Below are 60,948 nucleotides of genomic sequence, written 5' to 3'. Positions count from 1 at the left end.
AGTGGTGACATGAATGGTTAGTGGGGATCACATAATAAGTGAGCTGCATGCAGTCTCTTAGTTGTCCCTTCATTATGAGGGATCTTTCTTATTCTATACTAGTGTCTCCTTCATTCTGCTCAAAGCTAGGAGTCTCTCACATACTTTATTACTGCAGTGTTATAAATTATATACCTCGCTAACATGGAATCCAGAAGCAGAGATTGTAGGTGTAACAGTGGCCAACAGAGTTTTTTCTGTTACTGAGTGGGGCTGGGCCACAGAGATAGAAAGCTGCAGAGCTCGCAGTGGAAAACTGCTGGCAGCTAATTACAGGTAGGTATAGGTAGTTAGGTAAGAGCCTGCTGAGGTGGAGGTGGCCAGTGGGAAACACCTGGAGCTTGTGGAGAGGATCCCAGGTCAGGTGACTGGAAGGGGGTGGAGTTTAGGGCCATAAAAGCCCAGGTCCTGGAAAGGAGCCTTATACTGGAGCCTGTTAGTCTAAAAGGAAGAGTTATGCAGGCTGTGTGGAGGAGGGGGGAAAAAGCCCCGGAGGGTGTAGAGCTCACACTGAAGCTAAGTGAATTTGTGGTTTGTGTTGATTATGTTTCTGTTCCTCCTGTGTGGCATGGGAGTAACTGCAGGAGAGATTGGGGAGGGGTGTTGTTGAGACTGTGCTTTGGGAGAAACACATCCCAGTAAATGAAGTGAAGGGTGATGGAGCCCAGGGGCCCAAGATTTCTGGGGCTGAGTTGCTAGGGTCCTGGTGGACTGAGCAGACAGTGCAGGAGCCTGGTGGACTGAGCAGGGCACCCAAGACACATTCTGGCTCTATGAAGACACTCTCCAGAGTTCACTATAACAACAAAAATGTAACAGGTGAGGACGGGGTGGTACCCAAAGAGAACAGAGTAGAAGAGACAGGGTCAGTATGGTTGCCAGAGGGTGCCATGGACATCCTCAGAGGTGGATACTGTTACAGTAGGATAATGTATTTTAGGTTAAACTAATATAATTCCAAATAGCATTAAGCTTCCTGGTCTTTTACTTTTAATCTGGTTCCCCATTTTGAGACTGGTTCTGCCATTAACTTCTAGAGAAGTAGTGTCAGGCTTTTTCTATAGTGGGCATAGGTAGATCCAGGATTGTGACAATGGAGGTGCGGTCACATCCCATTCAGCTGGGCGCATCTACATGAGATGTTTATGCAGAGCTGACTAATCAACTCCACAGTAAAATGCTACTGTGGTATATGCTCAGTGAGACCTCACTGTGGAGAGAGGGGATGAACAACGGCTGTGGTGTGCACAGCCCGGGGCTCTGGAGCATGAAAAGAGGGGCTGAGTGTCACCACTGCTGCTGCTCATCTCCTTTCCCCTGCTGCTGAATTCAGGGGTCAGGGAGGGGAAGAGTAAACAACAGACACTGGAGCTGTGTGCATGCAGGGGGTCCAGGCAGACCCCATCCTGAGCAGTGAACTTGGAGAACTCACAGAACATGCAGAGCTCCTAGCAGGAGCAACACCGACATGCTGGTGAGCTCAAGAGCTCCCTGGCATCCAGAATCATGGCGAGGGCTTGTGACCACACCTCCTTCAGCTCTGTTGCATATATGCAGTGAGCTCTCTTCACTGTATTCCTACAGTGCCCAGTAGTTCCACTCCAGCACATAACGGGCCCTGTACAAACTCTTAGTAAGAAGCTGTTTCTGAATCAAAGAACTTATGAGCAATGATCCTTATCCTGAATTCCATGAACAAGAACTGGGGGCCTGCTGTGATGGAGCAAACTGGTAGTTCTGGGACTAAAGGCTAAGCAAAATAAGGAGGGGTAGCAAACACTTGGATACAGTGGGTGCATCTACATGAGATGTTTAATTGCAGAGCTTAATCAGCTCCATAGTAAAATGTCACTGTCTATACATGCAACCCTATTAGGTTGAAGTAGACTGACAAACACTACCACAGGCTAGTCTTGCTAAACACAAGCACTACCCTGCAGTAGTGTTGTTTTGTGCGCTACAGTGTACGTGCAGACAGTGATGAGGCTGGCTGGGTGCGTCAGTGTGTGGGCTAGCCGGCAGACTGTCTGCTGGCTAGCCCCTGTGCTGAAGCACCCTCATGCCTCAGCCAGCTCCCTTGCAGCACATGGAGCCCAGTCAGAGCAGCCCTGCTCCGACTGGGCTCCACGTGCTGTGCATGAATGCTTCTGGGCACATGTTCAAACCATGCTCCTGAGCAAAAAACTGTGGCGCAATAAACTCTCGAGTTTATTCATGTGCATTCATTGCACGTGTAGATGTGTCCGGGAAGTGAGAGAACAAGGCTAAGAGTAGTAGGAATACATGCACAATTAGATGCTTCTCTGACAGTCAAAGTCTTTTATTCTTTTAGATATGAGGCATAAATAAAAATGCCACTGATGCTGGCAATCCCAAGATCCTCAACATTGCATGCAGTCATTGCATTTCACCAGTCAACATGCAAGATGTCTCCCATTCTTTCACACATATTTATTTAAGAGGTCTTACTCACTTCATGGGAATTAAAATCATTTCACATCTTGCCAAATAGCTCAGGACAAATAAGCAAACTTTTGTCACCATAGCGATTGTGTAATTATTCACTTTAATAACCAGTGTTTAAATAACAGCCTTTGGATAGCTCTCTAGGGAGGCTTGTAAAATGGGTCACTTGCCTCTCTCCCATTGGCAAGCTACAATTCATTATTCAGTCTAAAAATGGACCCAGGATAATGTTTGTGGTAATCCTTCCTGTGCTTTGGACTAGTAGTAACATAAGACTCACAGAATGATCTCTTCCAAATGCCGATAAAAATACTCCAGTTGTCTAGGCTGGTTTTCAGTCCTAAAGCCTGCTCTACACACGCTTTTTGTACCAGTAGAACTGTCAGAGAAGGTAGATTATTTTTTGTTAAACCAATATAGTTGGTTTTAACCTAGTGGCTGTTAACCTTTTTTAGACTCAAGGTGCCCCTTGGGAAATGACAGTTCTTAGTTTTAACTCTTTTTTTACTACAGAAAAATAACAGAGAAATTCTTCTTTGGAAAAGAACTCAGAAAGACCAGAACAGGTTAGAGTGTTTTTAACACTACAGATCCCTATTTGAAATCTTTGGGTTTACCATGTGCATCAAGTTGGCACTTCTAACAGTGCTAACATTGTGTGGCACTCTGCATCACCCTTGAAAGGATCTCAAGATACCCTAAGGTACGATGACACCCTGGTCTGGAATCACTGTTTTAACCAATGCAACCTCTAATGTGGCTGTAGTTCTATCAATATAAAAGTGTCTTATACTGGGATGGCTTAGGCTATGTGTATACTATAAATTTCTGCCAGTAGAGCTATGTTAATCACAGGTGTCAGGTGCGACCAACACAGCTGTGCTTGCAGAAGTGGCTAGTGCAGACTCAGACATGAGTAAAACCACATTTTTACTGGTAGAGCTTGTCTTACTTGTGGTGTTTTTATCATACCTGGATAAGGCTCAGCCTTGTCACTTATCTGCATCCATACTAGGACTTAGTTTGCACTGCAAAGTTTTGGCAATATGGCTACAAGGGTGAACAAAATTACATCCTTCACCTTTGTGGTTCTCGGCTTGTGGGCTGCAGGGGTGCTGCGGAAAGCAGTCCTTCCTCCTGCCAGCTGCTCCCTCCCCCCATATTTGTTGCCCCTTCCCCTCCTTGCTGAATGTCCCCAGTGCCAGGTGGCTGTGTGTGTGCTAGCTCTAAACTGGGGAGCAGAAGAGTTCTCTAGATGCAACACTGTAGGCAAGATAAGGAACTTGGGTGTAGTGCCACATAAACATAGCTCTGCTATTTCTCACAACAAAGGATGCACATGTAGAGTGGGCTTGTGTGGAAACATTTTGTTGGGGTCAGGTTGGATAATAAGGGAAGTCATGCATGGGGTTGGCAGGGTTAGGAATGTGATGAAGCACTCCACTTGGGGGATGTCATCCTTCTGGCAGCCAGTTATTGATTGATATGTTGATAGAACACCAACTCTGCCCCGAACACAGCCTTAAATCCAGAAGAAAAGACAGTGGGAAGTTGTATGCACAGTAAGACTGTTGGTGAGTTGACTCCTGACACCAGCACCTCACTTCAGCTCTAAACCTTGCATGCTGTTCCTATGCTACTGGTCTCCATGTCTGCCTTCTGACTCTTGGCTTGCTCTTGATCCTCGTGGTCTGTGACTCCTGCCTCTGTATCTCGGACCTTGGTTTGAGCATTGGCTTCCACATTCTTGGCCTTGGTTCCTGACCACCACCTTGGTTCCTTGCCTTTAGCTTCATCCTCACCATGATTTTTGACATCTGGATCCTGTAACTTTGTCTTGACTCTGGACCCAACCACTAGCCATGACTATCCATGGCCCAGTCTTATATAGGGAGGACTGGAAGTGATGCCTTGGGAAGCAGACATGGGTGTGTGGATAGTGGGCTATGGGACTGCAGGTAAGCGTAGGGTTGGAGATGGGCCATGGATCTTTCTCAGGCCCAAACTTTGCATCTGTATTTCTCATGAGATAGACAAAGCTAAATTTCTTGGCATAACAATACATTCTTATTCAGAATGGTTTCACCCAAATCTCAAATCAGTTAGTAAGTCCTGGAGTCTGAAAAGAATGTATATAGGACTTGCAAAACCATTTGTATCTTGTAGTAAATAGTGTTTGCTTACAGTGAAAAGCTTACAGTGAAAAGTCCAGTCTTCCCACATCCTTCCTGTGTATTATATTGCTGGCCAAGCTTCAAATGGGCTGGCACATGCACAACTCCAGAATAGCACTAGCTGGTTGTTCAGTCAGCTGGCTCCATGTGTGCTTGTTGTTATTAATTAATAGGGACAGAAGCAAGAGGCAGTCCAGGGTAATGCATAATCATTAAAATGTTTCACCTCTGACAGGACACCTGGAACGGTTGGCAAGTCAGGACTGGCGGGGCTGGAAATAGCAATCTGAGTGAGCAAGAATGTGATGCCCTCCTACACATTAACTCCCAATGGATTGGGGGAGGGGCACTGGGGGACAAAAGCTTAAAAACTGTTGTGAAATCTGAAAAACTCTCTTAAAATAGTTAAGCTTTTGTCCCCGCCAAAAACTGTTGTGAAATCAATCTTGAAAACTGTTGTGAAATCACTGTAAAAATCTGAAATCTGGGAGCTGCATGCAGAGGATAGTCTTTAATACAGAAGCTGGAACAAATTTGTGAATGACACCAAATTGGGTGGAGTTGCAGACACTCTGGAGGGTAGAGTTAGGATCTAGAATGACCTGGATAGGAAAAATGGTTCACAATCAATGAGATAGGATTCAGGAAGGGAAAATAGGAAGACCTGCACTTGGGATGGAATAACCACCTGCACAAATACAGACTGGGGAATGACTGGCTGGGCTGTAGTACTGCAGAGAAGGACCTGGGGGTTACAGTGGATCTTAACTCCAAACAGAGGTGCCAGCCTCTTCCTGGTGGGGGGCTGAGGTGGGCTAGACAGAAAATGGGGGAGGCTGCACTATACATCTTCTGACCAAACATACTTATTTGGCCAGGCAGCTCATCTATACATCGGGGAAGTGGGGGGGGGGGTTAGGGGGGTTACTTACAGGAGGGCTAAGGTGAATTTTGGGGTAACTATAGCTCCCCCAAGACCCCCTCCCACAGTGGCTTGCCTGGCTCTAACACAGGGTAGGCAATTATTTGGGTTGGAGGGCCATTTAATCAGTTTTGGTGAGCTGCTGCAGACTGGGGGGGGCTGACCCAGCGTGCAAGGGGAGGGCAGTTGGTCCTATCTGGCCCTGGGCCATCTACCCTGAACCCACTGCCAGGGGTGGTGGACAGAGTGGGCAGGCAGGGTCTCCATGAAGACCAGCCCAGATCCCCTGGGCAGGGCATGCTTGGCCAGGCAGATGGGATGGGGCCACAGGCAAGTGGGGCCCAGTAGCGGGACACATGGGCAAAGCTGGGGCCATGATTTTAGAGTGATAACAGCAATGCCTGCTCTACCATGAGCCCTGGCTCCATATTGTCACCACCCCATGATACTGGTCCTGGCCCCGGCCACCTGTCCTGCTCCCAGACAATGCTCTCCACCTACCTGAAGCCCCATCCCATCCACCTGGCTGAGTGTGTCCTGCCCATGGGGGTCCCAGGCTAGTGTCCATGGAGACCCTGCCCACCCACCTGCCTGCTTTGTCAGACACCCCTGGTGGTGGGTGTGGGGTTGACTGGCATTGGCAGCTAGGCAATGAGCCAGCGTGGCGGGGCTACTGGGAAGCCAAGTCCAGCCACCATGGTACCCCTGACCCTCCGTGTGCCCGGAGGTGGCAGAACCAGCTGCATGCACCATGGTCTGGGCTGCCACCCATGCCTGGGACAGGCAGGGCCAAGGGACCCACTACATGGCAGATAAAATCCCTTGACGAGCCAGATGTCCTACAAGCTGTATTTTGCCTATTCTTGCTCTAACCTAAAAAGAAAAAAAGAGGTGTACACACAGTGGAAGCTAGGTACAGTCCCCAAGGAGAACTATACAACAGTGATCTGCACTTGTAGGGAAATGATTAGGAAAGCTAAGGCGACGACTGAGTTTACGTTAGCCAAGGGAGTCAAGGACAATAAGAAGTCCTTCTTTAGGTATGTAGGGAGCAGAAGGAAAACAAAAGGAAGTGTGGGGCCCCTGCTTAACACCTCGGGACAGCTGGTAATGGACACTCAGGGAAAAACTGAACTCCTGAAAGCCCACTTTGCTTCGGTATTTCACCGGACCAAGGGGAAAGACAAGCGAGATAAGGATCACAGGGGGAATGGTGGGAATGATAGCCTTCCCACTGTGGATGCTGAGCTGGTGCCAAAGCAACTAGAAAAGCTAGACCTTTATAAGTCAGCGGGACCAGATGGACTTCACCCAAGAGTGCTGGTGGAGCTGGCTGAGGTCATCATGGAGCCCCTGGCAAAGCTCTTTCAGAAATTGTGGCACACAGGGGAGATCCCTGAGGATTGGAAGAGGGCCAGCATTGTGCCAATCTTCAAGAAGGGGAAGAGGGAGGACCTGGGCAACTATAGGCCAATCAGCCTAACCTCCACCCCAGGGAAAATCCTGGAAAAACTCATTAAAGAATCTATGTGTGATACGCTCTTTGGGGGTAAGATTCTGAACAACAGCCAGCATCGCTGTGTCGCTGGTAGGCCTTGTCTTACCGGTCTCATCTCCTTTTACAAACAGGTCTCTTGCTACCTGGACATGGGAGAGAAGGTCGAGTTATATACCTAGACTTCCAAAAGGCTTTTCATCTAGTATCCCACAATATCCTTGTGGAAAAATTGGAAGATTGTAGGCTTAAATACTGAACAGTTCAGCAGGTGGAAAACTGGCTGTATGGTAAGACCCAGAGAGTTCTCGTGAATGGATCTGTCTCATCCTGGTGAGAAGTGGCCAGTGGTGTCCCTCAGGAGTCCGTGCTTGGACCGGTGCTTTTCAACATTGTCCCAGGAGAGCGGGGGCACTGGGAGACCCCCGCGGCGGCCAAGGGGTCTGCTTACCTCCCGCAGGGCTGGAGGAGCCGAAGAAACTCCAGGCGCCGGCAGCGCCGGCACGGGTCGTCAGCTGGGCGTTTATCCGGCTGCGGCTGAGTGGCGGGGGCGGGGCACGCCGGCTGGGAGGAACAAAAGGCGGCCCCGCCGAAGCAGCGGGGCGGCTGAAGGGAGAGAGCTGGAGCGCGGAGCCCCAGCGAGCAGGGGATCAGCCGCCGCCCGCAGAGAGCGGGACGCCGCCGTGTAGAGGCGGAGCAGGCTGTGAGCAGCGCAGCGGAGCACCCAGGAGTGAGGAGACAAGGGGAGAAGTCAGCCCCAGAGGTGGGGCAGCAGCCAGCGGGGAACCCGACACCTGAGGCAGCAGGAGGCGTAACAGCTATCCCGAGAGTGGGGCCAGCTGTAGCCTGCGTTACGGAGCCGACGGCACGGGTAACTGCGGCCGGGACTACTGGGGAAGCAGAGAGGACGTCTGCATCCCAAGGAAGGAGGGATCAGGTCAGCACCCCCACTGGGAGAGGCATACCCGGTCCGAAGGCCGCCGGTAGTGGCTAGGGGGACTGAGCCGAGAGAGGACGAGACGAGGACGGGTTAGAGGCCAGGACAGGAAGACCTGAGGTGGCGTATGGCCAGGGTGTAGGGGAGGATGGAGCCCCAAGAGTACCCGCGAAGAGGCGTGCCAGCACCAGGGGATACCCCAAGGGAAGACCCCCCACTGAGAGAGTCATCAAAGTCATGGCAGGCGAGTTCTGGGGTCCCCCTTTATGCCAGCCGGGGTAAACCCTGGGGCGTACCAACGAAACCCGGGGGTGCAAGATCTCGAGTCTGGGCGAAGGCGGCGCGCGAACTCCTAGTCGAACGGAGGCGGGTACAAACATCTTTATCAATGATTTGGATGTGGGGGTGAAAAGCTTGCTGACCAAGTTTGCGGACGACACCAAGTTATGGGGGAGCGTGGTCATGCCAGAAGATAGGTTGCAGATACAGGCAGACCTGGACAGGCTGGAGAGCTAGGCATATTGGAACCAGATGAAGTTCAACACTCAGAAGTGTAAGGTGCTTCATCTGGGGGCAAACAATCCTCAGCATGCCTACAGGCTCAGTGGCAACAATTTGACTTGCACCATGGCAGAAAGGGACCTAGGGGTAATTATTGACCATCACATGAACATGAGTTGGCAGTGCAATGCTGTGGCCAGCAAGGCAAACAACACGCTGGCATGTATTAACCATTGAATCTCATGCAAAACTAAGGAAGTGATACTCCCACTGTACTCTTCACTGGTGAGATCACAGCTAGAATACTGCATCAAGTTCTGGATGCCACACTTCAACAAGGATGTGGAAAAACTTGAGAGAGTCCAGAGAAGAGCCACCCACCTGTATGATCAGGGACTTGCAAGAGAAGCCGTATGAGGAGAGGCTGAGGGACTTGAGCCTCTTCAGCCTACAGAAGAGAAGGCTGAGAGGGAACTTGGTAGCAGCTTACCCCTACATCAGGGGAATACATAAAGAAATGAAATGGTCTATTCAAGCTGAATATGAGCCAACAGTGTGCTCTTTTTGCAAATAAAAAGAAAAGAAAAAAAAGAAAGACCCCTCCCCATGGGATCCTGGGTTGAAGAGAAGTTTCTTCTGCTCTATTTGACACTGGTGAGGCCACTCTGAAGTACTGTGTCCAGTTTTGGGCCCCACACTTCCAAAAGGATGTGGATAGTTTGGAAAGAGTCTAGTGGAGAGTGACAAAAATTTAACTGACAGCTTTTGTTTCAGCTGCAGCAAGCTGATTAGCCAAACTCTGATTAGTGGGTGAGTCAAAATGGTTACCTGGTAACAACCTTTTCTGAGAGGCAGATGCACACACTTGCATGTAAAAGAAGACTGTGCATACGAGCACACGTCAGTCTGGCACAACATTCTCGTTGTTCCTTCTGCGGAGCCCTGCCAAGGCTGCGATGTACAGATGGCATATTAATATTAAACTCCCTGAGATGACAGAAAACTTTTAGCTCAGTAGTTAACATTATCATCAATTATACAATTACACATATCAATAGTACTTGACCCATTAAATGCACTTTACAAACAGTGGCTAATTAATCCTAATTAATGGCTATTTTTTTCTCCATTTTAGAAGAGCCAGGGAGTTTAAGGGCAGATCTTCAGCTGGTGTCAATTCGTTCTGCCCTCAGGAGCTTACAGCAGCTGCTATCCTGTAGCCCGTTCTAATCGGGCAAACCTGTGTCACACAGAAAAGGGTTTGGCTTATCTCAAGGCAGTTCCCTCACACAGATCTCCTTGCCTTGGAGGTAGCAATGAGCAGGACGAGACAATGAAGCTTGTTGGCTAAACCAGCAGGAATAAAGGGAACTGCATCTTGTTTTATCATATCATAGGGGTCCTGCAAAATCTTCAGTGCAAAGAGCCCTGGGAGCAAGGACCAGAATCTAGGACTCTCCCTCCTGGGGAGAACCTGAAACCCCAAGCTACCATCATTTCATGCTCTCCTGTTGGCTCCATGCTTCTTGTTGACTTGGCTGGACAGTGCAGCAGCTTCAATCGGAGGTGTAGAGAGTCTTTTCCCCTAACATATTCCACAGCCTCGTGATAACATGCTTTCCTGGGAAGTAAGAAATGTGGGTTCACAATCCCCTTAGGGTGACAACACCCTAAGACCCAGGTCTCCTAGTCCCTGGGTGAGTGTTTTTACCACTAGGTTGATTTTTGCTGGACAGGAAAATGATTTAAATTGGTGTGTAGAGCTGGAACCTAGTGTAGAGAATAGGGTAATAATTGGTGATGTTAAATCTTGTTGTCCTACTTATGAAACAAAGTTCATCATCATAATTGAGGTAATCAATTGTATATTATAAAACCTCACGGATAGATATGTTTTTGGTGTTGATAGGGAAGCCTTTTATGGACGTGCACCTGAAAAAACAAACATAAAGCAGTCTGATGCCCATGAATTAATTTAAGCTGAATGGGATCATTACAAAAGGACAGGCAAACTCTTCTGAGTAGTCCTGGGCACTTTTACACGTGCTCCGTCAATTCCAATTAGAGTACATCCGAGCAGACTTGATTAATTGGGTCTACTGGAGCGTTTTAATCTGAATGCTCCAGAGCGCTGCAGTGTTTTGCGTATTCAGCATCCCCACATTACAAAATGGCAGAGGCACTTTATTAAAAAGCTCCTTGAATGAACTTTGAAGTGCCCCGCCACTATTTTGGAACGTGGGGACTCTGAATACAGGAGACTCTGTGGTCGTTTTAATTAGAGCGGCTCCGGAGAGCCACTCTAATTAAAACACAATTCCCCTCACCCCAGAGCACATGTATATGTGTACAGGCATGTTAGTGCTGCTGTGGTCTAATGAATAAGGCTCCTGGCCTAGGAGTTAGAAGAATGGGCTTTATTCCTTCTTTTGCCACTTGCCTGCTGGGTGATCTTGGGCAAGTCACTTCCCTCTTTCTTTTCCCCATCCCTTTCTGTTCTGATTGTCAACTCCTTTGGTCAGGGATATTTCTGTCCCATGCCTAGCAACATTAAGGCCTGATTTCTGTCAGGCCTTCTAGGTATTATTTTAGTATGAATAATGAATATTAATGTCTTACTGATGTTGGAATCGGAGCAGAGCAATTTTGTGATACTAATTACTATACACTGACTTGAATGTTCAACCATGAAAGAATGTTCATACTGATCAGAATGTTCAATATTCAAGGAATGTGCCCTGAAGAAAGTTCATGCCTCATTGTAAATCATGATTATGTTGCTCAAAGTATAAGGAGAGTGTATACAAGTAAAGCATTCTGATCTGAGTTCACGCACTGACTTGGCTAGTCAGGTCAAAAAGGGCAGAATTCCACATGAGCCTATGGGCCTGCTGAGTTAGCATGCTTGTTTCTTTGGCCACTGGTGCACAGGCTAGTGATGTGGCTAGCATTTAATCTGGCTAGATGGTCAGGGAAAATATGCAATAACACTATCTAGGGGCCAGGGCTATGTATCACCTTGCACCAGCCCAGGATCGGGCCCAGTCAGAGGTCACACACAAAATGGCTGTATTCATTTTGATGTTTAGCCCAGCTGGAGTTAGAAGAGCAGTACACTAACTAGAAAACGGAATCAAATCACAGTGACAGATCTCACACACATCATGCTGTTTGATGCATTTCTTAAAGCCCACTTGGAACCAAGCTTGGAATCTCAGGTTCCTTTTTACAAAATAAATGTAAGTGTTTAGCCCCCCTGGCTGCAGAAGGAGCCTGAAAAGGGCTCAGAGTCTCCAAAACTAGAAGGCAAATATAAATGTCCAACATATATATATTTAAATCTCATGATTTTGAAACCAGCTTCATGATTTTGAGGGCTGGGGACAACTAGGTGGTGTGAGTACTTGGGACTGTGCTCACAGGAAAGTCTTTGCTCTGTTGGAGTCTACTTCTGCTTAGTTTTCAATGTATTATTTACTGATTAGCCTTTTAATTCTTGGCAGTGAGCCTTGACGCTGTCAAATTCACATATTAATTCACATATTAATGCACTGAAGCCCAGGATTTGCACAGGCTTCAAGTAGCAGAGAACATAAAGAAAGACTCATCGCACCAATTCAGCAACAACATGACCTTTGACAGGATAGAATGGCTAATTATCTTTCATTTTCTTTTCTTTCTTTTTCTTTTAAAATTTTATTCTGCTTTTGTTTCAGGCTTCCCATTCCATGTTTTTGAAGTTGAAATGCACATTTTATTAGTTCCTTAACCAAAATTTCCCCAGCTCTGATATATTTATAGCTTATGCTGAAAGGCAGTGAGTTTAGAGTGCATTTAAAGTAGAATAAAGATTTGTGAATGCAGAAAAATCCATTGTTAATACAATATAGTCAACAGGTCCTTAAGAAAAGCTTATTGAGCATTATTAATAAAAGAACATTTTACAAGCTTGCTGCCTACAGAGGTGTATTCTATTTAAAATAAAAGCCACATTTTTGCTTTGACAGTCCAGACTGTTCTATTTAAAATAAAAGCCACATTTTTGCTTTGACAGTCCAGACTGTATGCACAAAAGATTCAAAGTCTTTTACAAGTGACATGTTAACCATAACCAACTATAACATATTGAACCATCCTGAGAAAACAATGAGAAGAATCCAGCTAAAGTATGCTCATGAAAGGTCACTGTTGGAAAAATATGAAAAGAAGAGCTAAGGCAGAACATAAAAATAATTGCTTTGTGTCAAATTTTCTGAAAGAAGCCACTGTTAGTTATCAAATTAACATCTCATGCTATTTTGGGGAACCAAATTAATGTGATTACTAGCCTCTCAGATTAATTAACTCCACAAAGCATATCCATTGTTGTGAGTCAACGTGGTGGCCATATTAAGAGTCCAAACTCAAACTTCTTTAATCTACTTGCTGATAATCTCTTCTTCCATTTTTTAAATAATATTCCTTCTGCAGAAGAATCAGGTAGGGCCTCTGACAGAGACTAAACAGTAGATTAGCGACATGCCCTGGCATGGGAGATCTTGCATCTCTAAAACTATTCATAGATGGAAACAAAAGTTCATGTAGAAATCAAGTTCACTGCCAGTAAACTGTAGGGACATGCCATATAGTTCTAGGCACGTGAAAATCTGTGATTGTGAGTGTGGTTGTGATCGCGGTCTATAATATATACCATTTATCATTAGAACCTGTCATACTCCTGTGGTACCTGTGAACACCAGCATATAGCTGGCACTTCAGCTTCTGAACACTTCTGCATTCCATATTCTTTTGTGAGAGGAAAGAATTTAGACATAAGGATTAGCAGCTGTGCAGCATGAATGTCAGGTGTGTAGAGGTTAAGTTGGACTAATAAAAGATAGATTCACCCAAAGAACCTTGTCAGGTGTGTAGAGGATTGAGTAGGGTCCAGGAGCTGGGTGATGGACTACCTAAATTCCCTGAGGAGCCCTGTTTGAGAACCCCTAACACACTGCAAAGGGAGCTCAAGAGGGAGGACGTGACTCAGTTGCGTGGTTAACGCACTCCCCTGGGAGGAGGTAAGTAATGTGTTCTAGATCTTTACCAGGGATCTTTCTGTATTTATCCAATGATTACTTAATGTAAGATGAATAAGTAGATTTCAGAGATTTAATTGACAGTAGGGGCTGGACGAGACCTTGTGAGATCAAGTCCAGCACCCCTGCCAGAGGCAGGAATTCTGCAGGGATCAGATGATCCCAGCAAGATAAATATCCAAATGCCTTTTGAATGAGTCCAGAGTAGGTGCTTGCACCACCTCTGGGGGGAGTCTGTTCCAGACCTTGGACACTTGGACTGTAAAGAAATGTTTCCTTATATTGAGTCTGAATTGGCCTTCTAGAAGTTTGTGGCCATTAGACTTAGTTATCCCTTGGGGAGCTCTGGTGAACAACTGTTCTCCCAGATCCTGATGCATCCCCCTTATATACATATAGGCAGCCACCAAGTCCCCCCTGAGCCTTCTCTTTGCCAGGCTGAAGAGTCCCATGTCCCTTAGCTTCTCCTCTTAAGGCTTGCTCTCTCAGCTTTTGATCATATGGGTGGCTCTCCTCTGGACTCTCTCGAACTTATCCACATCCCTCCTGAAGTGGGGGTCCCAAAACTGGATGCAGTACTCCAGCTGCAGCCTCACTAAGGCCGAGTAAAGCAGGAGGATGATGTCCCTGGTTTTGCTTGAGATTCATCAGTGGATGCATGTCAGAGTTTGGTTTGCTTTGCCAGCTACAGCATTGCATTGGTGGTTCATGTTCATGTTGTGGTCAATCAATTCCCACAAGTCTTTCAATCGCAGTGCTAGCAAGTGTAGCACTGCCAAGACTATAAGTATGATGCTGGTTTTTTCTCCCAAAGCGGAGTACCCTGCATTTCTCTACATTGAATGCCATCAGGTTTAGGTCTGCCCACTTTGCAAGCATGTCCAGGTAGGCCTGTATCCCCAGCCTGTCCTCCAGCTTGACTGCCTTCCTCCATAGTTTAGTGTCGTCTGCGAACTTTGCCAGTCAGTATCTGATGCCCGAATCCAGGTCATTAGCGAAGATATTGAAGAGTACCGGCCTGAGCACTGAGCCCTGGGGTACTCCCCTGGTAATCTTGCACCATGTTATTTGTTCCCATCAACTAATACCCTTTGGGTTCAACCACAGAGCCAGTTCCCTAGCACTGGACCATGAGATAGTCAAGGCCACTGTTCCCCAGCTTGGTCGTGAGGACGTCATGGGGGACCAAGTCAAAGTCCTTCATGAAGTCCAGATAAATGACATCAACCTCATCTCCCTTGTCCAGGCAATGCGTCACCTGGTCATAGAAGGAGATGCGGCTGGTCAGGCAAGACCTTCCAGTAATAAAACCATGTTGGCTGGTATTCAGTAGGTTGCCTTCCATTAGCCTGTTGCAGATGGATCCCTTGATAATTTTCTACAAGATCTTTCCAGGGATGGATGGCAGACTGATAGGTCTGTAATTCCCTGGATCTTCTTTCTTCCCTTTCTTGAAGATTGGGACCATCTTAGCCATAGGGCATGCTCTTTTAAGACTCTTTTAAGAGTCCGCCAGCTCTTTTAAGACTCTTGGTGTAATCCATCTGGGCCCGCGGACTTATAGATGTCAGGCCTCTTGAGGTGTTCTCTCACTTGACCTACTACGTCAATTGTGGGCCCATCTCCCGAGCCCTGGTTGCTTTGCATCCTGACAGCATGACTTGCTTGGGCGCGTGGAAAACTGATGCAAAGTAATTGTTTAGGAGACTGGCCTTTTCATAGTATCATAGTGCTTAGGGTCGGAAGGGACCTAAACAGATCAGGTCCGACCCCCTGCCCCGGGCAGGAAGGGGTGCTGGGGTCATATCACCCCAGCCACATATCTGTCCAGCTTTCTCTTGAAGACCCCCAGGGTAGGAGAGAGTACTACCTCACTTGGGAGCCCATCTTGGGCATCAGACGTCAGCTGCCCCATTTGATCTTGCAGGGGGCCAAATGCTTGATTCCTATGATATTTTATAAAAAGTGGATGATGGCAGCACCATCACCAAGCCCTGCTTAGTTATTTCAGAGACTATCTGTAGGTGTCTAATCTGGGGAGAGGCCCGAGTTGTGGATTCCAGCTGAATGGCAGCACCTCCCTCAGCTCCGAACAAGTGATCCTAGTGGAATGTTTGCTGATACCTGTAGGAGGCTGATTATCTATCTGGGCCAGGAAGCAGTTTGATGCTATCTCCTAGTGTGTTTAATGCTCTTCCCACTCCAACTTAATCATACTGGGAGAGAAAGCAGGGTAGAGATGCACCTAATAGAATAATTCTGTAAGTGAGATGTCTAGAACTCTAACACTAACATGTTTGAAAATACATAAAAGAAATACCTGGGTAGCGGGAGCCTGATTAACAGACTCCACCTGCTATGCAGAAGGTAGTAAGGCAGCCAGAAATTATGAAGTGCTAATTAAAGATGTAGGTATGTTAAGATGAAACTCTTGTCAAATCTGTGAATACCTGTATTAAAATAAAGGTGGGATGGAGGTTAGGGTTCTGTAGACTGCACATGTTTTAGTTTAATTATACTGGAAGTGAGATGATGACCATGATATAAAAAATTATGTGCTGCACTGTACTGTAATAATCACCACATTCATATGTTATAAATATGTAGAGACCAGAAATGCAGTGAAGGAAACTATACTAATTTATATCAGCCCCTTCTGTGAGAAGAAAAACAGCTGCAAACCAATTAATCAAGTAGCTTCATATCAAGAAAGTAAACAGGCTCTTTCCTATTGGCCAGTTCTAGGCAGCTCCCAGTTCCCCGCTCATCCTTATTGTTGGTTTTGGATACCATTCTAAGGTATCTAATTCTCCCTGCTCAGTGTATGGGAAGCCTACATGCCTAATCCAGCATTCTGGACTATGGGACCAGTTGCCAAAAGTTGGACTCTATACCAACTCATTTTCAGGTGCCCGTTGTTCTTTATTGGATTAAGTCCTAATTCTCTTGAGGCATTTACTTTCTTGTTTTTGAATTTTGTGACTAATTGTCTTACATATAGTCTTTTATTATAGAAGGAGCGGTGGACTTGTTTCAACTGTAATAGAGTAAGAGGGTTAGGTTTCTGCATGCTACAGATTTTTCTGAGGCTCTACTGGAAGTGTGATTTATTCCAGATCATTCAAGGGAGGTGTTCCAAGAGTATATATTGTTCTCAGTTCAGGGGTAAAAGTTAGAAGTAGCCCATTTCTTAAATACCACACTTTAAAAGCATGCCTAGAACTGTTAAGAGCTGTAATAAGAAATAATATTAATTATTACATCATCTTAATATCATTGTGCTACCTTATTTAAATGAATATAAAGGGGTTTATTTAAGAATGGACTTCTTGCCTGTTTGCTTCATGTCTGTGATACTTAAGGAAAATAAGAAATCTTTTTTTTTAAGAGGGGCAGGCAACATTCAGATTTTTTTTTTAACATGAACATTCGGGGAAAGTTGTCTTGTCTTCACTGGAGGACACCTGGAGGTTTTGGATACAGACTTTCAATTCAGCAAAGCATGTGCGTAACTTTCAGTGGGAACTAAGGGCATCCTTAAAATAAAGCAGATGCTCAAATGTTCTGCTGAGTTGGGACCCATGATGTGACGAGGTTGAGGTGCTGATTTCTTATGAAAATCATTTGTTCTCCCAGAGCCTTGAGTGTAGGCCCAGATTACACTTGTGGTGTGACTTAGCTATAGGACAATTCCATGAACCCAGGAGGATCTTATCAATACAGGAAGGTTTGGCCAGCAGCCTTGAGCTTCCCTGTTCTTAGTATAGCTTATAATTGAAGGCATGGGCTTAGTAAACCAGGCAGATCCCTTGCTGCAGTGTTAAGCCTCTTGAGGCCCTTTGTAGGCAGCATAACATTTAAAGCAGAAGGTAGGGTAGATTTTCACCTTATAGACTAACTAAATCAGATACATAGCATAAGCGTTTGTAAGCAAAGGGTTACTTCATCAGATGCTGGGATACATCAGTATCTAAAGAAATCTCAATTTATAAACTACAGTGCTGTAGCTTCCTCACCTATAATCCAGCCTAAATCCTTTCGTGTGTTTAAAAAGCCCAGATGGAAATCATTCCACAAATCATCTAGCAAAACTGAAGAATGAACTTGCCCAGTGACATATTAGCCCTCATTCAGCCAAGAATATAAGGCCTGTGCTCAAGTCCAAGCCCATTCAGAAAAGCACTTAAGGACTTCCTTAACTTCAAGCATGTTGTGATGCATCTGCATCTGATGAAGCAAGCCCTTTGCTTACAAAAGCTTGTTATATATATCTCTTATTTAGTTTGTCTGTTAGGTGCAAATCTACCCTTCCTTCTGCTTGACTTCAGACTAGCACAGCTCTTTCAGTATAAGATTAAACCGGCCTTGAGGCCCTCCCTGCAGGCCACTGGGGGGATCATCCTGTATACAGCAGCCCACACAAGGAAATGCAGAGGTGGATGTCACTGTATGAGCCTGATCTTTAAAGCTGAGTGCTCTGTTTCCCTGGTTTTTAATCCAGCTCACAGGGACTGTTGTCTTCAGACAGACAGAAAGGAGACTCAGGAGGGGGAATGGTGCCAGACTACAAATGCAACACAGTGTAAGGCCTACATTATAGGGAAATTTCTGCTCTAGGTTTGCTGGCATAGATATGGTGGAGATGCTATTGTAGCCCAGGTAACTTGGGTATATACTCCTCTTCTCCAATTGAAGGGGATTGTTAGCTGGCAGGTGTCTGTGGGGTAGGAACTACAGACCGCTCAGTTTCCCTCCATCCTTACAGAACCAGGCCAGGACAGTCAGGGGACTTAACTATCTACACATTTATTTACATTAACTTATCACAAGGGAAAGGAACATGGATAGAAACATATGTACTATATATATATGATAGCTAAACCAGTAACATAAACAATACCCTCTGGGTAAATGACATAAACCTTATACCAGTGCTCCAGATACAGGTAAGTCTGAAACAGATAAACCCCAAAGATAAACTTAATCCTGAGGGGAAACCCCAATGCCCTTGGGCTTTTCCCAAGCCCTACAAAGAAGCTGGTAATTTTAGGGGGGCCCTCTCAGTGGGACCTCCCCTTTCAGGAGCCCTTAACTAACCAGGGGGGACTCCCCTCCCCTGTGGGAATCCTCTTTTCCCTGCAACTCACAGCTCCCAGGCCTGAAGGGTGGCCCTCATCCTCTGTGCCAAGTTGCTCTCTCACCTGCAGTGGGCTTCAGGGGCGGGTCGCTGTCCCCTGGAACAGGGCTCTGCTATGCAGGGCTTCTGGGGCCTCTGGCTTGGCCCTGTCGGCTGGCTCAGTAGCCCAATCACTGTCTGGCTCTCTGGACTCAATCTTTTGCTATGGGTCAGAGGCCTGGGCTGCCTCGTGCAGCACCAGGCTCGGTCTGCTCCTGGACCCTCTGTGCAGTGCCTCCTGCACCAAGCTCCCAGCCTCATTCTGGGGGTTGAGGACCTGAGCTGCCCAAGCGCTTCAAAGGTCCTACTCCGTGCACCATCCTGTGCACCGTGTTTCTGGCCACACGCCAGAGGTTGCAGACCTGAGCCACCTCACGGAGCTCCCAGGGTCTGGATGCCGTGTGCCGTGCTGCACACCAAGATCCTAGCTGTTGGAGCCCTCTGCCATTCCCCACCAATGGAAGTCTTCACAGGCACTTCTGGGCTATTGCTGAGCAGCTCTCCTCAGCTCTTCTAGGCCCCACTCTTCTCTTTTCTTGCTCGTGGATGTGTTCCCCTCATGCTGGGCATGCAGCTCCTTTTATATGCTCCAGGGCTCCGCCCTGAAGTCTGCCGGACCTGAGTGTTGCAGTCTTCAGTCAGGTCCGAGCCGGGGGCTTAGGACAGCATCTGAGCATCTTCAGAAAACATTAATAGCAATAGTAAAGTTAGTAGTGGATTTCATGGCATTTCTGGTACTTCTTTCTGGGGGAGGGGCTGGTTTTGATTTTATTTTATTAACATCCCTTTTTTAATTCCTAGGGATTCATTGAACAAAACAGTCTCAGCACTGTGAGAGTCTTTCTTATGGTAGAAAGACTTTCAAAGAGAAAAGGTTTGGCAGCTGGTCAGATTCTGGGTTTACCTGATCCAATCCAGAAGCTTGTTCCATAACTGGATCCAGTTACCTATGAATGTGACATATCCTCAGCTCCCAGGTTTCACCTTCAATTTTGTGATCTTTATTGTCCCAAAGACTAAGCATTGTCCCAGAAGAGTGCGGCTGTGGCTATGGTTCATATAGCAAAAGTTATCCAAGCATCGAAGTGGCAATGGCAGCTGACTGGGAGCCAGTGGGGGGATTTGATCACAAGCCCAATGTACTGTACTCCTGGTATCATAAATCTTCATTTATATATTGCATATGAATTGTAGTTATTCTTCATATTATCATGTTTGTGCCTCCTCAAGCCTGGACTGCTAGAGATAGTTTGCTTTATTTTTATTCTACCTTCTCAGTGTCTACAGACAGTTATTAATCTCTAGTCATAATAAAAATGGGAAAACAGATTCTTGGTGTTCCCAGCCAAAGGGTAAATGGAATGAAGAATCACCTTTGGAGCAGCTGTTGCCTTTTCTGCCTTTGGTGCGGCAAGTTGTGCGAGTTACATAAACTGCATTACTGGTTTAAAAACAAAATCTCCATGATTTATTAGCGTGACTAGCTGGACAACGTTTGCCAAACTTGAAAGATAAAGCTGTTTTAGCTATTTATACATTATGAGCCAAATCCATCCCTAATGTTCATTGACTTCCCTGGAGTTAATTCACAGGGGAGGAATTTGGCCCAGTGCATTTTGGTCAATGCACATCAAACATTTTTGTGAGCTGAGCCCTTGGAGAGCAAGATGGTGAAAGCAGAGAACTTTACGGTAAGAAGCCATAATTACTTTTCTGTGTAATGAAAAGGATCAGGAACTATATATTATGCCTGATTGCTTATTGACAGTAACGTTAGAGACTCGGTAACAGAATCTCTTCCTGATTCATATGCTTATTAGCAAACTGCTGAATCCCATTTGTGGAAAGCTGCAATGCAGATGTAAATCATTATTGAACAGCTGTTACTGCATAAACAGCTGGGTTGAAACACTGTGTTTAGGAATCATGTGGATTTCTAAACTAACTAGAGTTTAGAGACTAAACTAACTGATTTTGTTTAAAAATGTTAGAGTAGTGAAGGCTCTGTTGGACTATAATCCCTTTTCATTTGGTGCTTTCACAAGAAAGCAGCAGAAGCTTGTTACAAATTGGCACAGGAGCGGGCGGTGCTGGCAGGAGTTCAGGTACTGCCAAAATTTTGAAAGGAAAGACAAGAAAGGAATGAAGCTCTTCTGCTCCTTTCCTTATCTCCAGCCATTAGGGATAACAGCAATGCCCCGGCTATCATTCCATTCACATGAGCCCATTTAGTGGTTGTGCATTGATGAGCACCTGAGGCTACATCAGTACTTCCATTACAAACAAACTCCTTCCTGTCTTTTAGGCTGTCACCATGGTTCCCTTAGTCCAGGGGCCGGCAATTATTTCAGCTGGAGGGCCACTTAACAAGTTCTGGTGAACTGCTGAGGGCCACACACTCAAAATCTTTCAGACAATATCATTTTAACAAATTATAGATAAAAAAAATTGTACTAAAAATCAAACATCTACTATAACATTTTTTTTCCCAAAAATATTTTTTGTCCTGATTTATGTTTTTTGAGTAGTGTATGTAGAGGCAATTGCATAACAGCTCAAAATAAAGTTTCACTATATTGTGTGTGTAGGTGGGTGAGGGGAGGAGTGTCGGGGGTGTGCTTGTGAGGGGGTGGGTGTTTGTGGGTGGGTGGGGTGTGTGTGGCAGGGTGAGTGTGTACGTGTGTGTGTGGGCTGCCTGCATGTTAGGCTCTGGGAGCCAGACAGGGGTGTGATGAGCAGCCACCTTCAAGTTACCAAGTGGGTGAAAAGGAGCTGGCAGCTGGAGCCCTGCATGCTAGGGCAGGAACTGTCCAGCTTCAGCTTCCCCTCACCCCTTACCTGGCTGGGCATGTGGTTCCATGGGAAATGATGGTGGCTGTGAGGACGCTTGTCAGGCACCACATGCCCAGCAAGGTCAGGGGTGGGGAGAACCTGCAGATGGGCATCTCCTGCACTAGCATGTAGGGCTCCAGCTCCTGGCTGTCTTTTACCCATTTGGCCACTTGCAGGTGGCTGCTCATTGCACTGGGTGGCTGAAGGATGGAAGGCGGACAGGAGCTTCAGCTGGAGCCCTGCTCAGTGGGGCAGGAGCCTCCTGGCTTCAGCTTCTCCCTGCCTGGCTGGGGCATGTGATGCCCAGCATGCACCCCCACACCCACCATTGCTTTCCCATGTTATCTGCTGCCCCGAGTGGTGCAGCAGGGTCAGGAGAAGGAGCCACTGGAGGTGGGGGGACCTGAGCAGTATCCAGGCAGCTGCAACAGCACCAGGAGAAGCCCTGCCAGGAAGCTGTGCACACTGGCCAGGACTGGGATTGGCAGGTATGGACAGAAGCACAGTGCAGATTGTCCTGGGCAGGAGCAGGCAGTGCTCAGCCCCATGCAGAGTGTTGCAGGGGCAGCCGTGATCCAGATGCAATCAATCGGTGGGCCTGATCTGGCCCATGGGCTGTATGTTGCCCACCCCTGCTCTACTAGCATTGCAGCTCTCTAGGCCAAGAGACTCTGGATTCTATTGATATCCCTGGTTTTGTTGAGGTCAATGGGAATCTTGTCATTAAAATCAAGAGAACCAGGATTTCATCCTGTGTGTTTAAAAGTATCCCACCAGATGCTGGTCAGAAATGCCAGAGAAGTTTCTAGGCTTACAAGATGCTGCTATGTTGAAAAGTGCAAATGGCTGTCTTCAGGTGGGTCTTTGATCTAAACACTATCATTGGCCAGGTTATAACCATAAACCTGACACCATATGGGACAACTGACAACTGATGCCCATGAAAAAGCCAACCTGCTTAATGGGTATTTTGCGTTGGTTTTTCACCAGCTCCAAGGGACGGCCCTGCTCAATAGAGTACGGGATGGGCAGGGTGAGGTAGAATTGTTACCCTTCATCAATGTAGACCGTGTAAAGGAACACCTGGAGAGGCTGGACACCTTCAAGTCAGCTGGCCCAGACAGTTTACAGCCCAGGGTACTTAAGTAGCTGGCAGGCATCATAGGTCAGCCACTGGCATGGATCTTCGAGAACTCATGGCACTCAGGCAAAGTGCCTGAAGATTGGAAGAAGGTCAATGTGGTGCCTATCTTGAATAAAGGGAGGAAAGTAGATCCGGGGAACTACAGGCCTATCAGTCTGGCCTCTATCCTGGAGAAGATCTTAGAAAAAAATTATCAAAGAGACCATTCTTGACAAACTGGCTGATGACAACATCCTGAGGGACAGCCAGCATGGGTTTGTTGTGCGTAGGTCTTGCCTGACCAATCTCATTGCCTTCTTTGACCAAGTAACATATCACCTGGACAAGGGAGAAGAGATTGATGTCATATAACTTGATTTTAAAAAAGCCTTCGATTTGGTGCCCAATGATCATCTCACGGAAAAATTGGCCAACTGCAGCCTTGGCTGCATCACAGTCTGATGGCTGGGGAATTGGCTCTGAGGTCAGACCCAGAGAGTGGTAATAGATGGAAGTAAATCATCGTGGTGCGCCGTGACCAGTGGGGTCCCCCAAGGCTTTGTCCTTGGGTCTGTAGTTTCATAGTAGCTAGGGTCAGGAGGGACCTGAACAGATCATCTAGCCTGACCCCCTGCCACAGGCAGGAATGAATGCTGGGTTCACAAGACCCCAGACAGGTGATCATCCAACCTCCTCTTGAATTTGCCCAAGGTAGGGGCGAGTACCACTTCCCTGGGAAGTTGGTTCCAGATTTTGGCCACCCTAACTGTAAAATATTGCCTTCTGATCTCTAACCTAAACCTATTCTCCATCAGCTTGTTACCATTGTTCCTCGTCACCCTAGGTGGTGCTGGGGAGAAAAGGGCTCTGACTATTTGCTGTTGATCCCCACTAATGAGCTTGTAGGCAGCCACCAGGTCCTGCCTCAGCCTCCTCTTGCTGAGGCTGAACAGGTTCAGGTCCTTCAGTCTCTCCTCGTAGGGCCTGTCCTGCTGCCCTCTCACCAAGCGGGTGGCCCTCCTCTGAACCCTCTCCAGGCTGGCCACATCCCTTTTGAAGTGCGGCACCCAGTACTGGACGCAGTACTCCAACTGCGGCCTGACCAAAGTCACATAGAGGGGGAGTATCACTTGTCTGGACTGGCTTGAGATGCACCTTTGAATGCATGACAAGGTCTGGCTGGCCTTGCTGGCTGCGGTCTGGCATTGGCGGCTCATGTTCATCTTGGAGTCAGTAATGACCCCAAGATCCCTTTCTTGCTGTGGATTCCTTCTCCCAAGGTGCAGCACCCTGCATTTGTCTACGTTGAACCCCATCCTATTCTCATCTGTCCACTTTTGTAGGCTGTCTAAATTTAGTTGCAGCCTCTCTCTCCCTTCAAGTGTGTCCACTTCATCCCACATCTTAGCGTCATCAGCAAATTTGGACAGCGTGCTTTCCACCCCCTCGTCCAAGTCACTGATGAAGATGTTAAACAGTGCGGGCCCGAGGACTGAGCCCTGGGGTACCCCATCGCTCACATCTCACCAGGTTGAGTACAACCCATCCACCACTACTCTCTGGATGCACCCCATCAGCCAATTTTTTACCCATCCAACTGTGCAGGCATCAATGCCGCAGTCGCTTAATTTATTGATGAGGATGGGGTGAGAGACAGTGTCAAAGGGCCTCTTAAAGTCTAGAAAGATTACGTCCACAGTGACACCATCATCCAAGGATATAGTTACTTGGTCATAAAAGGCAATCAGGTTGGTCTGGCAGGACCTGCCTTTGATGAACCCATGCTGATTGCCCCTGAGCATGATCTCCCCTGCTGGCCCCCCACAGATTCATAGATTCATAGATGTTAGGGTCGGAAGGGACCTCAATAGATCATTGAGTCCGACCCCCTGCATAGGCAGGAAAGAGTGCTGGGTTTAGATGACCCCAGCTAGATGCATATCCAACCTCCTCTTGAAGACCCCCAGGGTAGGGGAGAGCACCACCTCCCTTGGGAGCCCGTTCCAGACCTTGGCCACTCTAACTGTGAAGAAGTTCTTCCTAATGTCCAGTCTAAATCTGCTCTCTGCTAGCTTGTGGCCATTATTTCTTGTAACCCCCGCGGGCGCCTTGGTGAATAAAACCTCACCAATTCCCTTCTGTGCCCCCGTGATGAACTTATAGGCAGCCACAAGGTTGCCTCTCAACTTTCTCTTGCGGAGGCTGAAAAGGTCCAAGTTCTCTAGTCTCTCCTCATAGGGCTTGGTCTGCAAGCCCTTAACCATATGAGTGGCCCTTCTCTGGACTCTCTCCAGGTTATCCACATCCCTCTTGAAGTGCGGTGCCCAGAATTGCACGCAGTACTCCAACTGCGGTCTGACCAGCGCCCGATAGAGGGGAAGTATCACCTCTTTGGATCTGTTTGTCATGCATCTGCTGATGCATGATAAAGTGCCATTAGATTTTCTGATGGCTTCATCACACTGCCGACTCATGTTCATCTTAGAGTCCACTAGGACTCCAAGATCCCTTCCCACTTCCGTGCCACCCAGCAGGTCATTTCCTAGGCAGTAGGTGTGCTGGACATTTTTCCTCCCTAGGTGCAGCACTTTGCATTTCTCCTTGTTGAACTGCATCCTGTTGTTTTCCGCCCACTTGTCCAACCTGTCCAGATCTGCTTGCAGCTGTTCCCTGCCCTCCGGCATGTCCACTTCTCCCCATAGCTTTGTGTCATCTGCAAACTTGGACAGAGTACACTTCACTCCCTCGTCCAAGTCGCTGATGAAGACATTAAAGAGTATTGGTCCAAGGACCGAGGCCTGCAGGACCCCACTGCCCACACCCTTCCAGGTCAAAACCGACCTATCCACCACGACTCTCTGGGTGCTCCTTGATGATTCTCTCCAAGATCTTCCCGAGCACTGAGGCGAGGCTTACAGGCCTATTGTTACTTGGGTCCTCCTTCCTCCCCTTCTTGAAAATAGGGACCACATTAGCCAGTTTCCAATCCCCCGGCACCTGGCCAGATGACCATGAACGCTCATACAGCCGGGCCAAGGGCTCCGCGATGACCTCTGCCAGCTCCCTCAACACCCTTGGGTGGAGAGCATCTGGACCTGCAGATTTAAAAATGTCTAGCCCTTCCAGAAGATCCCTAACTACATCTGCGCTGACTGAAGGCTTGATAGAGCTATCCCCAAGATTGTCCCTATCTCTGGTAGGTGGATAGCCTGGTCCCTGTTCAGGAAAACAGAGGCAAAGAAACTGTTAAAAATATCAGCTTTCTTGTCTGGCGTGGCCACCAGATTACTGTTTGTGTCTTTCAGGGGCCCTACATTGCCTGGTGCCCTCTTCATGCTCCCAATGTACTTGAAAAAGGACTTTTTGTTGTCCTTAATCCTGGACGCTAGCCTGAGTTCCATCTCTACCTTGGCCTTCCTAATAGCCCTCCTACACTCCTGGGCTGAGGAGGAGTACTCCTTCTTGGTGATAGCTCCTCCCTTCCACTGGTTGTATGCCCCCCTTTTAGTTCTCAGGCATTGCTGAATGCCCTTGCTGAGCCAAGGGGGTTTCTGAGCATTCTTACCCATCTTGCTTCTCTCTATCCTTTGGGCCTGGAGGATTGCCCCCTTAAGGTACGACCATCCCTTGTGGACTCCCATCTCCTTTACCTTCTGGGCCCTTAGTGCCTCCCCCACTAGTCTTCTAAGCTCATTGAAGTTGGCCCTTCTGAAGTCAAGGGCTTTAGCCTTGGTGTGAGCCCTAGACGCCCTGCATTGGATAATGAAATCCAGCAGGTGATGATAATGAAATCCAGCAGGTGATGATCTATACTCTTTAACATCTTTATTAATGGTGTAGACATTAGTATCAGAAGTGGACTGCCCAAGTTTGGTAATGACACCGAATTTGGGGGTAAAGTGTCAATGCCTGAGGACTGGATGGCGATCCAGTCTGACCTAGATAGGCTCAGAAAATGGGTGGATGTAAGCTTGATGGTGTTCAACACCAAAAAATGCAAGGTGCTCCACCTTGGAAAACCCCCTCTGCTGCACACTTATAGGTTTGGCAGTGCTACACTTGCTATCACCATGGCTGAAAGGGACTTAGGGGTCATGACTGACTACAAAATGAACATGAGCCACCAATGCAATGTAAATGTCGCAACTGATAAAGCAAGCAAAACTCTGGCTTGCATCCATAGATGCTTCTCAAACAAATTCCAGGATGCCATCTTCCCACTGTACTCATCCTTAGTGAGGTCGCAGCTGGAGTACTGCATCCAATTCTGGGCTCACCAATTTAAAAAGGATGTGGAAAAGCTTGAGAGAGTCCAGAGGATAGACATGTGCATGATCAGAGGGCAGGAGAACAGGCCTTATGAGAGACTGAGAGCCATGGGACTCTTCAGCCTGGAAAAGCACAGGCTCAGGGGGAACCTGGTGGCTGCCTATAAGTGTATAAGGGATGTACATCAGGATCGGGGGGAATGCCTGTTCACCAGAGCACCCCAAGGGATGACAAGGTCAAATGGTCACAAGCTCCTCCAAGACTGTTTCAGGCTGGATGTAAAGAAGAACTTCTTTACTGTCCGAGCCCCTGAGGCCTGGAACAGACTCCCTCCAGAGGTGGTGCAAGCACCTACTCTGGACTCCTTTAAGAGACATTTGGATGTCTATCTTGCTGGGATCTTTTGACCCCAGCTGACTTCCTGCCCCTGGGGCAGGGGGCTGGACTCGGTGATCTTCCAAGGTCCCTTCCAGCCCTAATGTCTATGAAATCTATGAAATAACCATGGATGTGCTTAAGTTCAGATGCAGCAGAAGCACCAATTAATCTCTTTATGTTGTGAGAGAGCTGTAAAGAATGAAGGAGGCGGCTACCAGCCAAGGTGTCAGGCCACATGGCAAGGCCTGAGCAATGGTGAGCCATGCAGACTGGGGGAGGCTGGTTAGAAGATACAGAGCTGAATTGGGAGTCGGGTTTTCAGGCTGTGAGTGTGAAAGGCAGAAAGCAAGTGAAACCATGGTGATGTGATGCTGAAGGGAAGCAGAGACAGCCTCTTGGCACAGATCTCACTGTGGAGGCAGGTTGGGAAATTTCTGTGCAAGGAAGTTGCCTGATGTTTCCCTTGAATTCATGGAAACAGGACTTGTGTGTGCCTTTTGTTTGCACCACCCAAGAGTGCAGCTGATCAGTTGGTCTGGGAAAAGCCCCTCAAGGTGCTAAATATAGCTAATCCCTGGGCTAAAGGGACCACAAACAGATTATACCTTAAGCTATCATAGAAAATGGCAGTGCAGCAGAAGGCATTTATGTTAGTGGCTCTCTAGAAGCTTGTCTGGGACACCAAGAGAAGCTTCTGCCAATCCCCTGCTAACTCAGACTGTCACTGAACTTGTGTTTCAAACCTCTTCTGTCCCCGTCTACCTTTTACGCCTTCTTTTTTTGCTGGCGCCTCATAGCCTGTGAGAGAATTTTGGTACCCCCCTACCTCCTGGAAATGGGAAATAGAGTGATCTGATTGGTGGCCTTTGCCCCTTTACACTAACATTTTAACTCCTCAGTTTTGTAAGAAGCCCATTTGAGTTGTTTTAATGAAAGGAATAGAATAACCAAAACCCATTCTGTGAAAATAACAAGACATCACAAAGTTGTACGAGGAGGTGTTATGAGAGGTAGGGGCAATGTACAGACTCTAGACTTTATCAAACAAAAATAGGGCTGGACATTTTAACAGAGAGCCTGGGACCCCCTGTTACTTCAAGGGTGAAGCAGCCCAGAGAGGGGGTGCTGTGGCCAGGCAGGGTCAATAACTGGTCAATGAGATTAATTTGCAGGCACTGGCAGGCAGCCAGGTGTAGTTTCCTGGCTGGAAGGAGGCAGGGAGCTGTATAAGCCCAGGGCCTGTGCTAGCAAGGCAGTCTAGTCCTGCAAGCCACAGAGGTAGGGGCTCCTGGTCAGGAGAGGGATGCTGGAGGGACTACTGTGCTGCCTTGGATCCTCAGTGAGGCTCTGGGACCTCACAGGGGTATAACCCAGAGCTGGGAGGTTATTCTGGCACCAGAGGTGAGGGAAAGTTTTCCCTTTTAAAGAGGCAGAGAGAGGGCTGCTTTCCCTTTTGTTGATGTTGCTGGTCCCAGAGGGGAGAGTTTGTTATAGCCTTGGGACATATTGTTCGGTTGCAGTTCCAATCAGTGGCTTGGGTTGGGACTGTGAGTGGCGGTATTTGGAGATCGCATCAGTGCCCTAGGGGCACACCACTGCCTTGAGCCCTGCCACGGGCAGGCTCAAGGCCAAGCGAGTGCTGACCTCCCAGAGGGGCAGAGTGAATGTGGGGCTGCAGAGCCCAGAGCAGGGGCTGAGGTCCCCAGCACCTGAGAGGAGTGAAGATGATGGGGGGGCCAAGGGCCTGGCTCCCGAAAGGGTTGAAGACAGGGGGTAGGGGAAGGACCAGGGGCCTGGTGCCCAAGAGGGGTGAAGACAGGGAGGGGGGGACTGGTGGTCAAAAGGGCTAGACTAGAGCTAGTGCCTGAAAGCCAGGTTCTATATAGTGGGCTTGGGCTAGAAGGCGTAGCTAAAGGAAAGGGGCAGAGGCTGAGGAAGTTGAAACCCCAACAGGAGAGAGTGATGGCACAGTGATATCCATGAGGCTTGGGGCATGGTGTAGGGGAGGAATGGAGCCACACAATTAGCCCTTAAAGTAACAGGGGGTCCCAGGTGCCCTGGGGCACAGACAGGTGAAGAACGCCCATGCAGCTCAGGGACAGCAGTGTGCAGGAGAGACCTGCTGGCTAGTGGACAAAGCAAGGCTCACTCTAGGACTCTCAAGGCAACCTCCTTTTCCAGGCAGGTAGGTACATCAAGACATAGTGGATGAGAAAGTCAGGTACCCAAGAAGCAAGCAGGGCATGGGTTGTGGAATCACCACAGGGTGTTACAGCCACCTCTGGGACCCCAGTGTGTTACAGGCATACATAGCCTAAGAGCCCAGTTCAGCAAGCTCCTTAGCATTACCACCAAGATGTTGAGTGTATTCAAATCTTGCTGATCACCCATACCTCTACCAAAATTAGCATAGATCACCTCTTGTCTATGACATACCTGCTGCCTCTCTTGGACCAGGCAGCAAAAGTACAATGCAACTTTAATTAAAGCTGGAGTACAGTGAATTTCACAGACAGAACCACATTCCTAGCCCTCATCAGGCAAAAACTCATTCATATATTGTGTCCAAACTGTAAATGTCTTTGGTTTCTGGGCTAATTACAGGCTGTGCCCAGGAGCACTGGTGAGAAACAGGCCCTGCCCACTTGATCCAGTTCAAATCCCATAACAAGGCAATAGAGCTGCTTTATTGCATATTGCATAATTAGGGTATATTGCATAATTTCTGGGATTTGGCATATGCAGAGTGGGAGCAAGTGGGTCGGCCCTGTTTTTTGATGCCTCTCCTAGACACAGTAGAAAGGCAACAGACATTTACCCTGTGAGTAAATTTTGTGACAAGAGTGAGAGAAAACAACGTGGGCTTGAAGAATTATCCTGAAGAAAGGTTCTAAAGCATGAACTATTAGAATCCCTGTCTGTCTCTGTTTGTCTTTCTCTTTCCTGTTCCTTCCTGTATCCTGCTATGCTTTCTACTAGAATAAAGAATATGAAGAAATTTGTCCCTGGAACTGAACAAAGAATCAATTCTGACTGATTGGCAAGAGGCTCCATGTCTGGGAAGGACTTTGGCCCAATCCTCTAATTTGTCAAGGTCACCCTGAATCCTAGCCCTGCCCTCCGGTGTATCTACTACACCCCCTAGTTTGGTTCATTTGCGAACTTGCTGAGGGTACAATCCATCCCATCTTCCAGATCATTAATGAAGATATTGAACAAAAATGGTCCAAGAACCAACCCATGGAGCACTCCACTTGATACTGGATGCCAGCTTGACATTGAGCCATTGATTCCTACCCATTGAGCCCAAGCTTTCTCTCTGCCTTGCAGTCCATTCATCTAACCCATACTTCCTCAGATTGATTGGAAGAATGCTGTGGGAGACCCTATCAAAAGCCTTGCTAAATTCAAGGTATATCATGTCCACTGCTCTCCCCACATCCTGAGCCAGTCATCTTGTCATAAAAGGCAACTGGATTAGTCAGGCATGACTTGCCCGTGGTGAATCCATGCTGACTGTTCCTAATCACCTTCTTCTCCAAGTGCTTAGAAAGGGATTCTTTGAGGATCCGCTCCATGACTTTTCTGGGGACTGAGGTGAGGCTGACTGGTCTGTAGTTCTCTGGATCCTCCTTTTTACTTTTCTTAAAGATGGGCACTATGTTTGCCCTTTTCCAACCATCTAGAACCTCCACCAGTCGCCACAGATTTTCAAAGCTAATGGCCAGCGGCTCTGCAATCACATCAGCCAACTCCCTCAGCACTCTTGGATGCATTGCATCTGGCCCCATAGACTTGTACATGTTCATCTTTACTAAATAGTCCCTAACTTGTTCTTTCACTGCTGAGGGCTGCTCACCTTTCTTCCCAAATTGTGCTGCCGGAGAGCTGACCTTGTCTATGAAGACCAAGTTTAAAAAGGTATTGAGTACTTCATCCTTTTCCTCATCCTCTGTCACTAGGTTGCCTCCCCCATTCAATAAGGGACCCATAATTTCCCTGATCTTCCTCTTGTTGCTGACTTCTTATTACCCTTCAAGTCCCTTGCTAGCTGCAACTCTAATTGCGCTTTGGCCTTCCTGATTTCATCCCTGCATGCCCTAGCAGTGCTCTTATACTCCTCCCTAGTTGTTTGTCTAAGTTTCCACTTCTTGTAAGCTTCCTTTTTTTGTGTGTTAGCTCACTAAATTCTCTGCTAAGTCAAGCTGGTTGCTTGCCACATTTGTTAGTCTTCCTGCACATCGGGATGGTTTGTTCCTGTACCCTCAGTAAGGTTTCTTTAAAGTACAGCCAGCTCTCCTGGACTCCTTTCTTCCTCAAACTGGCTGATGTATATCCTGACTAGCCTGCATGTCCTGACACAAAAGGCCAGAATTAGCCTCCTGTGTCTTTTGTAGTATTGTACATTCTTTGAAAGGACATGGAGACACCAATGTATATTGCTTGTAAGGAGCTGGCATATGAAGAGACCTACTTTGAAAACACAACACTTGATACACTGTGCTTCATTATGATGACTCACATGTGGACTTCTTGAAGCTACTTTAGTTCAGTGTAGTTTAGTTTTCCACTAGGTGGCAGTACTGTCACATGCATCTTCTAGATCCCAGGGTAAAATGTTTCTTCACCCTGCCTTCTGCCTGAATTTAGACAACCGGGCTTAAGGATCTCTCACTGCTCTCTTTGCCACTGCTCAGTTAAATCTGTGCTGCTTTATTCAACATTACCATATTGCAGGGGCAAAGCTAAGAAGGGAATTGTAGATTGTCCCCCAGCAATGAAGGATGGGCAATGATCAAAGGTCTTATGCCACAACTAATCATTTATATTGCAAATGAATGGAAACAATTAATAACCTGAATACTTCAGTACTGTCCTGGGCTGTCCTGCCTTCATGGTGCATAGTTCAAAGAGGCAAGCCAAGCAGCCTTGTTGATACAGATGCTTAAACTCTCAGGCATTCACCCAGGTTCAGACCTCGGTGGGCCAGGTGCTAATTGGGTGGGGTGGTGGAGAGGCCCACCTGTGACAATCTTGCACTCAGTTCTGTATACTGAGTTGCTTCTTTGCATGGCCATAGTGTCCCTCACTGGGCACCCCCATGACTTACCAAGGGCAGTGTGTTTGTAGGCTCAGCCATGCAAGGGGGATAATCTTGTCCATCTCATGGAAGACTTTTCATGGAGTTTAATGTTTTCTCTGTATTTCTATGATTTCCCTCTAAATTTTAAGAAGGACTTAGAAAAACAGCAATGGGAATTATTTCAGAATTGCAGCATAGGACTGAGGAAATCCAGTCCCTCTGCTATTGCAGGCAGCTTGATCAGTTTATGAAAGGGGTTGTATGTTAAAGAATGTCTTCTCAGATGGGCAGAAAAAATACAAATCTACAGTATTGATAGAGGGCTAAATCATCCTTATGAGAAGGGAAAGAGAACAATAAAAATGTTACAAATGGAAAAATGGGGCAGTAGATGGTAAGGAGTACAAAGAGCAGTTAGGGAAGCTGAAGGTATCCATGAAAAACATGGAAGGTTTAGGACTGTAACTGAAAAACAAAATGTTGGCAACAATACCAGTTCCGTGTTAGACAAGGATGGTAAAGCTGGCCCTCCTGAGGCAGAAAAAGCTGTAGTATTTGGATATTTCTGTTGTGCAGTTGGAAAGGGAGTAAAACGATATATTCATATCTTACAATAAGAATAAAATACTTCCTATGCCATTAGGAGATATGGTAGATATTAAAATTCAGTTCTGACTGTTAAACACTTTTAAATTGGCATGATCAGATACTGTGCCCCCTTAATGTGGGCTCAAGAGCTCCCTGAACTATTGATATTGTTTTTAACACACCAGAGAATGATGGAGAATTTCTGGAGGGTTGGCGAAAAAAAATTAAGAAGGAAAAGCTAGCACCTTGCATGATTTTTTCAAATGCTTTAGCTTGCATCTTAATTCTGTCAGTCTTCAAGGCTAAGTACAGACAGTAAAAAAGCAGGAGGCTGAATTGATTTAATCTTCACAGGTTAGTCTAAACTGCATAGATTGAACCAATAAGCAAGTGAGCAGACATTCACTTTTGATTCCAGAAATTCAGCCACATGTCTGCAGTGGCCTGGGCCAGAAGCTGGGGGGTGCTAGAGCATGCCTCCCTGATCATTGGGATAGACAGCTTGGGTCAAGACTAGCCTGCCCACCCTGTGAGGCAGGGGTTGTAGGGGAAGTGCAAAGCATCCTGGGATGCTGGGGGACTGTGAGTTAACTTGAATCTAGAGGGGATCTAGGATAGATTTCAATAAAGGTTTATCTTAAACCAGTTTTAGTAATCTTGAAAGAGGTTTATGTGCACTGAACTTATAGGGGCATGATGTAAGAGACCAGAAGACCTGAATCCTATGTTTGTTTCTGACTTGGTACATGACCATAGGCAAGTTACCCAGGTACCCCCAGGAGAGTAATTGGATTTCCTCTACTTTGGAAAGTACTTTGCTAATTAGTGAAACAAGTCATTAGGTGGGTTTTGTTCTCTTGCCTGTTGCTAGCATTGCAATCCAAATGCCTGACCTGCTTTTCTAAGCAGGGCAGAGGGTTTTAAGAATGATCTGTGTCTGAAAAAACATCTTCCTCCCCTCTATCTTATAAGCAATTTTAATCCTGGAATGCCTTTCTCTGTACACAGATCTATTTCTTGCTTGATGCATAGAAGGTGGGTGAGCTGAGGCCTAGGACAGGTGTTTTTGCACATCACTTCTGTCCTGAATGAGTGATCTTCATGCTCAGCTTCTTTCAGCTGCTTTTTTTCACTACACACTGTATAGTTGATTTGACAGCCTGGCGGGTAACCCCCAACCCGTGACTATATGGAAGCAGGGAGGAGAAGAAGCGCTATGCTTGTGTGAGTTAGCACAGCAGTATATATTTGACTGGGCAGCCATGCATTCAGCTATATTAGGAGGGCTGAACAAATTGAACTATGTCCATTAGGGCCATCCAGCAGCTGGGATTACAGCAGTGGTTCTTAACCTTTTTTGTTCAAGGTCTCATCCGTAAACATCAGTGGCCCGTCCCAACCCAGTAAATAGTTTAAAAAAAAATCAGCCCCCTGGCCCTGCCAGTGACCCTTACTCCTGACTCACAGCCCCTTGGCCTTGCCAGTAACCCTCACTCCCAGCCCCCCAGTATGGCATGTGCCTCCAGATTTGTGCCCCCACAGTGGGCGCAGGGCTGCAGCCTGGCTGGACCGACATGGGCAGGAACTGCCTCCATGGCCCAGCAGGTGGGTCCCCATGTGACAGTAGAATGGGGCAGTGAGACTTGTTGCTGCCACTGCTGCCCCCATGCCAGCCACAGCATCAGCAGCGTGAGGAGTAATGGATTGGGGGGGGGTGTGGCCCAAGCTGCCCTCAACTCCTCCTGCCGCCAGCCTCTTGTGAGCCAGGCCATGGCTCTACCCCACTTATATGGCCCAGCTGCTGCTGCCATTGCTCCCCTCAGGCCACCTGTGCTGTTCACCACGCCACTATCCCTCCAGGGTAGAGCTGTGGCCTGAGGGAAGCAGTACTGTAATCCAGTGTTCCTGCCACAGCTCCATGCCCACTGTGGATGCACAAATCTGGGGGGATGTGTGCCCCCTCCACCCCCTGACATGTTGCCTGTGCCCCCCTGTCCCCAACACATTGTTTATGCCCCTTCCCTGCACCATAGACTTACCTGTGGGGAGCTGCAGGGTTTGTTCTCCACCCTGCCTGACTGCCATGTAGTGTCCCCTGCCTGATTGCCTTCCTTCCACTCCCCCCAGCCCCAAGCAGCCCCTCTTAGGCAAGACCTCCTCCAGCCTGCAAGGGGAAACCTGCTGTTTCCTGCATTTTTCTGTGATGGTCATGACCATTTCAAATATTCTTGCAACCCACTTTTGTGTTGTTACCCACAGGTTGAGAAACACTGGATTATAGAACCAAAACTGCAGTTCTCAGATCTACCCTTCCCTTCCCTGCACTTGAGCTCTTTTGAACCCATGAGCTTTGCTTTGCGTTGGATTCTTCTGAGCTCTGCTAAGAGATGGCTGATGGGAGAGGAGTCTAAAGCTGGCTGATCATGACCCCAGAAATGGTGAATACTGACTTTTGTTATAAGGCTGGCCATTCATGGCATGCAAAGTGCCCATGCCTGGTAGTAGGCATGAGCTGATGTAGTAGTGTACTGGGCCAATAAGGGGAAACAAAGGGTTCAAAGGGATAGTGACAGTTAATTAAACCAAATAATTGCTAGTCCTCTAGAATTAATATGGCACAATGTTGGGGAACATAAATGAGAATTTAGCACCATTATGGGGAGTACCAGAGCAGGAGGTGTAGCTGCTTGAGGTAAAAGCAAGCTTTGCAGAAGATGAAGGAAGAGACACTCCATTATAATAATAAAATAGTTGTTGCTGGCAGGGATGAGAACAGACAACTTCATGTGTCTCCTTTTAACATACGGATGTGGTTGCGCATTGGCAAGCATGCAATACTTCAAAGGGAAGGAAACCTTAATCCAATGCCAAGAAAAAACTAGGCAGCCAGAGGTTTCTATTCCACTGCAGCCTTCATCTGCCTTTGCAGCCATTGTGAAGTACTCCTTCTTCATCTGCCTGCCCCACCACTGAGGACTTTTATTTGTATTCTGCAACAAACTAATGGCCCACGCAAAACTTCACAATAGCTATTGCCTCATTATGGCTGTACAATCATAGCAGAAATCATCAAAGCCCTCCTTAGACAGCCACAGTAATTAATTTGTTTATTTTTAATGAGGATTAAAGCACTCTTTCGTCCTCATCATCTCTAAGATGAAGCACAGGAGAACGGATGGGGAGAGGGAAGTGGATTTATATGGTAACTTGAAACTGGGGATGAGAACTTTTTTTGTGTCCTTTAAATTAAGGACTATCTTCAGTTCCCTGATGAGTGATAGATGACACTGAATCAGCAATTGCCAGCTGTGATAATCTAATGGAGCACTGCTCCTTGCCTTGCGTGTTCTGGTTAGTCATTTTCTTTTGTTGGCTGATATTTTTTCAGCCATGAGAATCCATGGGAGGCTGGCTTCCTTTGTATACAACATGTTAAAATTTTGGTTTGATTTTTTTTTGTATCCTTCCTTTGCTTTGGGGCAAGAATGGGCACAGTGGAGGCAAATGGAGTGCCTACTACACAACTTGTGAATGGGTGACTGGACAGGAGTAAGAGCAATTTTAATGCAAGAAAGGACTGTTGCAATCTGACCTCCAGTATAGCACAGGGCATGGAACGCCTCCCAGTAATTTCTGATCAACTTTATAACTTTTGGTTGAATAAAGCACAACATCACTTAGGAGCGTGAATCTTCAAGTGATAGAGAATTCAAGTTCAAAAGTTCAAATGAGGGACAATTCATCCCAAGCTGTTTTAATGATTCATTACCCTCGCTGGTAAATGTCTGTATCCTATTCCTCCATATGAATTTGTCATCTTTCAGCTTCCAGACACTGAATTTTTTGTGTCTTTTTTTCTGTTAGAATGAAGCAGTTTTTGCCATCAGATATCTTTCTCATGTAAAGGAGGACCATAATCAAATTGCTTCCCTCCATAGAGACACTGGCTTGATCAGCCTTCTTCAATGTCTCACTGAGCACATGTATACAAGATGTTTACTGTAGAGTTGCCTAATTAGCTCCTCAGTAAATGTCTCAGCATCTACACATGCAGTGCTATTAGGATGGAGTAAACTAATTAACTCCACTATAGATTAGTACTTGTAAACAGAAGTACTATCTGGCTGCAGAATTCTTTACCCTGCAGCACTGCACATGTAGACACTAACCGGCTAGCCCTGCAATGAAGTGCCCTTGTGCCCCAGCCAGCCCTGTTGCAGTACACTGAGCCAGGTTAGAGCAGCCCCAGGCTGGCCAGGTGACCCCCCAGATCCTGTGCCAGCCAGGGCTGTTCTGACCCAGCTCAACATTTTTCAGTCCCAGGCATACATTCAATTACGGCGCCTGGGAGCAATAAACTCTAGTGCAATATGCACTAGAGTTTATTGCTGCATATTAATTGCACGTGTAGATGTGCCCACTATAGAAACGTGTTTCAGACCTCAGATCTTGTAACTCTCTTCTGAACTGCTTCCAGTTTTTCTACAAACCTTTTTTGAAGTGTTGACATCAGAAATGGATACAGTAGGTCTGTAACAGTTTCACTAAGACTGTATGCAAAAGTAATGGCATCACTGTTTTCCTATTTGATGCGCTTTACTTATACAGCTGAGGACTGTGTTTACCTTTTCAGATACAGCATCATGTGAGGAACTCATGTTTAATTTGTTATCTATTGTCAGCCATGAGGTTTTCCAGTACTGCAACTTTCCAGAGTCCATCCTGTAAGTATGACCTACATTCTTTGATCCTAGACAGATGCCTTAGCATGTGGCTGCATTACAAGCTGACCCAGATTTTATAACTGACATGATGCAATCGCTATTTATGACTCCACTAAATTTTGCCATGTGAAGATGTTACAAGCAATGATGATGTTATGTCTTCTTTTGGCTAACTCCTCGACATTGCAACATGGGAACATAGGACTTGAAGGGGTCTCCTGGGCCAGTCCCCTGCATTTGCAGGTAAACATTTATCCAGGGTATTCTTGAAATTGGCATTTCAAACCCTCACACACAACCACAAGGCCCAATACCAGAAACACCAAGTAGACCCATAAGTAAAAGCAATGGAGACCAGACCACCACCAGTGGAAGTAGATGTTACGCTTATGCGCTCATCCAATCATAGAAAATGAGGGTTGGAAGGGACCTCAGGAGGTCATCTAGTCCAACCCCCTGCTCATCCCCAGCTAGATCATCCCAGCCAAGGCTTTGTCTAGCTGGGTCTTCAAACCCTACAAGGATGGAGAGTCCACCACCTCTGTGGGTAACCTGTTCCAGTGTTTTACAATCCTCTGAGTGAGAAAGTTCTTCCTAATACCTAACCTAAACTTTCCTTGCTGCAACTTGAGACCATTACTCTTTGTTCTATTATCTGTCACCACTGAGAACAGTCTAGCTCCATCTTCTTTTGAACCCACTTCAGCTAGTTGAAGGCTGCTATTAAATCCCTTCTTAGTCTTTTCTTCTCTAGACTAAATATTTAAGCCTAGTTCCTTTAGCCTCTCCTCATAAGTCATGTCCTCCAGCCCTCTCACCAATTTTGTTGCCTGCTACTCTCCAATTTGTCCACATCCTTTCTGTAGTGGGGAGCCCAAAACTGAACACAGTACTCCAGATGTGACCTCACCAGTGCTGAATAAAGAGGAATAGTCACTTCTCTTGATCTGCTGGCAACAGGGACAACCATAATAGGGTGTGGGGCCTGGGGCAAATCAGTCTGTGTGGGGCCCAGATGCGGTGGGGGGAGGGAGGGAGAGGGTAGTGAGCAACCGGATGAAAAGCTGATCCGTCTCTGCGAGGCCCCCCAAAGCATGGGGCCATATGGGAAGTGGTGGCCCATCTTCAGACCTAGCTGCATTAATTTGGCCTGCTTTTCCTAAATGGTTGCCCTGGTTCAGAAAGCTTTGTAGTCAAGATGTTTATCTTGCTGGGATCCCGTGACCCCAGCTGATTTCCTGCCCCTTGGGCAGGGGGCTGGACTTGGTGATCTTTCGAGGTCCCTTCCAGTCCTAATGTCTATGAAATCTATGGATCTATGAATTCCTTTAAAACTCTTAGGTGCAAGTTTTCTGGACTTAGATATGTTTAACTTTGATAGCTGTTGTTTGACTTCTTCCCCCATTACTAAAGGAACAGAAAACATCTCATTTTATGAATTTTGCCTTCCAGGGAGTTTCAGAGCTATCGCTGAAGGCTGGACAAGAGCATTGTGGGATGGTGCTGGAAAGACCAACTGCACCTGTCTTCAGGAGTGCAGCTGAAGCCAGTACAAGACCCAGTGACTTGCTCAGAGAAAATGCAATTGCAACAGCAGTTAGTGGGGCACTTCCAAAGAGTGGGCAAGACCAAGCCCTACTTAAAATGAGCAACTCTCAATCCCTGCATATGAAGTAAGGACCTAATACTGCTTTTCTGGTATACTCAGCTTTGATAAAGAGGTGAAGGATGTAGACCCTCAAATGAGCTGGGAGCACTTATGAAAACAGTTCTTTTGCTATGATTGACAGCTGATTGGAGCTGCAGTGACTTATATTTTCAGTTCTGTGTTCATGTGCAGCCAAAGGTCAGTAGTATTCTGCCATACAGGAAGACAAACTGAAAGATTTTAAATCCACTTTGGATGCTTTTCAGTCTTTTGCTCCTTTCTTGAGAGTAAACTGTCTGCCTGACTGTCATTTCTGTTCAATTAGGTGCAAGGGACCAGGGAGTGGTCCACCCCACAAGGAACTGGGGAGACTGACAGCCAGACTCCAGTGCCTGCAGTAACAGACTCGGATTTGTAATGTAAAAGTTGGCATTCTTTCATCCTTATGAAGGCAGTGGGGTCAGATGCCAGCCTCCATAGGACTCGTGAGCAAAGATAGCTGGATGATGCTTTCTCTCTCCTGCAGAACTCTTCAGTCCTTAGTAATTCCCTTAACATTCCCTTAACAGCATGCATTTTACATCACACATCTATTATTCAAACATGTTTTGTTTAAGGCCCTTTGCCTGCTGTTTATAAAAGCTTTGATCACGTAGGTAAAACTCCCGTTTGCCTCCTGCATGGATCCATATTTAGCTTTGTTATTCCCAAAGTACACGATTAACTTCACTCATTGCAAAGGAGCATCACCACATTGACAATGTATTCATGAATAAGAATTTGTCCCTATGCTACCAGAAGGCTGGTTGCTAACAGTTTTAACAGGCACTTAAGAAAGTTAAATAGGCAGAAGTATGGTTACAAAATAAAACACACACAACCCCCTGTTGTTTTTATGGCTATGTTTTCTGATAAAAAAAGATTTTGAGTGGTTGCTTATTACCTGCTGATGGTCTCACTCATCATCTTCAGGTAAACAGGCTATGAAATTGCTAATGATAAAGTGTTTTTATTTCATGAATTAACTGGTCTCATTTCTAAGTACCGTTTCAATCCAAATCTGGCTAGTAGCAATGTTTTTCTTCTGATTTAGATTCTTAGCTGAAAGGTTTATTAAATTGGCTATGCTCCAGGCCAAACATGCACTAGAGAGCTTTGTTCTGTTTTTATGGAGTTATATCTTAGGTAAGAAACACTGTAGTGAAAGACAGGAAGATCCCTGTCTCTGAGCAATTGCTAATGGGAATGAGCTTGTGATTTTTAATCAGGCAAAATTCTCGTCAAAGGCACTGAATGTGTTGCCTGAGGCCTCAAGGTGTGGTGCTGGCAGACATGAAATGTCCTCCATTTCATAAGAAGTCAGTAGGGTTTTACCAGATGCCATAAAAAACAAAACGCTTGACAGGAGGCAGGCTGAGACCATTGCCCTGCAGACTTACCAGGGGTTGTGCCAGTGCTCTCTGAACTTCTCTGTCTATTTGTCAGCTCTCTCATCTTATACGTGTACTTTTAAACTGTGTATAGTGTCCATCACAGTGAGATCCATTACATTACTGGAGCTCTTAAGTGTTGTGTTAATAAAATTTGAGAAAAAAGGGGCCAGAAGGGAGTTGCTGGAGCTGGCCTATAGTGACAAACACATTAATAACACCTGTGTACAGGAAGGTCTTTTGTTGTTAGGTGTGGGAACTGACTCTTTGTGCTGCCTGGGGTTATACATGCAAATCACTTTCCTCCAGCATAGAAACTGAAACAAATAGTATTTGCTCTGCCAGTGACAAATTATTTCCAGCAACAAAGCTGTTCTGATTAACAGTAGATAAGAATTTGGTCCAACTAGAAAAAGTACAACTCACTGGCCCATCTAGCTTGTTGGCCTGGAAATAGAAATATATGTAATATGACCCTGCACTTCTAGTGTTGAGTCTGCAGTAAAACAGAAGAAAAATGTGACAGGTTTGCTCTCCTCTGTATCTGCCCCGCAGAACAGCAGGGCCAAAGAGGGCCCCACCCAAGCTGAATGAACTATTACCTAACAACTCAGCATAATTTAGATCAGAATGAGGTCACTACCTGTTGCTAATTGAAACATAATAAATAGATGGATTATAAGGAAGGTTCATTAATTAGGTCATAGGCAGACAAGGTTCCTTGGGTGAATTTGATATCTTTTATTAGACCAACCCAAATAGTTGGAGAATAGTTATTAAGCAAGCTTTTGGGTTCAAAAACCCTTCGTCAGGCTAAGGAAGTTTCAGCAGTTGGTGTGTGCTCTTCCTGGATGGAATGAAAAGGTAATAATTTTCATCTATAATATGACTTGTCAGGGTGGTAGGAGCTCTGCCAAAGTTGTTTCTGAGTGGGACAACATTGAAGGCTTTATTGAAGTGGGACCATTAGACCCCAAAATATATATCTGGAAAAAGCCAGTAACTTATTGGCAGGGACCACAAGGGAACCCTTTCAACATGTTTGTAGCCACAGTATGGATTTGTTTCCCTGTCTTTACACACAGACTTTAATATCCTTTATGGAGTTATCTGCTCTCCCACAAAAGCAGATTGTGACTTCTCAGGGTCAGCTATAAAATAAGGAAGGAGTCGTGTGGAGTTAGTGGAGTGATGGGCAGATGCTGCCGTTGAGAGCCATCACTGGTGATGTGGGTGAGCTACTGGTGATAATTAAAATGAAGGGCTTTTAGAGAAGTTCTTAAGGTTTATGAGGAATAGAAGTAAAAGGAAACAGAGTAATTATAGGAGGGAGGAGGGGAAGCAGAGTGGATCTTAAATCTCCTCTTTAAGATACCCTCTAAGTTTCCCCTTCTGTCGTTGGGTGCCTGACTTTGAAAGCCCCTTTGCATACTCCCTCCCTGGACGCTTACCTTGGAGAACTCTGTTTATGAGAGTAACCTGCCCTAAATGATCTCCATTTAGAGAGAGATTAAGATAGAAAAACCCACCTTACCTGCCAGAAGAGCTTGAGACAACTCCCCTTCCCCACTCTTCCCATTTTTAGCAGGCCTTGGGTCCTTGTCCTGGTCCTCAGTCTGGTGTGTTATGGCAGCCAGTTTTACCATTGGTTCTCACACTTTTCATGCCTTGGACTCCCCTGTGGGCTAGTGCTCCCCAGATCATCCCAATGCTACACAGACAAGATTAACATGATCTCAGAAGAGCTATTTGATCCTGTTTCCTCTTTCCTTTGTATGCATACTGCTTATTTCCTTGCTCTGATTAAAGATCTGACAGTTACCAGTCACAAATTTCACCTCCCACAGCCCCTACTTGGTCTAATATTTCCCAGATTCCTTTCAGTTTGGTTTCTCCAATAAGTTGCTGCCCCACCACATTTGGTGACATCCACAACCCCAGTCCACCCTGTAATACATATTCTGTGGTAGTATCTACAATGTGCTTGAGGACAGGACAGGGAAGGACCACTTTTTAATCATGATTGACTCTACACCAAAGAAGCATCAAGCAAAGAAAAGCCTAATGCAGCTGCCCAGAGTGCAAAGGGGATTTTGTTGGCAATTTATAGTGCCAAAAGAGCCCCTGTTGAAGCCCAAAGAGGCTTCAACCTGGAGTAAATTAACTTGACTTCAGTTGAGCTGTTACTTGTCCACTGGGGACAGGGCAGAAGTAGAACCCAGGATTAAGCTGTACAGAAATCACTGTGTTGGATCTGACACAAGGTCTGTTTAGTTCATTATCCTGTTTGTAGTCATGCCTAGCATGAGGTGCTCCAGAGACTGGTGCAAGGAAATACAGTACACACCAGACAGAAATGAGCTAATCTGTCTATCATGTTTGTCTCCTCCTGTAGCCTTGTTTAAACTTAGTTTTACCACTCAGCTGTACTGATATAATAGAAATACAACCCTCCCCACAAGAATGTGGACTTGGCCACATATTTTGGCAAACTGTATTCCTGAATCAGAAAGGGACTTGCAGGAGTTGCATTGGTATAAGTGTTTAGTTTAAAAAAAAATCATATCCTTGTCAAAATAGGAGAAACCCTGTGTGTAGATCAGGCTTGACATCTTGTTGGCTTTTTGTGACGATCAGTTTGTTCTGAAGCAAGAGCTTTACTGAATGCTCCACAGTTATGCCCAGGTCTCATTTTTTAAACAGATGCCATTTATTTAGGACCCTGCAAGGTCTATGAGTCATTTGTATCTTTCCCTCCTAAATGAATTACTTGGACTTAATCAGCACTGAACTTCATCTGCATCTAGCAAAGTGTTGCTTCTTGAAGATAGAGGACTGACTGCTTCCAAATCAGTCTGATAAAGCACGGATGCAGGCAATCTGAAAGATCTCCACAGACCATTTTCTGAGGGCTACTTAGTTATACAACACCTCACAGCTGCCTCAGTCTTGCACTCCCAGGCTGCTGCTGTTTTCACAACTCTGCACACCTGAATCCCTATGAATAGGGGAACTGTAAAATGATTTACAGAGGCAGAACATAGGACCAGATGTTCAAGAGCTCAGCACTCACGTTTGTGGCCAGATTTCCAGAGAAGCTTAGCTACTGAACAGAGAAAATATGGATCTGTAAAAGTGCAAGCCCCCTGGCAGCTCCTGTGCTGACATTTATTGCCAGATTTTTCAAAAAGGGCTCTGTGTCCCTGTGGGCTGAGCATTTACTTTGGTGTCCAAATGAAAGCTGAATTCTTCTGAAATGTCTGGTTCTAGCCACAGATGGTAGCCTTCATTTGAAAATGTTTGTCATAGTCAAAGGTGGTGGGGAGCTGCTTTGCACCTTGCGTAGTGGCTGTGCCCAGGGCAGTGCTGGCTGCCGTGATACTGGTGGTGGTGGTGGCATGTCCAGTCACTGCTGTGGTGGCTGCTATTTTTATGGCCCCTTCCTCCATTCAAAGGCATTCCCTGGGGCTGCTGACCTGGCTTTCCCTGTGATTTATGCTACTGGCCATAGCATGTGGTTGCACTGAACAGAGAGTAAGTGCTCTAGGTCAAGATTAAAATGAAAGTCTTCTCCCCCTTGAGAACTACACAATAGGTAGTCTTATGGATGGAGCTGTGTCTGCATTATGGGGACATAGCAGCCCTAGGTGGCATTTGGCACGATTCTGTGAGCTTTGTGATCTCCGTGGTCTTGGAACATGACAGAGAATACACTTCGATGCAGACTTTCCCTTCAGCATATAAACACTAGACTGCATTGTCTGACTGCACTGTCTGACTGAATTCAATAAAAACCAAGCTCTGTTGGCTCAGGCTGTGAAAAGACCACATCTCGTACCCGGCTTTGCTCTTCTAGCAGAAGGTAGTTTTGTCAGCACCATGGCTGTCATTTGGGGGAGCTGGTATAGCTATTGCAGCAGAAAAAAACTCCTGCCAGCAGCAGTGCATCAATAGCAGGGGACTGGGTTGCCATAGCATCACATCTGATGAAGTGAACTTGAGTTCGTGAAAGCTTATGCTCTATATGTAGCTTATTTAGTTAGTATATAAGGTGCATGGCTACCCTGCCTTCTGCCATAGCACCATCACCATAACTTTTTTTGTATGACAAAAAGTGTCAGCATCTTAATCTTGGTGTGCTTCGGTGTTTTTATCCATGTGGGAGCTCTTGGCCATCAGAGATATTACCAGGGATCGCCACATGGAAGTGGCTCTCGTTGACTCCCATCACCATAACTAAAGCAGCAGGAGAGTCCTGTGTATAGATAGAGCTTGCACTTTTATTCTCCTGCAGAGACAGCTCTGACAATTGCAGACTGTGGCAGCACTGTAACCTCATCACTGAGGCTGCAGTCCTCCCCCATAACTGGGTTGTTTGTTTTCCTCCTCACTGCTGTCCAGAGTTTGGGAAACTATTGCCCTTGATGCCCTTGATTTTGGAGGTGTGCCAGCCAATGAGTGATGGCAAGCAGCAATGCTTTGGATGTAGCTAAGACTGTCTGTAAGCTTCCTGGCACAAAGGTGGCAGGGTGGGTTAGAGCTGCATGCACTGCAGTGGGTAGCAGTAGATAGTGTGAAAAGGGTGAGGCTGTGTATATGTTATGCAATATTCTCATGTGAAATTGTAAATTGGTTTGAGATTCCTGGAATCACTGGGCTTGGGGGGGCGGGGAATATTGTAACCACAAACTTCAATTAAAACTGAAGTCATGTACTTGCTGGGCTGGGGGGAGGGATGGGAAGGGATGACTCTTTGGTTTCACCACCGATACCAAGCTGCCTAGTGACCCTGTTGCTTGTCATGACTACAAAAATCAAGCTGTTGGCTCTCTTTCGCTTTCTTCAAACTGTTTTATGTGTAAAAAGGCTGAGGCCCCGCTGTCCATGGATCCAGCTGCTCACTTAGCTCCCTTTGTTTCTTAAACTATTTGTCTGGTGGCTCCAGTATTGTGAAAGAGGTGTCATAAAGGGTGTATGGTTATAGACATAACCCTGTGAGTACTGAGGGCTCTCTACTCCTATTGACTTCTTTGGGCATTTAGGATTCTGAGCACTTCGTAGCAGTCACACAAGCCAATGCAGAATTGGGCCTAAGGCTTGTGGGTCTATGTTAAGAAAGTGCTTAAGAACCTGTATTTAGGTCAGATGGAAGCCAGTAATGTTTAAGCCATTCTACCCATATAGATACTTATTGTCAGCATTAAGCACTTAAGCACATTCTTGATTTTAACAAACTGAGGGCTGTATGAGCCAAATTCATTGCTGCTGTAACCCTTTGGTAACCCGCTGTAACCCTTTGGTGACACAATGGAGGGCGTTTCCTGACATATGTCATTTCAGTGATCAAAAACACACATGTATGTATGTTTAACCTTGCTACTGTATCACTCTAATACCTCTTAAATCCCAAAGTCCATATCTATCTATCTATCTATCTATCTATCTATCTATCTATCTATCTATCTATCTATCTATCTATCTATCTATCTAAGTCTTCTCTGAATCTATCTATAATTATGTTCATTTGGGACGTTTGTTGGAGGATTGACGCATCTCTTTCATCATATTTGGAAACAGTGACAGACCACATCCTCTCAAAGGTTATTCATTTTTAATACTGCAAGTTGTCATGACTAAACTCTTTTGAGTTGGGGGAGGAGGGGGAGTCGGAGAGAGGAAAATGTCACTTTTTGAATAACAAAGGCAATATATATTTTGTAAAACAATGCTTCACAAGCTTCTAAGTTCATTGGTAAACTGGTGATTGTGATAATTTTACTGGGTTATGTAAAGAAAGGAGAAGGGCCAGCAGAAGCTTGAATTCAATTTTAAGCTCTAGGCTAGGTTGTCTTATGTAGTTGTATAAGAACTGAAAAAGTATGCTTAAATTTTCCCTAAAGGAAGAAAAGAAGCATGCACCTGAAAAAATATGCTGCCTAGTGCATAGCATGTACCAGCTGTAATAGTGTCTCACACTAGTTGAACTGTCCTTTCAAGAGTGTGGGATGGTGCCATGCAATGTTAATACTGTTAGGTGTGTAAACATGATTCACAAGATAAACCCAGGTTTTTCAAAGAGAAATCCATAATGTTAAAAATATTCTGCCAAAACAGGGCGGAGGGTGGGGAAGGGGGTGGAGCAGGGTCAGACCTGAAGCATGGGGAAGGAGGGGTAATAGGGGGAGTGGGGTCAGACCCGAAGTGGCACCCAAAAAGCACCTTGTTCAAATTTGCAGATGAAACTAAGATGTGGGGAGAAGTGGGCACACTAGAAGGGAGGGACAGGCTGCAATTGGATCTGGACAGGTTACAGGGGTGGCAGATGAGAATAAGATGGGATTCAATAGTGCAGGTTACTGCACCGAGGGAGAAAGAGCCAGCAGCATACCTACAGGCTGGGGAACTCCCTTCTTGTCGGCACAGAGGCAGAAAAGGATCTTGGAGTCACTATTGACTCCAAGATGAACATGGGCCGCCAATTAGGGATGCAGTCAGGAAGGCTAACTGTACCTTGTCATGCATCCACAGATGCATCACAGGCAGGTCCAAGGTGATCCTCCCCCTCTATACGACGTTGGTCAGGCTGCAGTTGGAGTACTGCATTCAGTTCTGGGTGCTGCACTTCAGGAGGGATGTGGACAACATGGAGAGGGTCCAGAGGAGGGCCACTCGCATGGTCAGGGGGCAGCAGGGCAGGCCCTATGAGGAGAGGCTACGGACCTGAACCTGTTCAGCCTTCACAAGAGAAGGCTGAGAGGGGATCTGGTGGCTGTCTATAAACTGGCCAAGGGAGGCCAGCAGGCAATGGGAGAGTCCCTGTTCCCCGAGCACTACTGGGAGTAACAAGGAATAATGGCCATAAGTTGATGGAGATAGATGGAGATAGTTGATGGAGTAGATTCAGGCTAGATATCAGGAGGCACTACTTCACTGTCAGGACAGTTAGGATCTGGAACCAACTTCCAAGGGAAGTGGTGCTTGCTCCTACCCTGGGGGTCTTTAAAAGGAGGCTAGATAGACACCTTGCCAGGGTCTTTTGACCCCAGCATTCTTTCCTGCCCATGGCAGGGGGTCGGACTTGATGATCTGCTCAGGTCCCTTCCAACCCTACCAACTATGAAACTATGGACATGGGGCTTCTTCCCTGCCAGCTCCCTTTCCTCTATCATTCTTGATGGGCAGTTTGCTAGTTTAATAATAATACATTACCATCAATATTTATTACTCTTGCTCTGCATTGATATAAAATTCCTTGGCTTTGCCTATATTAGGGAAGTTCTACTGCTTCAGCTACAGCAGTGGTACTGAGGCAGTTTACTGTGTGGGTCTTTTAGCAGATGGGAGATTTTCTGCTGCCACAGCTACAGGAGTTCTCCCTGTGTAGAAGCTCTGTACATCCACACTGAGGCTGTATCTGCACTGCGGGTTTTGCTGGTGAAGTTATATTGGCTCCAGGACACCCTTAGCTGACGTAGTTCTGCTAGTAGAACATTGTGTGGCAACAAGGGTCTTGTCTGCAGCCTTCCAGGCTCTGCAAAGCTCTGCAGTTGGGACCTTTCCAACTACAGTTTATGCTCTGGCCGCTTCTCTGGCTGTCGTTTTCTTCTGCTTGTGATCACTTGCTCATTCTACCCTTTAATCCTTAACTTCCACAGTGTCACACTCCCTTGCTTCTGAGAAACCTCCATTGATAGTTGCCTTCAGTTCTTTATTTCTTTCTAACTATTTTCAGGTCTTTTTCCCTTTCTAGCAGCTGTCTGTTTAAAAAAAAAAAAAAGGGGGTGGGGAGGGATATGTGAAAGTGGTGTGTATATACACAGATGATCTTCCACCAAAACAAGTCTTCCCACCGGAAACAGCAATCAGATGGGAGGGAGGAGAATAGTGATTTTCTTCCATGCTCCAGCATAAACCCAACTTTTGATACCAAAATTTAAAAAGAAATTTGGAGTAGATGCCCTGATCCTGCAAAGATCAAAGCAGGTCTATCTTCTTCTTCAGCAATCCCTTGCAGTCTCAAGGATGATTGATTTCCATGATTGTTTTATCTGTGAATCTGAAGACGGCTGATGTGGCCAATCTAGGATTAACAGACTCTGTTGCAATTTGGGCATATCCTTCTGTGTAGGGTGGGTGGCTACAGATTCTTGATTCAGCCCATGACGCACTATTTATGCTGTTCCCTCTTTTCCACATCTATAACACATAGGGAATCTACTTTTAGACCCTCTAGGATGAAGTTAAGCACTTGCTTAAGTCTTTGGAAGATGTAAGCTGTTAATTCTCTCTTCCTCTTTGGCATACTTTGTTGGGTGTGAAATGGATGCCACTGTTTATATTAAATTAGGTCTTGAGCTAACCCCCAACTAAAATAAGGAAAACAGTTCTGTGAACTATTTCAGGCTGTGTGTACCTCAGCCAGGCCTCATCTTTGTGGGGAAAGTTGTTCTGGTATATCAGTATGTGTCTATGTGAAGAAACGACTGGTATAATTTTAGTGGTACACCTGCTGCACTATATTTACACTGGTGGAATATATGTAGCAGTTCCCAGCCTGAAATGATAGTACAGAACGCCGTGTGCATATCAATCGGGTCTTTTCTGCAGGGGAAATATTACACAGGTATAACATAAAGGGCTTGCCTACATGAGGATATGTACAGTATAATTATTCTGCTATAATTATACCAGTATAACTCCCTACATGGACATTCTTAGCTGGAATAAAAATATGTGCCTGGGCAGTCACAGCCATATAACTGTAGGGATATAATTATCCGAGTACATTTCCTCATGTAAGCAAGGCTTTTCAAATATATATTTAAAACAATATAGTTAAAACATTACAAATCCCTTGTGTAATCTAGGGATATAAGGATGATATAAGGAGGGCTTTTATTGTTTTAGCTTGAGTTAATTGGGAACAAATTTAAATGAAAAAAAAGACTGACTTGATCTACTCTTTAAATCATAATTCATTACAGGAACAGCACTGATTCAGTTGTAGTAGTTTAAAAGCAAATTTAAGTTAAACCCGTAAAACGTGCCCATCTTGACAAGGCTTTGGACATTCCTGCTTCAGTAACATTCACTCTGAAGGTTTTTCTTTTTTGCAACCACCCACACACACTTCTAGACTGCTGATTCTGAACCATCTACTAATTAAATATATTCTAATTGATGCCAGTACATACATCTCTTCTCTCACTGCCACCTTTTCATATAGTATTCTGTAGTCAGTCCTAGTTAAAAAAAAAAGGATGTAATTGTAATAGAAGTGATCCAGAAACCAGGAACAAAAATCATGAAACTTATGAAGAGATTTCAATAGGAGCTGGGAGAGGAGTCTTTAGGATTGTAGGCTGGAGAAACGATGAACAAGAAAGGATATGATAGCTTTGGAAAAAAAGCAAAACAAAAGTACATTTTTTGTCAATTCCAAAGGTTCAAAAATCCTGAGTTAGTCCTCCCCCCAGTCAGTGAGGTTTGTTTAAAAAAAACATATATTCATCTGCATAGTGATTTTTGAAGCCTCCCTGCTGCTCCTGTGTGTGATAATTAATTACTGTTTTTAGTGCTCCTAAATAAGGGGTTTTTTGTCCCTGCTATAAGAGGGCCAAACCACACATTGGTGTTGTCTCCCAGCAGCTCTTGGGGCTCTTCACCCTCACCTTTTCCCCAGGCTGGGAAGGGGGAAGCAATATACTATGTCCTCCCCGCCTTCCTACACTAGGTCCCATTCCTGTGCTTACTGGAGTGTGAAGGATTAGAGGATTCTTTCTTTTCCTTTGTGCTTATATTGTGGCCTCTTGAAGGCAGGGAGAGAGTACTTCCTGCAGGAGCTGTGTTGGCTGCTGTGAGAGGCTGTTTCCTCCCAAGCACCGCTGACATTTAGGTGTGGCTGGAACTTCTACTGTGGGAGACCTGCTCCTGCCCTGCCAAATTCGTGTGCAAAGAATGCACAAGAGCTGGCAACAATTGTGCACGGCCTCAAGCAGGGTCTCTCATTTTCCTTTACAAAGAACAGAAGGGCATTCAATGGGGAGGTAGGAGTTCTGAAGCATATAAAAGGAAACCTCTTCTTACACAGCCTGTGTTTATCAGTGGGAATCATTGCCACAGAATAGAATCAGCTCTTGCCTTGAGCAGGGGCCTGGAGTAGGTGACCTCATAAGGCCCCTTCTGGCCCTATTTTTGTATAATCCTGTGGTTTCAGACCCAGGGCACTCTCAGAAAATGCCAGCTCCTAGTTGTCACTCTTTTTTGACTTCAGAAAAATACTAGAGTATTAGAACAGCAAGACATTGGAATAGCCTGCCCAGAGAAGTTGTTGATTCTCCCATGAACGACTGGTGCCTCCTGAGACAGGGGGGCATCATTTGTAGGCAGTAGCATCGGCGGCGAGGGGGGAGGGAATGGGGTGGTGAGTGGTGATCACCCACAGAAGCTGGCAGCAGCCAATCTCAGGGGGGGCACATGTCCCCCCCCCCCCCAACGCATCGCCTATGGATTCTGTCACTGAAGGTCTTCAAGAAATTGGACAGCCACAGGGCCAGAGCTGATCGAGGCATAGCTATGCCTATATTTTACTGTGGGTATCTCCTCTACTTCTGAACTTTGCCCTGCCCTCCCCCAGCCCCCTTTCTGCTACATGTGTGGGGATGTTTTCAAGCCTCCCTCAGAGGCACTGGGTGTTGGCTACAGCCAAGGCTGGGGACTGTGGGGCGTGCCAATGCTCCTCCTGGGACCAAAGCCAGAGGTTCCTGGCTAGATGGTCTTGCCCCTCTGCTCATGGTCAGACCACTTACTGTATTTGGGGGCAGAAAGATTTTACCCCATAGTCAGACTGGCACAGACTGTGGGTTTTGGGGTTTTTTTAGCCTTAATTCAGAGGGGGGGGGGCAGGGGTCTGTACCCCAGATCTCTTTTGAGCATGTGCTGAAACACATGAAATACACTGAAATACTTCAACTAGATTGAAATAAATAGAAGTAGGATTTTGGCTGCCAGGGGTTCCCCTGCTTTACCTGCAGCAGGTGAGGGCATTAGTTTGTGTTGTGTCAGGGCTGAGCAGAGTTTAGATTATGACTTTATAGGATGGCTGGGATGGCGGTGATGTTGCCTCAGGCAGGGGGCCAGACTGGATGAGCTCTGGAGGTCCCCTCCACCCGACTTCTCTAGGACTTGATGAATTCTTCTGTTGCCAAGACCCCCAGAAAGCCCACAGCAGACGGATGGGCAGAACACGGATTCCTGTGTGCAATCTCCGGGTTTGCCTGGAGTTGTGTCTCTGCACCCGACCCCGCTACCAGCTTGTGGCATCGCAAGCCCCAGGCGCCGTCTAATCCCCGTGTGCTGGGGACCGGGACTGGGACGTGGACCCCTCCCAAGCTCCGCGCTGCGGGCCTGGCCGTGGGGGAGGGGCCATCCCGAGAGGCGACGCGCCAGAATTCGCGCGGGAAGGGGCCGCTTGCAGCTCCCGCGGTTGTTCTGTGCAGGGGGCGTGGCCAGGCCAGCAGCTCCGGCCAATGGCAGCGCGGAGGGGACGGGCTTGGCCCCTCTTCCCGCGTTCATGTACAATGGAGGGCGTGGCCCGGCGGCCACTCGGACCAATGGGAGCGCAGCTCTGAGGCCGGCTCGCGCTGCCATTGGTGGGCGCGGCGTTCGGGCGCCAAGTTCGAAGGGGGATATAAAGGGTCTCGGCCGCCGGCGCCAGTTCCTGCCCTGCGCCCTGTCACAGCCGCCGCCAGCAGCACTAGCATCATGATGCAGCCCGCCCGCGCCCCGCTCTCGGCCCGCAACGACCAGCCGCGCCTGTCGCCCATGAAGCACCTGGCGCTGAGCGACAAGGAGAACACGGTGAGTGCCTGCCCCAGGCCAGCCGGCTTCGGAGCCGCTGCCACCGCCCGCGCCCTGCTCATGCCCCGTTTCCCCTTCTCTCCCCGCAGCCACCGACGTTGAGCAGCACGCGGATCCTGGCCAGCCGCGCGGCGCGGAAGATCTTCCAGGACGCGGACGCCAAGCCGGTGAGTGCGCCCCCTCCCCACACGTGCTCCGTTCCCGCCAACCCCCCCCCCCACGTGCTGTTTTCCCGCCACTTCTCGCTGCCACGGCCCCCCGTGACCTTCCCCGCGTGTCCTGCAGGCGCCGCCGGAGCCCGTCCCGCACCGGCCGGAAGACGAGCCGCTGTTGCGGGAGAATCCGCGCCGCTTCGTCATCTTCCCCGTGCAGTACCACGACGTGTGGCAGATGTACAAGAAGGCTGAGGCCTCCTTCTGGACCGCCGAGGAGGTGAGTGCGGCCCGGGGCATCAGGCAGCTGCTCCCGGCAGTGGGGGCGGCAGCCGGGATCCCCACTCAACACAACTGGGCTCCTGATAGCACCTACCCAGGGACCAGACAATGGCTTTAAAGTAGCCCTGTGGCTTTAAAATGATCCCCATGGCAAAACCCGGGGGGCCGCAGGGGCTTGGAGGTCTCCAATACTTTGATCTGTGGGGTATCAAGCAAAGGAGGCTACCCTGTTGCTGTTCCTTCCAGGGTTCGCTTCTTGCACTCAGCTGGCTGCCTTGAATTTTTCATTTGAGAAGCGCTCAGGTGCATGCACCTGGTGTCTAGTTACATCTGTACATATACACATGCCTAGACACCAGCACCTGAGCACTTCTCAAGTGAAAAAAATTTAAGGTAGTTGGAAACTTCATTGCAACTTGCTATGGCTCTAGGGCAGGGGTGAATAAAATACAGCCTACAGGCTGGATCTGGCCTGTCAACTTATTGGATCCTGCCCATGGACAGGCATCCACCAATTCAGTTGTATCCAGCCTGGCTGCCCCCCACCCCTGCGGCCCTCTGTGTGGGGTGAGTCCTGCCCATTCCTTCCCCCCCACCCACCAGGCAGCACCATCCTAGCCAGTGTGCACAGTTTCACCCACAGAGCTGCTCCTGGTGTAGCTGCAGCTGCCTGGGTGCTGCTTGATTTCCCACCTATCTCCTCTTCCACCTGCCCCTGTACCATTTTGTGGGGATGCATGCTGGGCAGCAGATGCCCAGCCAGGTGTGGGGGAAGCTGCAGCCTGGTGGCTCCTGCCCCAGTGTGTAGGGCTTCATCTCCTAGCTGCCTTCCATCTACTTCAATTGCCTGGCACAATGAGCACCCTGCTAGGCAGCTGACTAGATGGAAGGCAACCTGGAGTTATAGTCCCACATGTTGGCATGGGAGCTGTAACTTCCCCCTTGCTGGCTACATGTGTGGTGCCTCACTGTTTGGAGCAGTGCAGCAGGAGGAAGAGCTGCTGGACATAGGGGGCAAGTAGCACTGGGAGCAGCCCTGCTGGGAAGCTGCGCACACAGACCTTGGCAGTGCTATTTGGCAGGTGGGAATGTGGCATGGGCTGCCCTGGGCAGGAGTAGGTGGGGCTTAGCCCCATGCAGAGTGCCACTGAGGCAGCCTAGTGGGGGAGGGGAGGGTGACGTGTCTGCAACCTGTCTGGACGAGCTCTGTTGCATGCCCTCCACACCCTACACTCGCCCCACATGCCTACTCCCTCACATGTCCCTGAAAGCTTGCAAATACTTTTTGCAAATATCCAGCTGGTCTAATAAGATATCACCTCTACCAAGAGTTCTTATTCCTTCTTGCTTGTAGACCAACACTGCTACAACTTGTACACCCCTCCCCCCCTCCCTTCACAGGCACCTGCATACCCCCCCCCACATACAAGAGTGAGACTGTTTTTGAGCTATACTTTTAGTACACATAGAGGTGATTGCATAATAAGTCAAGGCAAAAATATTTTTTTTTAATTAAAATTAAAGTGCAGTAGATGTTTGGTATTTAGGATCTGATCTGTTAACTTGTTAAAATGATATCGTCTGAAATATTTATGCAGCCTTTGACAGCTTACCAAAACTCATTAGGTGGCCATGCAACTGAAATAATTGCCCACCCCTGTTCTAGGATCACACCTCTAATTTCATAACTGTTTTTTGGGGGCGGGGATTATAGGTTGAAGGAAGACTGAGAATGGGACCTAATGGGTCTAATGCAATATATTAAACCCCAAACCCTATATTTTCCAATCATGACAATGATGAATTGCTGCCTGTTTGGTTTTTTTTGTTTGTTAGGTGGATCTTTCAAAAGATATTCAGCACTGGGAGTCCCTCAAGCCTGAGGAGAAATACTTCATATCGCATGTCCTAGCCTTCTTTGCAGCAAGTGATGGCATTGTAAATGAAAACTTGGTGAGTGTATGAAGAGCAGTCCTGTTTAAATCGTAAGCAGTTGGGCTAGCGTGGAGCTAACCAGATAACAACATAAGATGTTTACTAACGGACTGCTCTGCTCCAAAACCTATTAAACACTTCTGGGTTTGTTTGCTTTTTTTGGAAGGAGGCCTTGTTTTTTCCCTAAAGCCAGCATTGTTCCTTAGACTAGAATCTGCATTTTTGGCAGTAAACTTCCCTGATGAGTACAAAGCAGAGTTTTTGTTTTTCTTTTTTTTATAAAGAGAATACAAAGGGTTGGAGTAGATTGGGTTTTATTCTTCATTCGGTCACTAATTCTAGTTTGGCTTTTAGGCAGATCACTCAGTCTCCAGATCTCCTCCTTTTTAAAATGGAGGCACTTTTCTGGGACACAGAGCCAAAGGAATGCTGGTATTCTAACTTGTGTTACCAGAATAAGTTCTGAATATTGAACTATCCTGTCTTATTCCTAGTTATCGTGACTTACTTAAATATGCTTGTGTGGATTCATAGCTCTGTTGCAACCTGTAGTTGGTTGTTATTTCTATAAATGTTTAATTATTCGGTTTCTCCTTTAGGTGGAGCGTTTTAGCCAAGAAGTGCAGATCACAGAAGCTCGCTGTTTTTATGGCTTCCAGATTGCCATGGAAAACATTCATTCAGAAATGTACAGTCTGCTTATCGACACTTACATAAAAGATCCAAAAGACAGGTTAGTATCATATATCGTAAAAGGCTTAATTATTTTAAGTGGAGGCAAGAAAAGATGGAGAGGTCTGATTTTTTTGGAAGATAGTAAGTTAGGATGGTCAAAGCATTGGTAAACATGGTTGAGAACAATCTGGTGGTAGAGCAGGAAGGCAAAACATTATGCAAACAGAATTTGTCAAGTATAAATGACAAGCGATGGTAAGTTGAAGATGTAGGTAGAACGTTCAAACTATTTTGTTTATGCTGTAGAGGACTAAGCCTTCATTGCATTAGCCAGTGAACAGATAAATGACCCAGTACTGCGTTTCTTTGAGAACTACAACAGCTCTTTTGACTAAATCTCCACTTTGGTACTGCCTTTCAAGGTAACTGAAATATGTGACACTTTGCTGAACTATTTTTAAACCAGTAGTTTCTAATGCAACAAAGCACACATTCCTTTTTGACAGCAACATGTACATAAAGCTTAAAAACTGCCATCCAAAGAACAAGTTCCTTTTTGAAAACTGGTGATGTGGAAATGGGTTAGCTCCAAGACTATCAGTCTAAAAAGTATTACAGATTGAGCAATTAAAAAAAACAACAAAACAAAACCCCACAGCAACAACAAAAACAAAATCCCCCACAATTTTAAGGCTAATTTCAAAGCCATATTGCTGCCTTGTGTGAGGACTGACTGTTGCATTGAAAACCCTGGGTAAATGTGCTCAGTTGATCGGCCAGGATGACAGAGTTGGAGTGGTACAAAAATCTCAGCCCCCAAGGTCTTTACATTTAAAAATACATCAGCTGCAGGCAGTTAAAGCTGCTTCAGTGACAGCACTTTTAATGACAACTCTTAGCAAATGCTTATTGAATAGTCTGCCATGTAGACTTCTGTCTAATGTACTATACACTTTCTTCAGGGAATTTCTTTTCAATGCTATTGAAACTCTGCCATGTGTTAAAAAGAAAGCTGATTGGGCTTTGCGTTGGATTGGAGACAGAAAAGCAACATACGGTGAGTGCAGTTTTGGAGTATGCATTTCCTGGATATTGAATGTCATTCCCATGCAAGCCTTCAGTAGTGATGTTTCCTCCAAGCAGGGGTTGTCAACAGGGTATGTGTACCCCCAGGGGTACTTGAAGGCCCTAGGAGGTATGTGTAGACGGACGGCTGGGGACAGAGCGCTTGCCACCCATCATTCCACACTGCCGCCTCCCAGGAACAGGGATGAGGGCAGCGGCGCTCCTCTGTCCTCTGGCCTGCACAGGTACCAGCTGGACATGGGGAAAGAAGCTAGCATGTGGTGGCTGCTGCTGCTGCCACCCACCACCCTACACTGCCCCTGGTGGCTGGACATGGAGCCACTGGGGTACACTTTTTTTTTTAAATAAGTTGAAACCCCCTGTACTAGAGGGATAGTGTAGCCATGAAGGTCAAGAAAATAGCCAAAAAGTTGGTTTTTTGTGCTATCTTTTATTGGACCACCTGTGTCATCGGGAGAGATGTCAGACAGGCTTTTGGGCAATCATAGATAAATGGTGCTGGAAGGGAACTCTGAGGGTCATCTAGTCCAGCCATCCTGGCCAAAGCAGGATCATCCCTGGCGTCGGCATCCTTGTCAAGTGTTTGTCTAAGCTGCTTTTAAAAACTTCTAAGGATGGAGATGCCCACAGGCTCTGGGTAAACCTGCTTCAGTGGCTAACTTGCTTGCATAGTGAGAAATTTCTTTCTAGTCCTGTGCCCTGCAACCACAGAATAGTCCATCTTCTTCACCTATATAATCACCCTTAAGTTATTTGGGGGCTATCAAATCCCTCCTTGGTCTTCTCTTACCAGGACTAAATGTTAGCGGTTTTGTTTGTTTGTTTTTTGTTTTTGTTTTTTGTTTTAGTCTTTCCTGGTAAGTTGTTTCCCAGACCTCTGGTCACTACTGTTGCTCTCTTCTAGATTTTTTTTAATCTTGAGGGTGAATAATTGCTCTAAATCTTAAAAGTAGCTTTATCAAGATTAGATTAGATTAAATTACCTTTGTTCCTTCTAATGTGCCACTGAAGCAGCTCCTTTTGTGAGTGTTTGAGGGATTTTTTTGTTTGGTTTTTATTTTTTTTTTGGCATTTTGACTCCCATTTTGCTCCTTTGTGACAACCCTGCCATAGCTGCTGGTGTATTCAGCAGCTGCTCTGCAGGGGGTCTAGCTTTATTCCTCAACCAGTCTAGAAAGGGTGATTTTTTTTGCTTCCTTGAAGGATTTAATTCATGTTTTGTATGGGTTCTTGAGCTTCCCTCTACTTTCTTGTCACGTCTTTCCCCAGGAATACATCTTTCCTCAAAAGTTAGTTGGATGCTTTCATGCCTGTTGAGGTTCTCACTTGCAGGATGAGGATGTGTAATCACTAGAGACCACAAACACTATGCATGGTAGCAGTTTGGCCCACCTCAACACTGAGTTGTCAGCTATGCACATCGTGGGGAGGGGAGGAAAGGTCTGAGCTTCAGTTTCACAGGTTTTTCACACAGTGAAATTGCTATTTACCCAGGTAGATTATTTTAAATACTATCTGTCTTAGTGAAAAAACAAGGGGTTTTGTTGAATTTTTATTAGAGCAACTGTGGAGTTTAAATCTCTCTCAACAAGTTTTGGGTAGAAAGTTTTGTCTCTTTCCCAGATCTGGAAACAGCCACTTTGTGCTCAAAGGTTCCTCTAACATCTTTTCCAACTCTGCTTGCTCCTATGAAATATGCAAGAACAACAATTTTTGGTGATATTTCCTGGACCCTTGCAACTATAACGACACCCCAGTTTTTCTAATGAAGTAAAGGTGTAGAATGCGTCAGTCCCAGAGAAAACTACATAACACTAACATGGCTATGGTTTCCATCTGTGAATGAAAAAAAATTATCTAAGTTGGTACAGGCCAATGTATTGCTTTGGAGGTATAATAACGGTAAATTTTCACTTTGGCATGAAATGTAAACTGAACTTTTCATCTGACAGGAGAACGTGTAGTAGCTTTTGCAGCAGTGGAAGGAATCTTCTTTTCTGGCTCTTTTGCATCCATTTTTTGGTTGAAGAAAAGAGGATTAATGCCTGGACTCACTTTTTCTAATGAGCTCATCAGTAGAGATGAGGTAAGAGCTAAATGAAGTTTACTATGTACCACATTTACTAACAGTGATGACAAAGGAGTTAAGCATATGCTTCAAGGCAGGATCACCCCAAGCTTTATGAATAAGGCAGGGCAAGGTGGCACCTTAGAGACCAAGTGACTTCACACTAACAAAGATTTATGAACTGACTGGTCCTGAAAAGGGCAAAGTGTCTGAGAATCATTTAAGGTAGTAACTAATGACACTTGCTCAGTGGCTTTCTTGTGTTGAATATGCCTTTAGTTCTAAGCAGGTACCACAAGTAGGGAAATACTAAGTTAGGTTAGCACTCAGTGCCATGGAAAAAGTTCCGTCTGAAAATAGCTCTAGCTGCCAAGGCTTTGGGTACTGGGCTGATGCCTGGTTCTTGGGTCCAGCGATGTGCTGCTGATTTGAGTGGCTCTTGTAATCAGTGTTTCTGAAATAACTTGAAATTCCTTTCCAGGGCTTGCACTGCGATTTTGCCTGCTTAATGTTCAAGCACTTGGTGCACAAACCTTCAGAGGAAAGAGTAAAAGAAATCATCTCCAATGCAGTCATCATAGAGCAGGTATTTGGCCCTTTCTTTTAGTTGACAGATGTTAGCCTATTTTGGCATAAAGCTGAAAAGCAGTTGGGGCATAAAGCTGCCCTGGACAGCAATGTGTTTGTAAGTCTGAATGCCTTTTGTAGCTAACTTTCTGTTACCTGCAGGAATTCCTGACTGAGGCATTACCTGTAAAGCTGATTGGCATGAATTGCACTTTAATGAAGCAGTACATTGAATTTGTAGCTGACAGACTTATGCTGGAACTGGGATTTAGCAAGGTAAGACTTCTAGGCAGCATCTTTAATACAGGGTCTCATTCAGTTCATTGTTCCCTAAGACCACTGAATAACCAAAATGGCTGCCACCATCCATTTAACCTGGCCATCTCTTGATCACTGGGTTGCTTCTGCTGCCTGTGCCCTGTCTGGAGACCTGCAACATGATTTAATACCTAGTGGCAGGCAAGTGGACAGAATGAAGGGAAGAGTACACTGCAAAAGTCATTATATTCTTGTCCCGGACTGATCTGCTGCTTTCCTAAAGCCAAATGTGATGAAGCAGGCAGGATGGAAGGAATTTTTGCTTATTGGATAAGTACCCTAACCTTCAAGCAAATAATTCAAATTGGATTCCCTTCTAGATTTTTATTTCCCAATTGATCCTTCAATGTTTTAATCTCAGTTCAGACTGTTAGAATTCTCCTTGCTTTTCAGATATACAGAGCAGAGAATCCATTTGACTTTATGGAGAACATTTCACTTGAAGGCAAGACAAACTTCTTTGAAAAGAGAGTAGGAGAATATCAGAGGATGGGAGTCATGTCGAAACCTACAGATAACTCTTTCACTCTGGATGCAGAATTTTGAATGAACTGAGACCACTTAGGCTGCAACGTGGATGCCCAGCTGTTTGAACGAAGCATTGACTCGAGTCGCATATTATGTACTAAAACACCATTCTTATAAAGTGTGGTGGCATTAGTATTTTTTGATGAGGGTAGGATAGCTACAGCAGTATAATTGTTAGTAGATATTGTAAATGGTGCTGACTCAGAGTACTTAGGTGTGTGTCAACTCATTTTGAGAGAGATCAAATGCCATCCTGCAATGTGGGAGGTTATAGGCGGATACCACTAGCTCCTGGAATTTGCCCAACAAAGCCAAAAAACTTGGAGAAGTGGTATAGTCTAACTTTAACTTCTGATATTTGGCTTTGGATGCAACATAGAAAACTGCATAGGAAATCACATGATCTCGCTGCTTCTTAGCAGGTTTTAAGTTTACTTTTTACTATTTTTAATAGTTTGTACATAAACCTGGCACTTTAATATTCAAAAAATAAAGAAATGTCTTGTAATATTCTTGGAAAATTGTGAAACACAAGCTTACTCTACTCTAATTTTTAGATACAGCCTTAAATGGTATAACTTCATACACTTTTTACCTGTGTATATAACTAAGTATTGG

General features: G+C 46.2%; 1 protein-coding gene and 1 long non-coding RNA gene across 5 annotated transcripts in view; both read left to right on the top strand.

Moving 5' to 3' along the window:
* Positions 1 to 3,986: 3,986 nt before the first annotated feature.
* LOC132251129 (uncharacterized) lies at positions 3,987 to 40,315 on the top strand. 4 transcript variants are annotated; one of them, XR_009462959.1, is made up of 4 exons: positions 3,987 to 4,079; positions 37,692 to 37,782; positions 39,235 to 39,455; positions 39,756 to 40,315. It is a non-coding gene; the product is annotated as an uncharacterized LOC132251129 (long non-coding RNA). The 4 variants fall into 4 exon arrangements; XR_009462963.1 differs by lacking the exon at positions 3,987 to 4,079 and adding an exon at positions 20,378 to 20,476; XR_009462966.1 differs by lacking the exon at positions 3,987 to 4,079 and adding an exon at positions 35,319 to 35,496.
* A 12,255-nt stretch (positions 40,316 to 52,570) lies between these two features.
* The window catches only part of RRM2 (ribonucleotide reductase regulatory subunit M2), an 8,492-nt gene continuing 114 nt past the window's right edge, over positions 52,571 to 60,948 (top strand). Inside the window, exons 1-10 of the mRNA XM_014597299.3 lie at positions 52,571 to 52,719; positions 52,809 to 52,886; positions 53,005 to 53,151; positions 54,990 to 55,106; positions 55,688 to 55,821; positions 56,726 to 56,820; positions 58,802 to 58,935; positions 59,399 to 59,503; positions 59,647 to 59,760; positions 60,196 to 60,948. The exon at positions 60,196 to 60,948 is cut by the window's right edge and continues 114 nt beyond it. Of these exons, the coding sequence (XP_014452785.2) occupies positions 52,624 to 52,719; positions 52,809 to 52,886; positions 53,005 to 53,151; positions 54,990 to 55,106; positions 55,688 to 55,821; positions 56,726 to 56,820; positions 58,802 to 58,935; positions 59,399 to 59,503; positions 59,647 to 59,760; positions 60,196 to 60,348 (1,173 nt within the window). The 5' untranslated portion in view covers positions 52,571 to 52,623 and the 3' untranslated portion in view covers positions 60,349 to 60,948. The remainder of the gene's footprint in view (positions 52,720 to 52,808; positions 52,887 to 53,004; positions 53,152 to 54,989; positions 55,107 to 55,687; positions 55,822 to 56,725; positions 56,821 to 58,801; positions 58,936 to 59,398; positions 59,504 to 59,646; positions 59,761 to 60,195) is intronic.

Source organism: Alligator mississippiensis, chromosome 1 (assembly GCF_030867095.1).
Source record: "Alligator mississippiensis isolate rAllMis1 chromosome 1, rAllMis1, whole genome shotgun sequence".
Lineage (NCBI taxonomy): Eukaryota > Metazoa > Chordata > Crocodylia > Alligatoridae > Alligator > Alligator mississippiensis.
Note: the sequence above shows the minus strand (reverse complement) of the source record. Positions and strands in the feature narration are given on the sequence as shown.